Source organism: Ictalurus punctatus, chromosome 23, assembly GCF_001660625.3.
Source record: "Ictalurus punctatus breed USDA103 chromosome 23, Coco_2.0, whole genome shotgun sequence".
Taxonomy (NCBI): Eukaryota; Metazoa; Chordata; class Actinopteri; order Siluriformes; family Ictaluridae; genus Ictalurus; species Ictalurus punctatus.
Genome location: NC_030438.2, coordinates 6,297,800 through 6,369,888, shown reverse-complemented (window position 1 = coordinate 6,369,888; position 72,089 = coordinate 6,297,800). Strand labels below are relative to the sequence as shown.

Genomic DNA, 72,089 nt, shown 5'->3' with positions numbered 1-72,089 from the left:
TCCTCTCGCTCGCACTCCTTTCTCCCACGCTCTCTTTCCCCTCTCCCTCTTTTTCTCTCTTTCCTCTCGCTCTCTTTTTCTATCTAACCTCGAGGAGAACCTCGGATTTTAGCCACTTTGTTTTCCAATCCGGCGCGGATCTACGTATCGCGGACCTAATTTCCCATTTGAATCAGAAATCCGGATTTCTGTAAAACTCCTTTGTGACCATATCTATTGCAGAAAACAAATTAAATTGATCTCAACAAAACCAGTATCACTTAGTACTATAACCTGTACTGTAATTGCCGAGTACTTACTTAGTAACTAACTTAGTTACTAAGAACTAAGTACTTACTTAGTACTGTAATTCCTAATTCCAATCCCAATTTTGAACCTTATCCTCACTCTAAAACACATTATATCCCATGAACCTCAAACTATAGCTGAGATCAGCTCTTCTGCACCCTGGCATTATTACACCCTGCCAAACTGTGCCTCGCTTTACATATTTCACGTTTTATCCCACTCCAGAGGGGTCCAATAAACTCTAAAACTAGAAGCCGCTAGACCTTTATGATCTGAAGCTGAACTCCCTCGTCGGTCTGCGGGCCCTGGAAGCAGCCGCAGATCGTCTCGATGATCCTGTCGATGAGCTTCTTCCCCGGGGCAGTGTTGTCCGGGGCGCTGCCCGTCAGATGACCGTAAGCTATGAGTTTCTGCAGAATTCAGACATACATACAGACTCAAAAACAACAGCATGACCAATACACAACTACAACACCTAGCGGCTCAGCGCATTAGCCCCTACTTCAGAAAACTGATCACCCAGGAATCGGCCAATCGTGTGGCAGCAACGCTGCGACAAAATCATGCAAACACAGGTCAAGACCTACAGTCGGACTTCAGAACGGGATAAAATATGATCTCGGTGACTTTCGATGCGCATGTGCTGGGATCTGGGATGCTTTTCTGCTCACCACGCTTGTAAAGAGTGGTTATGTGAGTAAACGTAGCCTTCATGTCAGCTCGAACCGGTCTGAACGTTCTCCTCTGACCTCGCTAATCAGCAAAGCGTTTCTACCTGCAACACAGGATTTTATTTATCTATTTATTTACTTATTCTTAGTTTTTCACACCATTCTGTGAAGACCGTTGCGAGTGAAAATCCCAGGAGATCTCAAACTGTGTCACAAGTCACTGAGCTGACATTTTTTCTACGTTAACTGAAGCTCTTCAGCTGTATTCGCATGCATGTTATACACTTCTGACACACGACTGGCTGATCGAATAAATCGCATCAAAATTGCTTTGCGCCCAATCTGCTACTAATACAACAGATAGAAATATGATACTGACACCCCCCCCATTACACCCAGTCACATGTTAACGGTGTAAGCCCACTCGATAAATCCACCTGTACAGCTGATATCACAGGCTCTGGAGAGCTCACTGACCTGTAAACAGTCTAGTGATGTGCTGACGATGCGGGGACATTTGGACTGACAGGCTAACTCGAACGGCAGGAAATATTTATCCGCTTCGATGAAGGTGCTCTTGGATTTGATGGGAGGCAGGGTACTGGAACTCGACTTGCTGTCTCCAGCAGGGGGGCTAGACGAGAAAAGAAAATGAAATTGCAACTGACTGCATCATCGTTCTCGGGCAGCGCGGTCGAACCGAGCGACAGTCTTGAATGACAGAATGAAACAGTGGCGGTGGATGGAGAAGAAGGGAAGCTTGAGGGGAAGTCTGAGGACAATGAGAATAAAGAGAGAGAGAGAGAGAAGGGAGGGAAAGGTGAGAGATGCAGTAACAGGGGAGAGTGAAGGAATCAGGAGAGGAGGGGAAGATGACATAGCCTTTCTTCTCTTCAGTCATCAACCCTTTCTCCCTGTCTCTCGCCTTTATCCTTATCCATCAATTCGGCAATAGAAGAATTTGCCCTTCTATCACGTTTTTAAATGTTGTAAATGTAACTTTAGTCGGATCACCAGGAAGAATAGGACGGCAGCCGCGCCTCGTCCCGGCTCTTTTTTTTTTTATACGTTTTTTAAAGTCAGCTGCAAGTAAGAGAAAGAGGGATTAAAGATAGAGGGCGAAAAAATGTGACATGTGAAACAGAAAATGAAGAAAGATACATGACAAAGCAAGGTTGCTGCATTACAACTATGTAATTAGAGGGGGGATAAATAAATAAACAAACAAACAAACAAACAAACAAACAAGCAATGTCCGTTATACAGCATAAACATTGTTTCAAACAGAACGTGAACATTCGCTCACCTTAGTTTCTCCGATTCTGCTTTTATTTCCTCTGCAAAAGACAGAAAACAAGACAGAAATATGATCAGCAACGTCAATCGAGCAATCGACCAATCAGAGACGTTCCAGCATCCACCCCTCCCCTAGTCAATCTCGCCATGGTCTGTTTGTTTACCATTTTAACGTTGGTTCCAGAACGTTTCTGATTGTAGAATTGCAACGTGACATGAGAGAGACAGATGACGAGACGGCGTTTATGACACCATGCCGATGTTTTGGCTCGTGCTGTGTGTTTACACTGGGAGCGATTTCACAGATGGGACGCCTGGAAAAGCTCAATCGGCGACTCAAGAGAAGGATTCACGGAGAGGTGTGAAGAGACGGAAAGAGATGACTCCCTCCGTTTCAAACGGAGATGAAATCGATGAAAACACTTCACGGCTGATTTGGTGGCCATTTCCAGCACGGCTTCTGCACGGGGTAATCGCCGGCCGAAGGATCCGGGTCTGGTCTGACCAAGCGCTGTACTCATTACCCAGGTTAGGGGTGGGCAATATGACAAAAGCTCTCTCATATCATGATACGTGAAGATATTTCTACACGATATGTGATGATATGCAAGTTTGCTAACAAAATGCCAGAAAATATCAGAAGCGTTCAATAAAATCTGTTTAAAATGGAGTTCAGTCGTACTTGCATTTAAAGCCAACAACAATAAATTCTTTAATATTATGGGTTTTTTTAATTTTTTCATTTTAAAGATTCAGCTCAATTTTTTTTAATGACAAAATAGGCTGCTTCCAATCAGAGAGTGTAAACAAACAAAAATCTGTTTAAAAAATAAATAAATAAATATTTTTAAAGATTTGAAACGGCACAAAATTTTAACATTAGCCGTTTCCAATTAGTTTGTTTTAAAAAGCTACTTCTGACGAGTTTGTAAAAGAAACATAAATAACTTCCAAACATTTGCAAATAAATAAATAAAATACTACTACTAATAATAAATATTAATAATAATAAAATCTGCATTTTACAATTTTGAAGATTTCAAATCAGTACAAAACTTTGAACTGCAACATCAAATCAGATGCTTCCAGTTTGTAAAAAAATAATTTGTAAATCTAAGAAATAAAATGTCGTTTTACACTTTTAAAGATTTATAACTACAACATTTTAACAACAAATCAACTATTTCCAACCAAGTTTGTTAAAAGTAAAATGAATAAACAAATAAAAATCTCTAAAATATTAACGTTACATTAAATTCACAAATGTGTAACAAATTGGCTACTTCCTGTAGATATAAATTTTAAAATATAAATTTAAATAATTTAAAATATAAATTTTACAGTCTTTAAGGTTGAAAACTATACAAATTTTTTAAATCCTGTTTTTAATATTTTAACAACATTTCACAACAAATATTAAATATTTTTAACGCTACAAACTCCTACAGGAAGCAGGTGATCTGAAGTGAAAGCATTGTGCTGCTTTACGTCTTTAAAATGATAAAATATCCACGCTTTGTTCTTCTTTTCAGTGTTAAATTTGTATCATCAATAACTAACAAGTCATTAAACACTGTTTCCACTAAAAAATAAGAAAAAAAACGAAAGACTGTTTAGCTGGCAGTTTGTTTGCAAACCTATGCATCATGAAGCATATTGTGTACTGCAGAAATATCGTGATGTGATGTATGGTGTCGTATCGTCCACGCTTTCTGACACGCCTCTCTCTGGCTGTATCCATAGTGATTAGCCGGTACACGCATCAGAAAGCTCGGCGGGCTGGAGCTCTGACATCAGACACGCTGTGTATTGGGTCGCTTTAACTGCATTTCCCAGAGCCAAGGACGTCTCCTCGCTCCTTCCTATAACCAACTGGTTGTAATGGTTTTATTGAGCACGTAGCTGGCGGACAAATGGCGCGGTGTAGTGTTTCTCACCTCTACACATTAAACCCCAATAAAAACTACGCTTTCAGCACACTGAAGCTGTTTGGGACAGAGTTATCAGTGCTTAGAGACTTTAACATTTCATCTCTAACTACATTATTCATTTAGATAGCCTGTTCAAATTTAAATCGTAACATGGGACAAGATGGGAACAAATCTTCTCCTTTAGACGAAGTGAAAATTGGGAAAGTGAAGAGGGAAAATTTTTAAATGAACAATAAAATGTATGCTTTCATAAATAAATAAATAAATAAATAAATAAATAAATAAATAAACTCCTTGCTGTTCGCTGCAGCTATGACAGCGAAGATCCTAATGTTCTGAAAGACCGCGAGCGCTCGGGGCTTTCGCAAGACTGTTTCACGCTGCGCTCAGAAGCTGCTCTGACGAGGCCCTGGTAAATTATTTTTCCATATCATGGATGAGATGAAATGAACTATGAGCTCCTTTCGACCCGAAAGGAATTTCAGGTCAGATTGGCAATCATTTGCTGATATGGTAGACAAAGCCAATCATGATCAACATGTACAACATGCATCATAGCAATATTTTTTTTCGCTCCAGCATTTATGATTTTAACTGGGGTTCCATTAATAATATAAAATCCAGAGATTTTTTTTAAAAAAAGTAAAGTATGTAAAAAAAAAAAAATTATCCGGATGATAAGCATAATTTAATTTATTGCCATATCATATTTTCAAACTGTCCATGCCTAGCTTTTTCTTATTTTTCTGATTTAGGTGAATAAATTTGCACAAGAATGCGACAGCGTTCAATTTCAATTGAGATCTTCTAATTTCTTGACACAGTACAGCAACAAACCCAAATGATTCCTCAAATGATTCCTTCAGCTCCTCGAATTGAGATCATCTCATTCCTTGACTTAGGTGTGACTTGGCAGACAAATGAGTCCCCAAATGATTCCCCAGACCATTCCTACAACATACACGGTACATTTCTTCAGTTCCTCGATTTGAGATGTCATTTCTGTACAGCGAGAAACCAAAATGATTCCTCAAATGATTCCTACAACATACATGGTACGCTTCTTCAGCTCATCGAATTGAGATCCTCTCATTTCTTGACAAATGGTTCCTCAGATATGTTCCTATAACATATTTGGTACGTTTCTTCAGTTCCTCATGTGACAACTTTAGTTCCTACCTGCTACCAGTTCCCACTGATTGCGGTTTCATCTTATGACCTCTCAATAAATGTCTTTCAAAACGTTCATTAGAAAAATAAAAATTGGAAGGGCGTTGCAGAGATTCTTGGTACATCTGGTGAATATACCTAGCCAGGGCGGCAAGCTTGCTTTGCTAACCTGTCAATGAAGCAATTAACAAGGGCTGGAATGTAAACCGGTCCAGCACAGAGACCACCCAATAAATAAACAAACAAACAAATAAATAAATAACCTCTCCAGCTCTTACACACACTTACTGAGCTTCATACCTTTCTGGAACTGCTATGATCCCAGTACATCAACCACAGGCCTTGAGATGCAGGAGAAACCAAACTCTCTCCTCATCCATACACACTGACCCGCCTCACACACGCACGCGCGCGCACACACACACACACACACAACTACACTGCAGCCTTGGCAGCTCTCCAAAACTCACATTAACAGCCAGACCATGGAAGAAAAAAAAGACACACACACACACACACACACACACACACACACACAAAGAGTCGAACATTTCAGGCCAAGGCCTGAAGAGTTCTTCAAGGTCTTACTTGCAACATGACTGATAACAATGACAAAATCTACAGCGATGTACAAAACGCCAAAGAACACAACACTTTTACATTCTGTAGTTCGTCATGTTACCGAGATCCTGCGAACCTCCTCGTCTCAAAGCGGAAAACAATCAAAATCACACTGAATCAGGCATGAATCGACTCGTATCACTGCTGTATTATATCATATTCTACATAGCGATATGTGCAGCAGATGGTCTAAAAGTGCGATATACGAACCCCTATGTTCGTATATTATAATACGTGTTGTTCTTTTACCCAATGCCAGGCTTGTGCGATATTGAGCTTTCGAAGCTCATGAATAGTCGTCTTAAACAGTTTGATCGTTCAGAACGAATAGTCCTGAGGGGGGGGACAAAACAAAAAAAACCAAAAGGAAAATGAGCATTTCTACAATTTAACCAGCTGTGCGGTCAGGAACTGCTTGTTGGCAGCAGCAATCGCAAAAACTCCGCTGGATGGTGGGATTTTATGTGATTCTGCTTTAAAATGTGCAGTAAAAAGATACTGAGGGGAAGGGAAGTAAAATAATAAAATGAAACAGATTCCTTATGGCAGGGCACACGGTGGCTTAGTGGTTAGCACGTTTGCCTCACACCTCCAGGGTCGGGGGTTCGATTTTGAGTTTGCATGTTCTCCCCGTGCTGCGGGGGTTTCCTCCCCCAGTCCAAAGACATGCATGGTGTCCAAAATATCCGTAGTGTATGAATGGGTGTGTGAATGTGTATGTGATTGTGCCCTGCGATGGATTGGCACCCTGTCCAGGGTGTACCCCGCCAGGTTTCCCGTGACCCTGAGAAGGACAAGCGGTATAGAAGATGGATGGAGATTCCTTAGGGCCTGAAAATACAAACTAAATGAGCAGTATGTGTCCCAGCGGATCGAGTAGAGGATTGACAAAACAGCCCAACCACGCTGTCAAAACCATCAGACGTTTCACTGTCAAACCTGCCAGATACGATCTACTTCTCTCTCTGTATCTCCCCATCTCTCTTTCTCTCTCAGTCTTAACTCGTTCTCATTTCTTCTCCATCCTGCTCAAATCATTCCGCACGCCATCAGCCACACAAGACGACACCTGTTCCTGTTCATTTTACCTGAACCGGAGAAATCCCAAAGGGTTGAAAGGGAACCACCCCCCAACCCCACCCCCTCGGAAAAAAAAAAGTGTTTTCCTTCTATCCTTTTATATAATGTGTAAATGTTAGTGAATGGAAGGAGAGAGACCGAATCTCTCCTGTGGTCCCAGTTCTGGTCTGCTTCAGCGTGTAGCTTTGACATTTAAAGGAGGAAGAACAAACAGGCAGATTTGTGCTCGGGTGGAACAAAAAAAAAAAAAAAAAAAAACATGACGTGCGTCCCAGAGGTGTTCGTAAACGGCCGCTTAAAACTGGTCTCGCCTTCACGTACGTTCGAACTCGCACGGGACGCTTTTATCTGTGGAGTTAATTCAATAAACTGACAACCTGGCAGCCTGGGCAGCAACCTGCACTCACCAATGTTTGACACGGTACATCAAGTAGACAACAAGCACTCACCACACACACACACACACACACACACACACACACACACACACACCTGCTACATCTCCATCTTCAGGGGAAAGACAAACAGTAGGTAAAGAAAGCAGCGCAGTGCACCACGAGAAGAGCAGCTGGGAAAGAAGAGAGTGTAAACACACACACACACACACACACACACACACGTGTCTCGGCTATCTCTGTAACGAATCAAATGCCAGCCTGTCAGTCCCAAACACATATGATCATAAGAGAACAGAAAGCAGAGAACTTGGCTTTCTCTCATCTCTCTTGCTTGAATATTATAGAACGATAATAAAAGCTCGTGCAGGATGGTGCAGAAAAACATAAAACATCCAGTGAGCAGCAGTTCTGCGTGTGGAAACTGCCTTGGTGTTGTTGAGAGAGGTCGGAGGAAAACGACCGGACTGGTTCGAGCCGACGAGGAGGCTACAGTAACACAAATAAGCACTCTGTACAGCCGCGAGCAGAAAAGCAGCTCAGGAAGCAAAACATCAGGTGGATGGCCTACGACAGCAGAAGACCACGTCGGGTTCATCAGCCAAGGACAGGAACCTCGAGCTAGAAAAAAAATCACCTAATCACCTCATCCTCCGATCGATCTGCACGTTCGACTTGATCAAATACTGGAACGCTTTGCCGAGACACGTCTGTGTTTAAATCTCTGTCCTGAGGCTGAGCTGAAACCTCGAAGTGTCGAGGGAATGCTGCTTTCAGACGTCCTAATCCCTCATCCGCCTCTTTTTTTCTCGTCTATTCAATGGAGTAAATAAATGTCCAGGATAATGCCATTCTCTGTAGCAGCTGCTCCTTGCTATTAACGTCCCCTGGTATTAAACTTCAAACAGTTGGAACAAATTATAGTCTGTGGAAATGATGTACAGTTCGCAGAGCGACACGCTAGCGATACCGCAAAGGCGTACAGCTCGGCTCGGCTGTACCGTTCTCCTGAGGGAAGCAATGCGATGTACTCGTTTAAATGGACGTCCGAAGCACCGAGCGCTCTTCAGGGATTGTACAGAACCTCGGCGTGGACTAATAAGTATGGAATGAAATGAAACGTAAACGCAAACATGTGCGCTGTTAAAGTGAAATAATTAACGATGGGTTGGTGTGCCGAGGCACAGTTAGCATTCAAAGCTGAACGCCAGGTTTTCCCTCTAACGGCACATCCTGAAGTGCTTTATTTCTCATCCACCGCAGCGGTTTGCGAACACCAACAACGTGCGTCTTAAAAAACGCCACGTTGTACTTTTTTAATCCGTTTAAAGCTACGTTTAACTCCTCTGTCCTGTCGACGTCTCCGTGTTCACGGCTTCACTTCCGTTGAGAGTGGAGACGCCTTCAGAGCTGCTGTAACAGAAAACGGTAACAACTTCTGACCAATCAGAATCGAGTATCCGACAGAGACATGGGTATAAATTTCATTTATTCGTTATCCGCATATGACGTATAGGTGGAAGCAGACAGACCGATGGATGGCACAGATCTTTCATTCTCTTAAGAGCAAGCTGCGGGTCTATATCGGTCTACATCACACACCACACACCCACAGCATAACAGTTTAAGCTGAATGGGAAGAGATCCTGTGGCCTTTCGGTCTCCTATGAGCAATCTTGCTATTATTATAACTTAAAGCAGCGATGCTTTTGGGAAACTCGTGCTTTTGAGTCGAGTAACTCAGCCTAGTCGAGTTACCCAACACTTCTTTGGCGAGATCTTCAGCCTCGCTGCTCGTCCTCGGTGTACGAGAGAGCAGCAGTGCTATTACGGGTGGAACGATACACTCTGGTCACGATTCGATTAGCGGGGCATATATATGAACCTACACGTGATTAACCCACACTTTCTGAGTAATCAGAACAGCACTGTGGCATATTTCAAATACTAAGCATTTTGTACTTTGATCCGGGTTATAATCCTTCATCTGTCCCACTGTACGATCCGTCGCTCACTTTCCTCTCTGGTGCATGATGGGAGAGCAAAATGTCTCCATTCATCAATGTCTGCTACTTTTATTTATTCATATTTCTGAGTACAAATACACTAGACGGTTATGTACTCCCACAAGCACGCGATTTGAGCCACTGCTTATGAATTTCAGGGCCTTTCCGTTGCGTCGGCTTCACTCCCGTGAGGCCATGCTGCTGTTCCTTCATCGAGAATGAGAGTTTAGGTGCTTTCTGTGGCAACACTTTCTGCTGCTATAACCTTCAACATCCTTGTTGTCCAAATCGGTCCGTCATGTGCGGTCAATATAAATGATCCTGCGAGCATTATTAGCACGTGGTGCTGCTCTCTCAGCATTGCTCGCACTAGCGGCTACGTCCGAGGGTGTCGTGTCTGTACAAACAGCATCTCTGCAATCAAATAAGCCTCTGTGTTTTGCATATTTTAAGCAAAAGACACTTTCTTTAAACCTTTCCGCCTAAGCTGTGACGAGACGAGCCAGACACCGTACAGATCCATGGGGAATCGGTACAGAATCTGGGTGTCATGCTACAATTAAAGACGTGTATTGATGTCAAGGCATGAAACACGAAGTCAGGGCAGGACATATATCGCGTGGCTCCTCCCCATTTTAAACAGCCAATAGCGTTTAGCTTACCTCACAGCCCGGGCTAGGCCATACTTGACAGTTAGTCCCATGGATGCGAGCCCGAGCGATAAAGCGAGTGAATTCAAGCCTTTTCCTTCTTAACCAACGTACTTTTGGAAAACAAAATAAAGCGCTTGATTTTTATAACGTTGGGGGCGGGACACTTCAGATTCTAGAGTGCATTCGATTGGGCAGAAAAATCTGATAAGAAGCTGAAGTGCAGAAGGACGTCATCGAATTTGTATCGGTGGTAGCGAGAGAGACTGCGAATTTTTGAATGCATGTACCTTCTAAATGCAAATTTTTATCATTGTTTCAGAGCGCACTAGATTATAGAGAACCATAAGGCGAACATCTTCATACTACGTAGAAGCCACCAAAAAAAAAAAAAAAAAAAAAAAAAAAAAAAAAAAAAAAAAGATAAATAGGGAGAAAAACGTGGAAAATCCAAAAATGAATTTCGGGAGTAGCATGTCCGTTGCTCGTTCTCTTCTGCGGTTTGAAACGACCCTACAAACGGCCGCCAGTGGGCGTGTCCCCCCTTCAAAGTGCTGCTGCTTACGGTCGAGGAGGAGGTCGTTTCTATTATGAGGTGAAAGGAAAGCAGAAGCTACAAAGCAGTGATTACGTTCAGACAGATGAGGCAAAGGTGTGGGTTGTGAAATTGCACTCGTTTATGGTGTGGAGAATTACACTGCTGTAGGAGCATCCTTTTGTTTTGCGAATGTATTGTGTGCGCGTGTATACCTGTTCAAATGGCGTTAAATTTACTACGTCTTGAATGATTTCACTCCGTAGAGATGGAGCTATAAAGCCACAGCCAGACCACACAGAGCCGTCCTTCTCTTTCTGGGCTAAAGATTAATAGCGGAGTACGAGCAAACGCACACTCAAACACACACAGTCTCGTCGACATCTTGATTGTTTACCCAGCAGTGCCTCTATCGTAGTGATGCGAGGTTAGGCTACGGTCGTGTTTCCTATCAGCTCAGTGCAGTCTAACGCTCCCATGAGCCTGCGATTCGTGTTGATTCAGTTTTCCCTCATTAACTCGTGCTGATAGAACGATCCGTTCATCACGTGCCAGAGGTCGAATGAAATACGGTAGCTGGGTGATGGTGCACTATTTATCACCGTGTAACAAAGTGTCTTCTAGTAAAATGGACTGCTGTTTACAAATTTTCACCATAACGACCTCATCTAAAAATATCATCGTTTCACTGAGCTTGCATATTATTAAGTAATAATAATCACCATTTCCATATAGTCCTGATCAGCAATACCATGTTCTTCTGTGTGTTTAATAGCCATTGCGGATGATAAAGTTAGGAATAAACGAGGCGCGGCAGCTGAGGTAACACGTTGTTTACGACTGCAGCGGATTACGCAGCCATAAGGGTTGTCAGTGCCGCCGTGTCCCCTGAGCAAATAAAGGCAGGTTGCTCTAGCACGATTTAGGACGAGTCCGGAGGGACGAGGTCGCAAAATCCAACCTACATTTTTGGGAGACGCTAAAGAGACGAGAACCGCCAGGGTATTGATTTTTTTTTTTTTTTTTTTAAATGTCATTTTACATTTTTTATTATTTTTTTTTTTAAATAAACGGTAACATAACCAACTGATCGTACACCGTGACTAACCGCCGAACCGTACGAACTAGGGGTGTAACCCTGCGGATTCCGCATGCTTTCGATTCATGAGGAAACCTTCTGATATTTGATGATACCGCTGAACCTGCTACGATACGACACGGGTGTAATTTAGTAGCCTATGGATGCGTGTACTCATTTTGTGAAGAAAACGTACATACTTTTGAGTGAGTAGCAAAACCGTACGCAAGTACCGAGACGTCCGGACACGTCGTGCCATGCAAGAAAACGCTGTCTAGTTACACACGCTGTCATCGTAAACAAACTCCTCGTTGCATTTCAGCCTTTTAAAAAAAGTTTTTATTTTAACGTGACGATAAAAAAACTTCGGTTAGTGCTAAACGTTTAAGTTCTCAGGACTTGTGCGTCGACGATAAATCGTCGGATTCAATTCAAGCCCGCCGGTGGAGCTCGTCTCCTTCGAGCTCTCCTCCTCCATTCAGGCAAACTTAATTGAATTCCACTCTCCTTTATTCAGCGGGTGGATGAAGTTTAATGAAGTTCTCGAAAGCCTCAGACGAACCGGACTAGAATAAACTAGTAGCAGACGTGACCTGAGGTAAAAACAGCAGAGACGGCGAAACTTTTTAAACAGGAAAACGCATACCCCGAGCAGCTCATGAATATACAGTATACCCACATATTTCAAACCTTTTAGACGTTAATGAAATACGCTGCCAAGTCGAGGAAGCCAGACCTCCTCGCTGCCTTAAGAGCTGTGAAACTTTGTGATGAATAAGACATGGAAAGACCTGCGGTGACGGAATGAAAGAGGAACGAGGTGATCAACATGACCACTAAATAATAAACGAGGATAGCACTTCTAGAGTAAATTGGTCTGCTTCGAAAAATACATTCATGGGTATTAGGACGAGATTTTTAAGTGACCATGGCTATAGTTATACTATTTATACATATACATATATAAAATGAAAGTGTGCAATGGGGTAGCTTTACTTTTCTCAATTGATAGGAAAAAAAAATCTATAATCCATGTAGAATTTCAAACTCTAATCTCTAAAATGTGCAGACGGGGGGGGGGGGGGGGAAAGAAAAAAGAAAAAGAAGAGAAAAAAAACACATGCATTCCCCGTTTTGTAAGAGCTCATTGTGCTTGATGAATAAAAGAAGCTCTTAGAGTCTCAGGTTCGGCTGTGTAACCTATAGGGTACCTGGCCTCGATTAAAGGGACGGTATCACCTGGACGGGTGGTGACGGTGTAGTGGAAACAGTCGGCTTTTCCGAATGAAAGGAAATCGCTTTGTTGGAAAACGAAATATACGTATATGATCGTTCTAGCGTAAATCTTTCCAAAACGCACCCAAGTCAGAGCTCTATCACAGCACTGTTGAACTGTTCAGCAGGCCTAGATCCATTTTCCAGCTGGAACGTGTCGAGCTTTTGTGCGAGAAGACGTGTTCGGAGGCAAATACTATGAAGGTTTGTGTGTGATTAAAAAAAAAAAGAAAAGAAAGTAAGGAGAGAGAGAGAGAAAAAAAAACAACACTAGGAAGTGATTATACAGCAAACGTTGTTTAACAGGAAGCAAGATTAGAAAGGAACTAGAAAGGATGGTGTAGTATCAAATGGACAAAAAAAATTAATAATAATCTTGATATGCGATAAAGTTATTGGATATTGTGATAAGGACATGAAACACGATAGGACTAAAGTACTTTAAAGTACACCTATTATGGTTTTTCAAATATTATCTTTCATGTAGTGTGTTATAGAGCTGTTTGTGAATGTAAAAAGTCTGCAAAGTTTCAAAAATCAAAACAGAGTTATCGACTCCCAAAAGATGGAATCGATTCTGAACAGCTGAAACGAGTCGTTAGTGATTCCAGCCTTTACTTCCTGTACAAACCTACGTAGGTTTAGAACAAGAAACCCCAACTCTGGTCTTCATCGGCTGCTCGCTGACAGTGGTAGACCAATCACAACAGACTGGGTCATCTGACCAATCAGAGCAGAGTATGTTCTCTGAAAGGAGGAGTTTAGAACGAATCCTTTAGAATGGATCATTTAACGAGTCATCTGTGACACTGGGGGAAAAAATATAATGCTGAAATTTAAATTATGAGCATGTTAAAGTGTTTTTAGACCTCGGATGCGTGTAAATCTATGTATGCGATCTTTAAAACAAAATTACGCACGTTTTAAAACCATCATAATAGGTGTGCTTTAATGTGATTGACTGAATGGAATACATACCTCAAAATGAATCTTTTGCTATTTTCGTGCTTACATGAAGCAACAAAATTCTAAATCAAGATGCCCTTACTTATACCACATAGTTAGGCCAGAACATATTCCAGAACAAGAAAAAAATTATTCCCTGATCAATCCATCCATCCATTTTCCATACCGTTTATCCTACACAGGGTCGCATGGGAACCTGGAGCCTGTCCAAGGGAACTCTGGGCACAAGTCAGGGGGACACCCTGGACTGGGTGCCAACTCATTGCAGGGCACAAATGCACACCCATTCACACATTACGGACAATGTGGAAACGCCAATCAGCCTATAAAGCATGGACTGGGGATGGAAACCAAAGCACAGGGAGAACATACAAACTCCGTACACAGAGGATGGAGGCCGGATTCGAACCCCCAACTCTGGAGGTGCGAGGCAAACGTGCTAACCACTAAGCCAGGGGTGTCCAATCTTACCCGCAAAGGGCCGGTGTGGGTGCAGGTTTTCATTCCAACCAAGCAGGAGCCACACCTGATTCCACCTGTTTAATCAGTTGATCTTGGCTTTCAATAGACTGAGGTGTGACTTCTGCTTGGTTTTAAATGAAAACCTGCACCCACACCGGCCCTTTCCGGATAAGATTGGACACCCCTGCACTAAGCAAAACCACCAAACACAAATACTGGTTTAAAACCAAACGGCAAATGGAACTTTGCTTTTCCCCCCTCACTTACCTTCTCACTTCTCACAGCCATCTCACATCAAGGCACCAAACCCAGGAAAAACATCTCATTAATGATAAAAAAATTCCTCGTAATCATGAAGCACTACTTGATAGTCCAAGGTACAGGATTTATCTGACGAATTCACTGAGCCAATCATTTGGACTTGTTACTTCACGGCATCATAACTCATTTACACAGACCCAAGAACAACTTGGTGTCTCAAACGGTTCGTTTGTTCTTTAAAACGTAGGTGACCCCAATTTAAAAACCTCGTAGGAAATTTATCTCTAAAGAACACTTCTGTGACATCATCTACGCCACTATTCCTCAGTGTCACACCCCTAATTCACAAGTAACTCATTAACTCTAAAGTTGAACTCTTCCAGGAGTCGCTGCTTCTTCAAGGGCATTGCTGCTTCTGAAAGCCTAATATTTGGCTAAGCCAGGCAGACAAGGCGTTCATGCTCGATAAACACTCACAAGCTCGTGTGATGTATCGGAGCAGGGAGCTGTGGAATGTGAAAAACGAGGCACTGCTGTAATCTGCAGGCTGATTCGAGACTCTCCCTCCCTCCTCTGGGGCCGCTGAACTGGGACTTCGTGCTCTGGAGCTTCCTGGCTCGCTCGCTACAGCCACTGGCTTTTACTTTGAGCACAGAGCCAAGACACTGCTCGGCCCAATATAACCCACGGCAAGCGTACACTCCACACGTCCACGGAAAAGAGAACAGGCAACATGAGCAGAAAATTCAGACTTCCTCAATAACACCAAAAAAACAGCCTATTGCTTTTCTCTAAAGCTATCAGGAATAAAGAGCATCCAAACAACACAGCGTGAAAGAAGCCAAACGTCAGACACCGATCCGAAAGATTCTTCGGTGATACTTCATCGTAACAGCTAAGGATGAGCTCTTTATGATCTTTATGAGCAGTTGTGCAAACCAGCAAACACCACCATGTCTCCCGAGCCCAAGCTGTCCTAAAGAAATAATTCTAATTTATTTTGGAACAGGTGCATGTCATTAAGTTCTTGCTGTGTAACACAGTGCCTACAAGTTTTAGCGTTTTAGCAGGCACACCAAAGAAACTTGTTTCTACAGCAGGAAGAAAGAAAAGAAACTTTTTCAGGGACCCAAAAAAATTTTTTTAGAACCCTTAAGCCCCTCATGGGAACTCAGGAACCATTCTTAGGAACTTAGGGACCATTCTCACCAACTCAGGAACCAGTCTCACTAACTCAGGGACCATTCTTAGGGACCATTCTCAGGAACTCAGGGACCATTCTCACCAACTCAGGAACCATTCTCAGGAACTCAGGAACCATTCTCAGGAACTCAGGGACCCTTCTGATAACTGGAAGATACCTTCTCAGTAACTTAAGAATTCTCCATCTTGGCAACTCGGGAGACACCTCCTCGGCAACTCGGGAGACAAGAGAACAAGCTCAGGTACTGTTCTCAGCAACTCAGGAACCCTTCTCTGCAACGTGGGAAGCCCTTCTCTTCAACCCTCTTTCAGCATCTGGGAAACCATTTTGCAGCAACTCAGGGCACCTGTCTCAGCAACTTATGGACTTGTCTCAGGAACCCCCTGACACATTGACACCAGAGGAACCAAGCCTGATTTTGGTCCTGACCAGAAGTACCAGGAACCATTTTACTTCCTATGCCAGTGGAGATCATTTTTTGCAGACTAACTAGGCTACTTACACTGAACATTGCTAAGTGGTCAAGCAGAAGATTCACAGAACACCCAACGCTCTCGCATGGCATTATGAAGTGCCTGCATTTAGCTAACAAACCCTTGTGTACAAGTGAGACCTCTGATGCTATCTGAGTGGTAGATAAAATGATATCGCTTCTACTTTCTGATGGAGACACCACGACGGTGCATTAAAACAGAACATATGCTCCATCAGTCTCAGGAACTGACTAGGGATGTGACGGTGAGGAGATATTCCCCACCGGTTAATTGACGTGTGACAACAACGGTAATACCGGGGTGAGGGGGCGGGGCCGGGCCACGGGTGCCCCCCCCTGCTTATGAATGCCCCTTCGGATTTCACTTTCAAATTAGCAGCAACTGCCTGAATGTTGGGTTCATTATTATTTTTAATGAAAAAATGCCACAACTACAAAACAGTACAATGACAAGCTCACTTATATTAAATCATAGAACTTTTGAAAACGAATCTTCCGCCATCGACTCGTCAGTTCGCTCGCCTCGTTCTCGTCACGTGACAAATGAAATCGGACTCCTGTTGATCTGTGCTGCGACTCGGACTGAATCGAGCAGACGTGTTCGGTTTTCAGTCCTAGAGTCTGTTCTCTAACTGAACTAAATTATTTTTATTACTAGAAAAAGCCAAAACGACAGTGAGGGTGGTTCCGCCGTGGGCGAGTGATGTAATCGGTGTACGGCCGGAACATCATGTAAGACCATCTATCGCAGCAAGCCTAGTACTGAACGCCTCAAACCCAAAAAGTGTCCACTTGAAATGAATGATCTCTAAACATATTTTTTCTCAATCAAATAAGAGTCAAGACATGCCCCTGAGGGTGGAGCATACAAGTTCTAGAGAGCGTGTGATTGGATGAACACAAGATTAGTACAGGATGACTCATCAAAAATTTCTTATTGTCGAACCCCCCTTCAGAAGGGAAGTACAAAATAAAAATATCTACAAAACTATTACTTTGTATTTTTTTTCCTAGCTAAACTATTGCATTTGTTTCCATAAGACCAAGGAATATAGAGAGTAAAAAGCTCTCCAAGAGCACTTTCCATTCCAGTCTTTCTGGAGTAAATCCCTGCTGCATAAGCCTCCATAAGAGCAAGGTGGCTAAAGCTAGTCAGGTGGCTAATGCTAACAAGCTGTCAAAGAGGGCAAGAGCAGCTGCTCATTTCCTCATTTCCTAATTTCCTTATTTCTGTGCCTCGGCCAAGGCAGGAGAAAATATTAACCAGTGACAAACCCATATGCACCAGTTTCCATCTTTATTCTGCCTTCAGGGGGAAGTGTGGGGGTTTATTTGAGCTCGAGCGCGAGCGGAATGTAAGATAAGTTTGTTGAATGTAATCCCATGCTAGCAGGAGAACAGCTAGCAGTAATGCTGACAGACTTTAGCCAGCTGTATTGTAAGGCTGCTTTACCGGGGAGATTAGCAAGGCAAAGCCACGAACTGGTTAATTCCGCCCTGTAATAATGTATGAAAAGATGAAACTTACCCAACGCTACCTCGCAGGCTTTGCGCAGCTGGGAGTGATGCGCCTTCTTCACCTCCTTATCGGCCAAAATCTTTTCCAGAGCTCGGGTTAAAAACATGTTTTTCGTCTTTTTGCCTTCATACATGACGCGGTGGAAAAGGTCCGAGGAGAGGATGGAGCGGAGGAGGAAAAAGCCGTCAGTCACACACAACTAAATGCCCTTTTGGAAGCGGCCTGCGAGCGCTGAGCCTGGAGAGAGAAACATAAATAAAGGCAGAAAGGTGCGGAGAGGAGAAAAATATCCTTCAGTTCTCCATTAGCAACCAGCCTGCGCCATGTTGGGCGGAAACGACGTCACGGAGGGGCGGGGGGAGGGTTGGAGTGAGAGAGAGAGCGAGAGAGAGAGAAAGTTTTGAAGTTTTAGTTTTAAATATTCCTTTATTTTGAACTGTTCACCACCATAACACCATAATGTTTTGCCTATATTTACTAGAATTTTAATTAAATAAATTTATTTATTTATTTATTTGTTTATTTAGTTGTAAATTTTTGTTATTCGTTCCATTAATTTACGTTAATTAAATTTCATAAAAAAATGAATAGAATTAATAAAAAGATTGCTGGCACGTAGATGTTTCGTTTCTCGCACGTTCAAAACCAAGGATTAAAAACAACAAAAACATGATGATTAAGATTATGTAAATCTTTATTTACAATTATTATTTTTTTAATTATGTAAAATGATCATTAAACTTTTTTGTAAAAAAAAAATAAACTAAACTAAAAAATGAGCATTTGTAAAATTTATAGCAAAGCAGAAAGAGAGAGACAGACGGGGAGAGAGAGAGAGAGAGAGAGAGAGAGAGAGAGAGAGAGAGAGAGAGAGAGAAAGAGAGAGACAGGTGGACAGACAGACAGAGAGAGAGAGAGAGAGAGAGACAGTGAGAGAGACAGATAGACAGACATAGAGAGAGAGAGAATTGAGAAAGAGAGAGACAGACAGTGAGAGAGACAGATAGACACATAGAGAGAGAAAGTGAGAAAGAGAGAGACAGACAGACAGAGAAAGTGAGAGAGACAGACAGAGAGTACATTATTTTGTTAATATGAATAACCTCTACTGTAGCACAATCTCTATAAAGTTTATTAATAATTTGGTATAATTTTCTCTTTTTTTCCTATTACTCATCTTTTTTTACAGGCCAATATACACAAATCTTTCCAATAAAAAAAATTCTAAATAAAATGAAGGAAAGGGACCAAAAAGAGAAAGTCTTTTATTATTGTATGTAATTATCTTTATTTCATTGTGTATTCCTTTTTTCCCCACTGGTGCAATTTCGTTATAAACCCGTAAGAATTTATTTTCATTAAAGAATTAGATCAGATAGAGAAAGAGAGAAAAGCGTGTGTGAGAGAGACAGAAAGAGAAAAAGTGTGTGAGAGCAACAGAGAGAGAAAAAGTGAGAGTGAGTGAGTGTGTGAGAGAGATGGAGAGAGACAGAGAGAGAGACAGACTGAGAGACAGAGTTAATGAACTTTTATTATACGGAATTGTTTTGTAATGTAATGTAAGTTGATGTTTGTTGTTCTTTCATTATGGGAAGTTACACTCAGTGCACGCCTAGCTGTGTACATTCAAGTGATGAAACCTAAATTATTATTATTATTAGTAGTAGTAGTATAATTTTATCTGTAATTATTTTAACCTTGTCTTTACTAATACTGAGAAATATTCCAATAATAATACCACCTTTGTTCTTTCCTTATGGTAAGTGTATTTACAGTATCTGCTTCATATAGAAGAATGAAATTAAATGCTTTGGATTCCCATTTGCATTTAACACTTTTAATTAAGAAACAAATCTTGAATAAACTTCACTTATATTTATAAACGTAATTCATTTATAAACGTACGTTACGTGATAATCAAATCTCCATTTATAAGACTGTAATAAAGCACTTTGTAAATGAAAACACCTTCTACGCCGTTCTCAGAGTGTATGTTCATCTTTCATCATCTTCAAGTATTCTTGATCTTCGAGCAAAAAAAGAAAATTTAATTGATGAAAAACGATGACCATGAGTTGATCATGCCCGATACAGCATGATTAGCTAGAACGCTAAGCAGTCATAAGGGAAACATTAACTCAGACAAACCTAGGATTTGGCTTTCTGATTATCTAATGTTTAATAACCCTTTAAGGATTTAATGCTAAGACACATTAGCAACAAAAACAAAACTTAACTAGCTAGCTAATATAACAAACTAAATTACAAAACGGAAATAGATAGCTAATTTAACTGGCTAATGTACAAAACTTAACTAGCTAGCTAGTTAATTTAACGAGCCGCATTTACAAAACAAGCTAGCTAATTTAAACAAGTTAATTTGCAAAACTTAACTATTTAGCTAATTTACCAAAATTAACTAGCTAGCTAATTAAAACATGTTCATTTGCAAAACGTAACTATTTAGCTAATTTACCAAAGTTAAATAGCTAGCTAATTTAGCATACTCGTTTTCATAATTTACCTAGGGCTAGGGTTAGGGTTAGACTAGGGTTAGACAATTTAATCAGCTCATTCAATGAAATCATTTACAAAAGTTTAAGTTCACTTAAAATACTTCTTTAAATTTGATGGTGAATTTTAAAGACTGATGTTTAAATTTTACGTGGGACGCAAATGAGACAGCAACAGACAGCTCACTAAGAAAAAAAATAAGGAAAAAAAGGAAATAAGTAATAGGTACAGAGTGATTTTGGTCAAAATGCAAATGTACTAGTACATTTACAGGTTTTCAATCTCAATAATACTTGAGTACAGTACAAATTTTTAAAAAATAATACTTAAGTAACAATGTACAATTACTCAAGTATTTTCCACTCATGAAGATAAGAATAAAAAATCTGAGGTAACTTTTTTTTTTTTTAATCAGTTTGCCCCTAACGCTAATCGAGGGTAGACTTCTCTTCTCTCTTTTCTGTAAAGACAAAATCACATAAAAACCTCTAACGGTATCTTATGAGTTTTGCCACAAGCCTTTAATAAAGTCTCCAGGACTGTTTTATAAAATATTCTCTAAGTACGACGATAATAAAGATGTTATAAAGAGTCACGGAGGTGGTTCGGGTTGGACGCAAGTGCAGGTTTTGTTTGAACAGACAAACAAATTCAAACAGGTATTCAAAGAATGTGGTCCAGAGCCAGGCACAGGTCAGGCGATCAGAAAACGACAAGAGTGAGTCTAGCAAACTACCTAGAATCAAAACCATGAGAGTAAACTGAGTGAACAAGGCTTAGTAAAATCACTATCATTAACCAGGAGCAAGACTTCACGAGGTACAAGAGTTTGTGTGCTGTTTAAATGAGTGTATGTGTGTGTGAGTGTGAGTGCTTGCAACCAGGTGTGGCTAATTAGAAACATAGGGATTAGACTTTGTAGTCCTTGTGGCTGATGGGAAGTGGAGTTAAAAGTGGAAGCGCTACGCCGTGGAGGATTCTGGGTAGAAGCAGACACGACACAATGTAGGTTCCCTTCAAATAACGTGTAGCCAACCACTGTCAGTAGTGAACATGACGTAATATATCAAATTAATGATAAACATTAAATAATAATAAGAAGAAGGAGAAGCAGAATAATAAGAATAGTAATAGTTTTTTTTGCAGTGGTGGAACGTCACACTGAGAATGTAATATAAATATGTTTACAGTATCTACATGTATGCACTTTTAATAACGAATTAGTATTAAAACATCCATCTTTATACGTCGTTTATTTTTTTTATCCTGCTTCATTTTGATTTAGTATAGCTGTAAATATGTGGCCTATATTATATATGGAGTAATATTATAATAAATATTATAAATCATAAATCATGCATATTTCTTTGCAGAACTGTACGCTCGGTACACATGAGGATGAATGGGTCAGAAAGAGTAAATGTACAGTATATAAATGTACCTTTTTTGCACCGTTAATTACATATATAATTATATATTTATTTATTTATTTATTAGTATAATTTTTTTTTTCATCTGAGCCTTTCATTTTACCCGAGCAGCTTTAGCCACTCTTATTATTATTCCGAACAGATGAATAAAGATGACTCAAATGCAGTATATGAGTGGAGCATAAACACAAAGATAAGTCAGGAATGGGGCGTGTTTCTGTCAAGGTTAAAATGTTTGGCCCTTCCACAGAGACGCTGTCTTCCCACATTATCATTCTAATGGTGGAGATTTTTATCCATGAGGTCAAAGCTGAACAGACACCAAGGAACAACAGAATCATTTCGAGGCACATCATAATAATGCTTAAGCATGTTAATGGAATTATACCACAGTGCTCTCGAATGCTCCATTCCGATTGGCCGGAAGGCGTTGGTTAATTTATACAGTATATACAGTATAACAGCAGCTCGGATAATACGCTATCGTTTCTATGGTAACTCATACAGGGACTTGTATAGTGGACACTATGTTAACTGTTTTTTTTTTAAGGTGTTGATATGGTGAAGGTTTTTTTTTTTTTATGAGGAGTTGTTTAGAATTTTTGGAAGGAGTCTCCAGTGTCAGGACTTTGTCGGAGGTAAAGATGTAACTGTAAGTTTTCCGAGACCGGAGGGCTTTTCGGGTTCTTGGTAATATGACAAGCTTCATTTTATGTCGTATCAGGTAACTTGTTTCGCACAACATTAAATGCAACTATAAATGGATAAAAAGTACAATGTGTCGTTCTTTAATTTGTTGATTGTTTTCCTACTGTAGAACAGCACGTTCCCAAGTGTTTTATTCCTTACATAATGCGTATATTGGAAAATAATGTAATATATAATATTGGAACATGTGACTGACATGTGACTCGTCTAAACAATAAATAGCTCTGAGCATCTACTCTTGGTTTAAGCCTTCAGTTTCACCTGTAAAGACTGCATTTTTTGTTAAAAAGGATAAACCAACATGAAGACCAGAGAGCTATCTATGGGAGAAAAGCAAGCCATTTTGAAGCTGAGAAAAGAGGGAAAATCAATCAGAGGCATTGCAAAAAGACTGCGCATATCCAATACAGCAATTTAGAATGTCCTGAAAAAGACAGAAACCACAGGTGTGCCGGACAACAGGCAACGAATGGGTCGTCCAAGGAAAACAACAACAGCTGATGATAGAAACATTGTTAGAGCTGTGAAGAAAAACCCCAAAACAACAGTCTTGTACACAGAGAGGACTGTATACGGTATACCAGAAAAGGCTCATGCATTCCAACATATAAAGAAATTACAAGTTAAAAATTTTCACTTCATAATGAGAATATGTAGCACAAGATGAGACTCTTCCAAACTCTAAAATTCTCACCAAGCAGATACATCAACTGCTGTAAAACTCTCTGCCGCATCCCAAACACCCAGCAGTCTTCTTTTTTTTTCCTTGTGAAATGAATTATTAAAAGCGAATTGGTGTTTCAAAGGAGACGGGACTAGGCTTTCATTTCTGAGCGCCTGCAATGGGCCTGAATAAATCTAAAAGATGAGCCTTCATTACGGAAAGATTACAGTACACGATCAGCGAGGGTTCAGCGACTGATTTATCAAACGCCGGCGTGACATTCAGATTTATTATACGATCTAACAGCAGCCTGATTAAATAAGTCGTTATGCTGTAACTTCTGCAAAATCGCAATGCTGCAGCAAGACCTTGAGCTTATAGGATAAATGTTTGAAAATGCAAAATGTACAGCAGGACATCCTTGCAAATGAGAGATACAAATATAAAAGGAGATATGAACACAAACACATTATATATATGTATATGTATATGTGTATATATATGTATATGTGTATATATATATATATATATATATATATATATATATATATATATATATATATATATATACACACACACACATATACACATATATACACATATATACACACACACATATATATAACTACATTCCTGGGTGAAATAGGGCACTATGTATGTATGTATGTATGTATGTATGTATGTGTGTATGTATATATATATATACACACACAGTGCCCCATTTCACCCAGGAATGTAGTAAAACGCTAGCTAAAACTTAAATCTTAGCTAGCATGATATGATAACCATAAAAACTAGCTGAATGATAATAGCTGACTGTCACAATACAAGTTACAGGTCTCATTCTTGCTTCACATCTGTTAAAGTTAGGAATTTAGATCAGGGATTAGAAACCGAAACGAAAGGGAATAAAAAACGAACACACTTTTTCATGTTAATATTCATTTTCCGTTCCTGTGTGATTTTAAAAAAATAAATAAATAACAAGTCAAACGTAAAAAGCAATCTTAAGCAGAGTAACAAAATAATTCTACTTTTGATACTTCTATTTGCTTAAGAATACCATAAAAATATCAATATTAAAGCTATTTTTTTTTAAAGAAAATCGAACAAAAGTTATAGTATATAGTACAATACACATTTGTGTTATATTATATATATATATATATATATATATATATATATATATATATATATATATATATGAGCACATAACTGTAATACAGTAAGGATCCGTCCAGCTTCTTTCACATTAAACCCAGCTATAGTGTAGATTTAGTTCTGTTACATAGACATCCAGTAATTATAAAAAATATATATATAGAAAGCAAGTATACAATATTTACACTCTTTGGTCTGTGTTCTTATATACTACACTGACGTGAGGTTTTTGTTTCGGCAAGTGCTCAAAGTGGTCTGTGCTTCACAAACAGAGGCACTTCTCGAAAAGTGCATTGCTTTAAGGCAACAGAGAAACACAGTGCTATTTCTTCACCCGGTGCATTTCTTCAGCAGGCCTGAGGCGATGGCCCTTACTGCCCTCATGGTCTCAGTGCAGGTGGGGCCAATCAGGGCTTCTGGCAAGAGGAAACCATAATGACCTGTATCCCGCAGCTCAAACGCAAATGCATAGGGGATGCCGTTCTTATAGGCCCAGTCGATAGAACTCCCTGAGCTTACGTCTGCGAATACAAAACAAACAGATTTGGCTTTTTTTTTTTGCCATTCTTATCAGGAAGCAAAGTGTTTGAAACGTGGCTGATGATTCAGACACGCAGTGTGAGGTGAAGTCATTAATATCATGTCAGGAAAATGCTTAAAAGTCATACTCACACAGTGTGGTGGAGGCAGGGCCGTATCTGTATCTGACTCCGTATGCGGAGTAAAGCGCGCTCACCGCACTCTGAGCTGCTGTTTCCTGTGGACAATTACGGCAGTTCTAACGCTTCAGAAACAGATCATTTTAAAGGTGCTGTTTGTAACATTTTAAAGTGTTTCTAGATGTGTAATAATCATATCATTCCAACAATACCTTTAATAAACTGTGATTCTCATTAATGTCAGGCAAGAGAATTGGCAAGATTCTATAATTCAGGCTTGTGCTTATATTTTTTTTCCAGCCCAGAAATAAGCACCGCCCCTAGCTGAAAAAAAGAACTGTTCAGCTCTTTTCTTAAAAAAAATATATAAAAAAAACCCAACTCATAAGGCTTAGTTTAGTTTCAACTAGAGGAGGTGGAGTTAGTTGGGGGCTTGTCAATGTTTGTCTCACTATAATTGCAATTCACAAACTGACACTTTAAAAAATTTGTAATGAAATGTAAAAAAAAAAAAAAAAAAAAAAATCGGCAATAGAGTAATCGATTAACTGTAAGGAAAATATTTTTAAATGCATAAACAACTACAAAATATTCACCTCTTTTCCTCTAACAAGCTAGTCCTTGTCTCAAATATTGTAAAAAATAAATTATAAAAATCTGTGGTAACTTGCTATTATATAAAACCTTATTTAAAAAAAGCCCATGCAGACAAAATATCTTCCATTTTCCTAACATGTAAAAAAATCAAGGATTGATTCGGATGCTCGCTTGTGAATCCACTTTATCTTTAATAATGTTTCCTTTAAGAGCGAGAAGAAACCCATTCGTCTTCATCATGAATAAATGACAAACCCTTAAAAGCAGACCTGCAGATATTTTCACTCACCACACAGTCAAAATTGGGGATGGTGCCATATTTGTAGGAGTAAGGATAGAGGAGCATCTGAGCATAGGCGTGGATGGATATGTAAGCCCTCGTGTGTTTCTTGTGCTTGCGCAGGAACCGGGAGACGGCCTTTACCTCGGGCTCGGACTCGGGGAACGGGCCACAGTAGGTGTCATCACAAGGGTGTGTGGAGGCGCCTTCTTCTGCAGGAGTCACGGAGAATATGTCATATCAGGAGGGATTTCATTCACTTTTTCTGTCTTTGTGTTGGAATTCAAGGACGATTATCATATATTTTTACGTTGACTCACCTCACGCCTTTGTGACAGCTCTATTTTAAAGTCAGTTATGACCACCACTGCATTTACAGTGGCCTTCACTGAGGCAGCAAGTGTGTGTGTGTGTGTGTGTGTGTGTGTGTGTGAGTAGGAATTGGAAATTATATTCCCACAGACATTCACAGGAACGTTATAAAATGTGTGCTAACATGGTTTTACATTATTGTACATAATTTTACAAAACTCATAATTCCAACATTTCTCCTTTAGTTTCTGAATCAATTACTTTTAGAGTTACTGAATAACGCTTTATGAAAATTTGCATGAGCTGAGACTTTAAGCAGTTCGTAGATTACCAAAAGAATTTGTATGGTTATATTACGCCAGGTAATATAACATAATCTGACATATAATCAGCATATACACTGATCAGCCATAACATTAAAACCATGGACTGGTGACGTGAACAATATTGATTATCTCCTTATAATGGCACTTGTCAAGAGGTGGGATATACTGTATTAGGCAGCATGTGAACAGTCCGTTTTTGAAGTTGAGGTGCTGGACGCAGGAAAAATGGGCAAGCGTAAGGATCTGAGAGACTCTGACAAGGGCCGAATTGTGATTGCTAGACGACTGGGTCAGAGCATCTCCGAAACAGCAGGTCTTGTGGGGTTGCTCCCGGTGTGCAGTTGCCTCTCAAAAATTGTTCAAGAATGGTTTGAGGAACCTCACAAAGAGTTCAAGGTGTTGGCTTGGCATCCAAATTTCCCTGATCTCAGTCTGATCGAGCATCTGTGGGATCTGCTGGACAAACAAGTCCAATCCATGGAGGCCCCATGTCGCAACTTACAGGACTTAAAGGATCTGCTGCTAACGTCTTGGTGCCAGATACCACAGCACACCTTCAGAGTCCATGCCTTGACGAGTCATAGTTGTTTTGACAGCACAAGGGGGGTCTACACAATATTAGGCAGATGGTTTTAAATGTTATTGCTGATTGGTGTATAACCTGCTAGCTAGCATGAGATCATCGATTACTGTTAGCTACATTGGTTATGCTGTGCATTTATTTCAGCAGTAATTAAATAATTTTCAAAATGGGAAGCTAGTAAAAGCTGGTCGTCTGATCATTGCAAAGTTTGTATCGTTACCCAGTTGCAAAGTTGCATATCACAGATCAATACTAAAAACCAACTTGTGTCCACCTATGACAACTGTGACAAAATATACTTGCATGCAGCTAGCCAGCTAGCTAACTTAACTAATCTTGAGTGTCAAAATACATTTCTAAAAATAAGACATTGCAAATCGGGACTTCAATATTGAAATCTGATCTGTGTTTAAATATGACAAGACCAAGCTATTTCTCTAGCAGCTAACTAGCTAGCTAACTTGCCAGCTAAATATTTGGCGTATCGGGAAAACATGTTGCAGTTTACAGTATGAATATTCAATTTGGATTCATATATGAGAGAAATTTTGAATGAGAATAATAAATGTAAAGTTGATTCGTACTTTCTTAGGAATTATTCTATACAGACTATTTAAGGTTTTAAATGACATATTCAAGGTAACATCAAACAAGCAACAAGCAAATATATATATATATATATATATATATACACCTGAAGATAAAACCGCTAACAATTTACTGTGTCTGCTCCGCCGAGATAATTATTTCCCTCACAGAGTTGTTTCAACCGAAGTCCTGACCTCAGTGGGTAAATTTAGTGCGGGTCTGAATCATGTAGCCTGTATCATCAGCCCACATAGGCCGAGCTCATAATGAGCGTATCCAGTCCGCTCAACCAGTAATTAACATGTCGTGTACAGCAAGGCCATGTTTTTTTGTTTGTTTTTTTATTTACAACAAAAGACAGGAAAGTACTTGAGGGTTTGTCTGTAAACAAGGAAGTCTTTCGAGCAGGACAGTTGAGTGGATCTTTGTTATTAGGTACATAAAAACACTACCTGCACATTTCTGAGTAGACACCTGGCTTTTAAAAGCAGTCTTACACATCCAGTTTTTCGCAGAATTTCTGTCAGGTTAGCTTATTTTATCCAGCTAGCTAGAAATAACAACGAGGAACATTAATATAAACATTTTTAGTATATTATGACGTAAGCAACAAGATATCTTGACACTAACCTATATTATCTTGATATTAGCTTCTGTGAATATCATCACGGTAAAGATTTATTAATGTGATTAAAACACCTTTTTAGAAATCCTGACAGCTTAGCTTAAATGTTAGCTGCAGAGATAGCATTATCAGTGCAGATCTTTAACAACTATGATTCCCATTTAAAATCCTCTCAGTAATCCTGTCAGGTTAGCCCGTACTTAATATTAGCTTATAAAAGCTAGCAAACAAGTATTAGCAGTGAAGATTATGAACAGTTATGAATGTTTTCTTTATTAATCCTGTTAGGTTAGCTTATGGTAGCTAGCCATAGAGCTGGCATTGCGATATGACTTTTAAAAACTAGCATTTATGATTAGGACTTCAAATCCTCTCAGAAATCCTGTCAGATTAGCTTGTTAACAATACAACTAGCATCGTGATTATGACTTAAAAGAGCTAGTTACCATTTATTATTATGACTTTAAATCCTCTCAGAAATCCTGTCAGATTATCTTATGCTAGCCATACAGCTAGTGTCGTGATTGTGACTTAAAAGAGCTAGCTACCATTTATGATTAGGACTTCAAATCCTCTCATAAATCCTGTCAGATTAGCTTGTTAGCAATACAACTAGCATCGTGATTATGACTTAAAAGAGCTAGCTACCATTTATGATTATGCCTTCAAATCCTCTCAGAAATCCAGGTTAGCCCATGTTTACTAGCTAACAGAAATATGCACAAATACATAAAGAACTGTATACATTTACAAATGCCAATGACCTTCTTGAACTCATGTGAAGACTTGCTATTCAAATATGCACATATTCCCTTTTATGACAGCATTAAATTCCATATATTCCATATATCCCTATTCCAAATTGTCAAAGGAACTCAGACACTTTATCTGCGGTCTGCGATGCGTACACGCCGTCTTCTAAAATACCGCTTTCTCCAAATTCTGTAGCTCGTGGTAATTTTTTTATACTTCTTTTGCAAAGTTTGAACTCATGCACTCATCTGAATTTGTTTGCCAGAACAAGGCTCAACCCTGTTGAGACCACATCCCAACATGTACAGCCAAAGAAAGAAAGAAAGTAAGAAAGAAAGAAATTCTGCACATGCATTAGATATGATTGATTGCATTTGAGCCAGTTTTTTTGGCCCAGATTCCAAATCCTGGGAAATGTGGCTGCTTATTATTCAACCTCTTTGCCCACACATTACCATAACCGAGGTCTGTGTGGCAAAAACGAACCATATTTAACCCAGAATCACGTTATGTGGTGTAATATGGTGAGATTCATGTGTGCACCTTTAATCTTTGATGTCCTCTGACGATTAATGAGCCCCATTTTACATCCTGTGATGGATAAATCATGTTTATTTATCAAGTTTTCAGGTCAGGAAGATGTTACAGTCAACTTACCGCACCACTTCACTTTAAAGTTTCGGTTGGCATCGACACCACGGCAGTGGTATTTGGCTTTTTTTGATCGTGTTTTCCTCCAAAAGCGATCCTTCAAGTGAAAAGAAAACACACTTAATAAGTATCTAATATTTACCAGCATTTGACTATGTTTTTTGGGAAATGTTTCCTAAAATTCTGGGTAGGTTCTATTTTGGTCAGAAGCTTTTTTGAAACGTTCTGGGAACTGGGAACCCATCCTGTTTTATTAGACACACACATAACCGAAACTGTAGGAGAACTTCCTCCAAACCATTCAGGGTTAGTGCAAGGTTCCCAAGAGGATCAAATCATTTAAAGGTTATCAGAACATTAGGCCAACGTTCCCAAGCTATCTTGGGTTACCATAAAGTTCCAGAGAGGTCTGAATTATTTATAAGTTTTGGGAACGTTAGCAGAACGTTCTCCAAACCATCCTAGGTTACTGAAAGGTTCACAAAAGGTTCAAATTATTTAAAGGTTACCAGAACATTAGGGGATTGTTTTTCAAACCAGCACAAGTTACCACAAGGTTCCTGAGAGCTTTCAATTACTTACAAGTTATGGGAACGTTAGGGGTGCATTCATTTTAGAAGTTTCCAAGAGGTTCAGATCATTTAAAGGTTACCAGAACGTTAAGGGAACGTTCTCCAAACCATCACAAGTTACAACAAGGTTCCTGAGAGATTAAAATTCACAGGGGAATGGTGTCAGAACCATCCCAGGTTAGTGCAAGGATCCCAGGAGGTTCAAATAATTTAAAAGGTTACCAGACCATTAGGGGAACGTTTTCTGATCCATTATGGGTTCCCTCAGAGGTTTGAATGATTTAATTATTAAATTTTTTGTGTGTTTTCTGGTTGTTCAGTGACTTTGGGTATGAGAAAGGTGCTACATAAGGTATACTTATTATTATTATTAGCATTAGTATTATTATTAATATTCTGTAAATCATAACACACAACCAAACGCAAACGTTATATTCCTGTAACAACTTTCCAGGAAAACCAAATTGAAACTAGAGAAGAACATTCTGTTTTCAGAACGTTTCGGAGACCAATCGTTTTGAGCGAAATTTAATTTTTACGAAAATTATTACCAAGCCTATGCAAGTTGCCTAATCAAAACAACACTGGGAAAATAAACCAGGAGAGTGAAAGTACATGTTTCCAGCTGTAGTGATATCCATCCACGTTGAAGACGGGCATGATGTAGAAGTTCAGCTGCTTTAGCAGTCGCCTCATGCTGGAGTCGTGCTGATAGGAGTTCAAAGCCTGTACACAGAGACGGCAGGAGGTGTCACACACACACACACACACACACACACACACACACACACACACACACACACGAATAAATAAACAAAATGAAGTCTAATCTCCTTCAGCGACAGAACCACAGTGCTATAATAACTGCACAAGGTCAAACATTGCTGACTGCTGAGCCAGAAAAGTAAATACTCTGACACAAGACTGTGAGCTTTTTTAGCTTTCTAATCTTGAAGGCCATGTCTCTGCTATATATGTGCGTTCCGGTACGAACACATTTTAAAAACCTCTTCTGAACCTGAGATATCCCAGGCATTGTCTGTTGTTTTGTTTTAAAGGCACCTATTATGGTTTTGAAACGTGTCTAATTTTGTTTAAAAGGTCTCACACAATATATTTACGTGCATCCGAGGTCTAAAAACACTTTAACGTGCTCATAATTTAAACTGCAGCATTACCTTTATTCCCCCCAGTGTCACAAACGACTTATTAAATGATCCGTTCTAAAGGATTCATTCCAAACTCCTCCTTTCAGAGAGCATACTCTGCTCTGATTGGTCAGACGTCCCAGTCTGTTGTGATTGGTCAACCGCTGTCAGCGAGCAGCCGATGAAGACCAGAGGCGGGGCTTTTTGTTATAAACCTACGTAGGTTTGTACAGAAAGTAAGTCTGGAATCACTAATGACTCGTTTCAACTGTTCAGAATCAGTTCCTTCTTTTGGGAGTCAATAACTCTTTGCAGACTTTGCAGACTTTTACATTCACAAACAGCTCTATAACACACTACATGAAAGGTAATATTTGAAAAACCATAATAGGTGCACTTTAAATAACAATTACAAACTTTGATTGGAAGCAGCTGATTAGATCCGAATTTTTTAAATCGAGAAGGGCTTTTGCAGTAGGAACACCTTTGACCTTTGCGGCAAGAACAGTATATTTAAAGCGAAATTGTCGTATTGTCTATTTTCAAACAAAGCAAAAAATCATATTGGTCTGCTAAATAGCTGGCTTGTTAATATAAAGGTTAATAATTAAGCAAAAAATAAAAAAAAACAAGAAAAAAAATACATTTTGCCTTTTTTAATTTTATTATAGCTTCATTATCATAGCTTTACAACGGGTTTGAAAAAAAGGAAAGCACTGATCACAAATTCTCCTCGATGCTCCGAGGGCTCGTCTTACAAACTTCACTCGAATATAGGAATAAACATTACACAATATACATGAGTGAAATGTAAAGCGGACATTATCACAGAGTTCAGTCATGTCTTTGACAGGTTCTGATGTGCTTAATTCTGCTAAATGAAATATCATAATATATTATGACATATTATGATCTTGGACTTTAGTCACGCCAATCAGCCTACCATGCATGTCTTTGGACTGGGGGAGGAACATGCAAACATGCAAACTCCGCACAGTCTGCGCATGGTGGCTTAGTTTAGCACGTTCGCCTCACACCTCCAGGGTCAGGGGTTTTTGCAGATACTGCAAGACGTATGTATGTATATAGTTTACATACATACGTCTTGCAGTATCTGCAAAATTTTTAAACAATAAAAGGGATCATAAAAATTGCATTTAGTTTTTTTTATTTATTGAGTTTGTCCTGAGCAGTTAAACTGCCCACTGTTCTTCAGAAAAATCCTCCAGGTCCTGCACATTCTTTACATTTCCAGAATCTGCATATTTGACCCCTTTCCAACAGCGGCTCTATGATGTTCAGATCCATCTTTTCACACTGAGGACAACTGAGGGACTCGTCTCATACACGACTATTACAAAAGGTGCAAACGTTCACTGATACTCAAGAAGGTAACACGATACAGTAAGAGCCAGGGGTGTGTAAACTTTTGAACAGGACGATCGGTGTAAATTGTTATTATTTTTTCTTCTGGGAGACATGTAAATATCTTATGTAGCTTCTGAAGGGCATCGCTAAATAAAATAATAAGATCTTAAAACAAAATAATAACAATTTACAGCGATCATCTTGTTCAAAAGTTTACACCCCCCGGGTCTTAATGTGTCGTGTTGCTTTCTGTAACCGTAAGTGAAGAAAGATAAAGTGCTTGCAGAAATTAGATTCAGGGAGAGACACTGAGGCTGAAGCAGAGTGTTGATGCTCTGCCACACTGTGGCATAACAAAGGTACTGAAAAACATGCATCAAAAAGTTTTCATCAATTATCAGAATCTAATATAATAATTACTTATGCAGCTAAATGTAGAAGAAAATAAATAATAGAAATTTCCCTTCTTTTAATTCTTCTCTTCAAAAGCTTAAACCTGTCTAAATCTGAACGCAAATCAGCCGTATCATTTCATTTCAAATTCTCAAACTATCGTTTCTGTGTAGTGCTCGACGTGAGACGTACTTTTTTTCGTGGATGTTCCGTAACATTAAATGTAACTATAAATGGATAAAAATCCTGACATTGCATTCTTTCATTTAAAAAAAAAGAATTAAACATTTGCATTGGCACATTTTACATTAATGGCATTTTTGGCAGACACCTTTATCCAGAGCAACTTACATTTATCTCATTTATAATGACCTAACCCTAACCCTAACACTAACCCTAACCCTAGGAGACCGGCATACATAGCTTCGGGGCCGTCTGAGCCTGTGATGTGAAGTGAAACTAATGCTGCGGAGTGGATTTTATTCGGCGTGCCACTCTCTTGGCCCTCCAGTCAGTTTTGCCTCAGGAGATGAGATCACACACTACCGGTCAAAGATTTGGATACAACTGCTTATAGAAGGTCTTTTCTTTATTCGTAGTATTTTCTACTATATTTTAATAATAATGAAGACGTGATTTAAAAATTTTTTTAAAAAACACATTACGTGGAGAAAGGTTTGTGGACACCCGACATCCGTATGTACTTTTTGAACATGCCATTCCGGATTTATTCCCCTTTGCACTCTTCTGCGAAGGCTTTCCACTAGATTTTGGAGCGGTGGTGGCTGTGGGGATTTGTGTTCGTTCAGCCACAAGAGTATTAGCGAGGTCAGGTCCTGACTGCCAGGTGAGGAGATCTGAGGTGCAGTTGGTGTTCCAGTTCATCCCAAAGCGGTTCAGTGTGGTTGAGTTCAGAGTTCTGTGCTCCAACCTTGGTAAAAAAAAAAAACCTTCACATCTTCACGGAGCTCGCTTTGTGCACAGGTGCATTGTCACGCTGGGACAGATTTGGTTCTCAGTGAAAAGAAATTGTAAAGCTACAGCATACAAAGACATCCAATACAACTGTGTGCTTCCAACGTTGTGGAAAACAGTCTGGGGAAGACCCACATATGGGTGTGATGATCAGGTGTCCACAAACATTTGGCCACAAAGTGTAAATAATGATTTTGGATGATGTCATCTTGCTGCTCTTTACAGTTCAACACAACAGCAACACATTATTGTTCTTTTCTTTTGCATCCTTCTTAATAGAATTATGTGTATGCTTTCCTTAAAACTTATTATTACCACACCATGTGGCAAAAGAGGCCGGATGACGGAAAGTGTGCAAACAGAGATAGCGGAACACTTACTTCCTTCACAAACCACTGACAGAAAGCAGGGCCGATCCATTCCCGCGCATGGACGCCGCAGTCCATCCACACGGCCTTCCTACTGGTCCGAACTCGGTTTCCTAACTGACACGAGAGGAGATGGGTGAAGTCAAAAAGGGCGGATGCTTATCAGCTGAGCAACATTATGTTAACCTCATGGTACCTCTTCCATACCTGGAGCACGTAAAGGGGCCGCCCTTCGTAGGATCGTCCGATAGAAAACAAGTCCACTAGGTGTGGGTGGGTCCGGTTCACTTCAAACATCCAGCTCTGGATCTGTAAAGTAAAAATGGATATATATGGGTTTTGTCTCAAACATAGGATTTATGTCAACTACCGCGGTAACTCTCATGTCTTTGTACCTGCTAAATTCCAAAACCGCGATTTGAATGAAGCACATATAAGCACCTGTATGATCAGTACTACTGTATATAAGGAATAAAATATTTCACAGCATGCTGTTATAGGAATATAATCAACAATGGCGTCGTGTTATGTAGCCAGACACACAGCAAAGATACCTTACCACCCGAATGTGGATTATTTTCCTATAATAGCATGTCCCAAAGTGTTTTATTCCTCTTATATCACACCATTTTTCCAACGCTTACAATCATTATTATATATATATATATATATATATATATATATATATATATATATATATATATATATATATATATATATATATATATATATATAAAGTAAGGCATGTACATTTTATCCATTAGCCTAATAGTTACATTTAATATTATGGAATTTTATCACTTTAGTCGTTCCCTCACTTCCTCGCTTTCTTACCGAAGAAACCATAAAACGTGACGTCCTCCGTCCTGAAGACTTAAACGAAGAGCTTTACCTCTGACTGTTACCAAGCACTGACACTGGAGACTCCTTCCATAAGGTTAAATAAACATCTCCTTACACAAAACCTCACCACATCAACACCTGTTTAATGTTTTTCTTTGTTAAACACGACACATTTTTTTCATTCTTTATTAATACTCATAGATTATGTGGCGCATCCAACATGAAAACTCCCTGTAAGTGAACTGTTACCATGGAAACGACAACATATTAGAACGAGCGTGTTAATATAAATATAATAATGTAACGGATCGGGGCGGCTGTGGATCAGGTGGTAGAGCGGGTTGTCCACTAATCGTAGGGTTGGCGGTTTGATTCCCGGCCCATGTGACTCCACACGCCGAAGTGTCCTTGGGGAAGACACTGAACACCAAGTTGCTCCCGATGGCAAGTTAGCGCCTTGCATGGCAGCTCTGCTACCATTGGTGTGTGAATGTGTGTGTGAATGTGTGAATGAGACACAGTGTAAAGCGCTTTGAATAAAAGTGCTATATAAGTGCGCCATTTCATATAAACTCCTTCCAACCAATCAGAATGGAGAATTCAACAGGGCTGTGGTTAAATGATCATAAAGTATCGTCAAGTAACATAAATTTGTACAGTGTCCTAAGTTACCAACATGAAGTGTCTTTAAATTGTGTTGACAAATTTGTTAATACAAATAATCCTGAGAAAGTAGGGCTAGGAAGTATGCTTTTGATAGCTGCTGCTAGACAATACTTAATTTTTCTGTATACGGCTTATCTATAAAAGTCACTGATTACGCTATAGACACAATTAGGCTTACATGTTAATCTGCTGGTCACTTTTTTTTGTACATTTTTACAGTAGCAACAAATGTTAGGAACACACCAAATGTCAAGACCCTTCGTCTTTCTCGGGTTCAGTAATACCTTATGATCGTTCCGGCTAGCAAGCCGGCGTTATTTATTTAACGCGTTGAGGAATCTAGTGTGGCTCCTGTCAAGATGATGACAGAATGTTCCTGATATCAAGACCTGCGTGAGATGTTTTAATACCTGCTCCTTGTCACAGCTAAATGGAGCCTCATTTATCAGCACATGGAGTGTACGGTCTCGACTGCAAAGTGTTGTGTGTATGAGCGAGTTCATCTGAGGCTGAAAGCAACTCCGTGTGAGAGAGTGTGTGGTGTGGAAATGAAAAAAAAAAAAAAAGAAGAAATCTGAATTTAAATGAATATACAGCATGATATGAAAATTCTTGTGAATTATGATCTGTAATACTGTATTATAACTTCATAATGAAGTTATATCTAAGTATTTATATATTAGTCGAGCAGTGATGGTTCCAACTGGCCAATCATATGGCAGCAGTACAATGTATAAAATCATGTTGTTCCCAAAACGTCAAAGTTGAAGATTGGGGGAAAAAACATCATCGATGGTCCAGTTTTGGTGATCCGGTGCCCACTGTAGCCTCAGATTCCTGTTCTTGGCTGATTTCCACCAGCCATTTTTCCATACCACTTATCCTACACAGGGTCGCAGGGGAGCCTGGAGCCTATCCCAGGGAACTCCGCATAAGGCTGGGGGGGACACACTGGATGGGGTGCCAACCCATCGCAGGGCACAATCGTACGCATACTCACACGGCCTTTCGCACACTACGGACAACTTAGAGATGCCAAATAGCCTACAGCGCAGGTCTTTGGACTGGGGGAGGAAACCGGAGTACCCGAAGCACAGGGAGTACATGCAAACTCCGTGCACACAGGGCGGAGGTGGGATTCGAGCCCCCCAACCCCAGAGGTACGAGGAAAACGTCCATTTAAAAAATCATGGACACCCTGGCTCCATGGAACCATGGAAACTCCACTTTGAGAACCACTGATGTAGTTAGATCTCTCCAGAAAGAAAGGCTCACGGGAAAAAAATGGAATCCTGGACAGATCTTTTATTCGAGGTCGTTGCTTCGGAAGATACGTGAACTGATTCGTAGTATGCTTCGCACCCTGGTTCAGGGTTAGATTTCGTCTGGTTTAGATTTGGTCTCAATAAAGAGATGCCTCTTTATTATCTTTGCTTCTTAATAAGAACATGGACACCCTGCTGCCGTGTTGAGTCGTTCTTCAAACTGAAAGGCCCTGTGATCATTTACCTTCAGAATTATACGAGTCACTTGTTTTCTAGAAAAAAAACACCGAACTAAATAACCGCTCAACTGCTTACTGAGTCACATCTTATAGTATGAACCGCTCAGCTTTGTTACTCACCTCCTCCAGGGGATGATACACTTCGTAATCGTACCGTAACACCGATCTGCGCTTTCTGTTTGACCGATAGCCCGTCTGTTTCTCCATTTCCCTCTGTACATCGGAAATCAGCAGTCTGTTGCAAAACAGCAGGGGGCAGAGTGGAGTGAGTCACCAAAAAAACCCTTCACACTGTCTGTTGCTTTAAATCAGTGTTGAAGAACTATACCTCTTTTATACACTATATTTATACACTATATTTGCTACAATATGGGAAATCAGGCTGACTATGGAAGCTGGAGTACAGCGTACAGTATGTTCTCTGCAGAAGGTCACACACTCCTGAATCAAAAGCATAGACTAATAGATGTTTATGTAACATTAGCTGAGGTGGAAAACCGTAAATGGAGATAGCTGCATTTAGGTAAACATGAACAACCTCCAAAAATGGTGGCAAATAAATAAAAAAAACAGTATAGTACATATGTACAGTATGCTTTTCCATTTATCGCTGTGTTGGATTGCATCTTTACATTTATCGAAGTAAATCTAATCATTTATTGATCATTCATTAAACCAGATATACACCTTACTCAAATTTTCCACCTAGCTTTGTCTACTAAACTCTTTTTTTGGTAAAAATATGCTCTTGTAGCTTACGAACAAGAGGAAATGTTTTCGTCAGAATCAGAATCATTTTTATTCAACGTATACATTTGCATGTATTTGGATTTTTTTTTTTCATGGTGTTCGGTCACAACATATATGCAATACATTCAATATAAATTCCATCCATCCGTTTTCCATACCGCTTATCAGACACGGCCTGTCGCGGAGAGCTCAGGGCATAAGGCGGTGGACACCCTGGACGGGGTGACCGTTTACATACTACGGACAATTTGGAAATGCAAATCAGCCTGCAACGCATGTCTTTGGACTGGGGAAGGAAACCGGAGTACCCGGAGGAAACCCCCAAAGCATGGGGAGGACATGCAAACTCCGTGCACACAGGGTGGAGGCGGGGATCGAACCCCCAACCCCAGAGGTGCGAGGAAAACCACTAATCCACTTAGACCTGACTGTCATTTATATTACAGTGGACATTTTTTCACACCTCCAACTTCAACATCAAGTATCTACTTTATTTCCCTAAGACGTCAATTCAAAATAATAGTGAATAAAGAGACTGATTTATTTATAAAGAGACTGATTTATTTCAGCATGCGAGTCAAAAATGTACATTTTACATTGTTAGTATTTCTTGGCATTGCCTTTTAATTGCTTGAAAAAAACACTTGAGGTAGCCTTCCACAAGCTTCTCACAATACTATGCTAGAATTTTTCCCCCCATTCCTCTAGACAAAACTGCCGTAACTCGATCAGGATTTTGGGCCTTCTTGCTTGGACACGCTTTTTCAGTTAAGTCGGAAATTTTTATGGGATTCAGAGATCTTTTGTGTCTCTTTCATCGATGATGCAGTCACTGTCTGGTCCCAAGATGTTTATTTTTGCATACAACTGTTTGTACAGATGCTTTTAGTAGCTTCGGTTGTTTGGAAATTGCTCCTAAGTGATCGTGGCTGAGCTGTTTGGATTTTCCCATGGTGTCAAAGGCAAAAATGCATTACGGTCTCTAAAGGAAGGCCCTATTATAGCCACAGGTGTGCTCCCAATGAACTCCTATCAGAAGCTTCTCAAAGTCATTACATCAATTTCTGGAATCTTCCAAACTGTTTAAAGAGAGTCAACTTCCAACCATCCATCCATCCATCAATTTTCCGTATCGCTTATCCTACACAGGATCGTTGGGGAGCCCAATGGGACACCCTTGAGGGTGCCAACCCAATGCACACGACCCATTCACACGCTACAAACAATTTGGACACGCCAATCAGCCAACAACGCATGTCTTTGGACTGGGGGAGTAAACCGGAGTACCCGGAGGAAAAACCCGAGGCACAGGGATAACACGCAAACTCCGCACACAGTTTGGAGGCAGGATTCGAGCCCCTACCCGTGGAGACGCGAGACAAACGTACTGAGAGTCAACTTTGTGTTTGTAACCTTTTTATCCATTGGAATTCTGAGATATAGAAGAATCTAGAAGTAGCTTAAAACAAATTTTGTGCTAGTCGAGAAGATTAACCCTTGACCACCTGCACGTCGCTTGGATTAAATTCTGACTCGTCAGTTTAATCTGGATAAAATCATGCCAGGTGAGTGAATATAATATGACCATGCATGCTCTTTTTCCTAGACAAAGCTCTATTTTTAACACTTAATGCAAGTCTATATTAATTCATCATTAGTAACCACTGTACCATTTTGTGCAAACTGTATTTATTAAATGTTAAAATATCTCAAATTCTCAAGGATTGTTTTTTTTTTTATTTTATTTTTTTTTACACACGTTGTATCATTTTAGTTAAATGATAAATTCAACTATTAAATATAATCTAATTAGTAGAATCATATGCATACCTAACAGGTTTGTTGAAAGTATATTGAAAGTTCTTAAACTTTTTGCAGCCAATGACATGTTTGAATGTAGAAGAAATGTATAGCCTGTATTAGGATTACAACAAATATTAACTTAAGTATAATCCATGTAAATAGAACCCATCGAACCGAACCAGAACCAAGGCAACTGTGTTAAAAGTAGTATATTTCATTTAAACTGTTTATTTCAAGTGACCAGCCAATTAGGTGTTCAATAGCGTCTAATATAATAACCTATATATTACCTAAATATTACTATTGGAACAATTTTGATCGTGGTTGAACAACTTCAGGGATCCCCAGGATCCACTTCGAGAGCCAGTGAATGAAAAGACGAAGGGAAGGCTAGCCAAAAAGTAGCAGCGACAGATAAAAATACTCCATATTTTCCAACGGCCAAGTGATTGATGGGCGGAATGAATGATGAACATCCGCTTGGACCGTAGTCTTTTACTCATGCAAATCATGGGCCTGCAATAATCTTAGACAACCTTACAGGACAGTTATTTAAAAATAGCAAGGCTAGAGGAAAGTCTTACTCATGCTGAACGTGCGCCTGTCTGAGCAGATTTTTGAGACGTGCTGTCCTGTCTCGTCCCACATGGACGTCTACCGCTTTGCCCTCGTGGATAAGGTTAGAGCTGCTGGGCTGCCAAAGGTCCACCTGCACAACATCATCCAGTCAAACACAGCCGTGGAGCAATATGATACTGATATCAAGGTTTACAGTTTACATTTTATTGCAGTACTTTTTAAGACGCAATCAGCTGGCCAAGTTCCCGACTAATGGAGAGAGAGAGAGAGAGAGAGAGAGAGAGAGAAAAAGAGAGAGAGAGCGAGAGAGAGTGTGTGTGTGTATGTGTGTGACACTGCTAACAAGCCACACAGGCGCAGCAAATTAAAAACACATGGTGGAACCCCTGTAGTATTCCATGTCTCTCTTCCTGAAGTGGAACTCCAGGTCTGCAGGATCATCGTCCTCGACTTACCAACCAGCTCCAGACATGAACTCTATAGTAAGCTACACACAGGCAGGACCAATCTCCAGCCTTTTTCACAAGTCTCCATTAAATAGAAGAAACAATAACATCAGAAAATGTGTTTCTTCGGGTTCACTTTATTTAATAATAAACATCGGGCGGGAGGCTAATACTTTTGCTCAGCACTGAAACAGTTAACAGTCAAACTTCTGTTTAATGGTCTGATAGTATTAACACTTTCCTCTGAAGCTGTTGAAAAAAATCAAACAAAAAACACTGAGAGGATGCCTACCACAGAGAAAAACCCACCAATTTGTAGGCATCATAGTGTTTGTGTGTGTGTGTGTGTGTGTGTGTGGGTGTGGGTGTGTGTGGTATGAACTTGGCCGGGCTTATCCCAGAGCTCCAGCTCACCAGCTGCATCCCATTTCAGTACAGCAGTATGTTTGCTTGCACACTCACCTTTTAATGGCTGAATTGTTTTTACACACTAGACACTGGAGACAGTCTAGCATAATTAAAGCCGCAAGCAGCATTTTCAGGGGCCAAGCACCCGGACTCGGTGAGCCGCACATTCACAGACACGCTACAGTTGTTGCATAAGCAATCACGGGAAAGCAGAGCCATGACTATAGGCAAAGAAATATTGCCAATCAGAAATGATTTGCAGTTTCACGCATTTGCCAGTCCGTTATGGGAGAATGGTTCTGAATATCAAAGTTTCTTCGATAACTTAATAAGGTCTCAAGATGATGCGAGCTAAATTTGTTGAAGATTGAACCAAATTTGGAGGACGAGTAGCAAAAATGGCAGTTAGAGGGGAGCATTTTCGACATGTTAATGTAACTTTTGGCCAGTAAGAGGTGCTGTCACAAACTTTGATGCATAATATCAAGGCATGGTCCTGGAGATGCCTTCCAAGATGTGTATCAGTGTGCAAGGTCGTTGCTGAGATATAGCCCACTTCATGTTTGCCGGCTTTGCCGTCAAATTTACGGGCACATTACGGGCAAATATCAACATTCTTTTGATAACTTTTGTCCACGTTTGTCTGAATATGATGTAGGATGGAAACATATCTACTGTGAACAGTGTAAAGTTCCCCTTCTCTACTTTTAAATGAGCTTTCAAATGAGCTACTTTTAATAGCAGTATTGGCTTTAATATACTGTTATATAGTATAGTATATATAGTTAATATACACAAACAGTACTTGGTGAAATCTAAAACACTGGCCACACTAATCGATGTTTTGAAAAGTTAATCATCAACATTAGAGTTATCACTAACGTTAGCCTGCTAGCTTGTTGCTAAGCTACTTGCTATTGTGCACTGTTGTTGCTGTGCTGCAGTTTCAGTCCATAATGTTGCATGAAAGTTCACTAGAGTAGAACAGAACCAGTAGCCATTCAGGCCTGTAACTGTAAAAAGTGCGGTTAAAGTAGGTTTTTATAAGCTTTACGTGCTCTGACAGAGCAAATAAAATACACGCCTTCATGTCCATGTTTTTTTTTTCTTCTTCGAACATCCTGAGGTGGGAAATTTTTTCCAGGCGTGGCAACTTGCTTAACTTTATTCAAAATATTATTTGCTACACATATTTTTCTTTTTTTTCCCCTCTCATGATGATTGGGTGGGACATTTCTGTATTTGTGTGTATTTCGTCGTATTCGTTCACCCAAATGATGCACTTACTATAAAAAGTTTTTAGTCGTTTACAAGTACGTGACGTTTCTTCCGAAGATTATTCCGAATGATTCGTTAAAAATAACCATTTGCCGTTTATTAAGAGCAACACAATCAAGCAACCTTTCCTGCAGTCCTCTCCTCAAGTACACGTCTAGGCAAATAAATCTGACATGTTGTTACAGGCAATGCAAATCTGATACATTGACCATTGATACAATGTCCAGCTGCCACAATAAACCAACCCTAACTAGCGATTTTCACTGGTTTGACTATACAGCTATGTCCCAACCTTGAAAATAAAACCCTAGCAGCAAAAAATCTCAATGAGCTTCCTCATTCTCCGACAGTAACGCGTTAGCGTAGCTCCAAGGGAATCATCTCTAAGTAAATGAAATGACCCAGACACAGCTGTGTAAACATCACACGCACACACACTCGTCCTTGAAGAAGTAGCTTCCAAAAGCATACCGATTCGATTTGGGCCTGGGGTCAAGTACACATTTCAAATATTTGAGACGCCTTTTAGAAACCTTAGATGAGACGAGATACTAAAAGGTTTTTCCTCCAAGGTTTTTTAGGTCATTAGAAATCTTAACATTAAAATATTAATATAACATTAAAAAATACCACAAAATTAGATCATTAGAACCACACTGCAAAACCGGATAAGTTCAGTAAAACTCAAAAAATTTGAGGAAACTAATAACCTCAAAATTTTTTGATAAATCAATTTATTTAAGCCAAACACACTTAGATTACAAAGTTTGAGTTAAATTTTTGTTATATTTAAGTGTGTTTGGCTTAAAGAGATTGATTGATTGATCAACTTAAACCGGTTTTACAGTGTAGCTTTCAAACAATGTATAGAGTCCAATTGCTTTTTACTGGTATTTCACTAAACTATTTATTAATACATTTGAAAATATAATGCTTTTATAATGAAGTCTTTTTTCCCCCCGACATGCCCATTTGACCATTCACAATTATTCCATGCACTCATTTACATTCAGCTTACGTTTATCTTCTATTTTGTCAATACTGCTTCCTTGCACGTTTCTGTATATTAAAACAATCTTTTTTTTAAATCAATGGATACTATTATGATTGCATTTACTCTACATATTATTTTGCCGAATCACTGATTTTGCCAGATATATTGTAAAGAAAGTACTATTATTTTTTTTAAAAATGATCTGTAATAATACACACTCATGTTATGATATGTTAATTACTACATCAATGTCAGGTTATGTATGTAGGTTACCAATAATCAATAACGTTGGAGTCAACTATATCATAGTCAACTATATCACAAGTACCACTGCTGTTATGATTGCAAGTTTGACTTCAGTCCCGGTGTTATTATTATTTTTATTTCCACGCTTGGATACCATAAACACTTTTCTACTTAAGTATTAATGTTTCACCAGTTATATGTGCTCAGATCTACCTATAGGTGCAGTCTACATAGGCCTGTTACGATAACTACTTTCGTTGGATGATATATTGTCCCAGAACTAATTGCGATAAATGATATTATCGTGATTTTAAGACCATTTTATGCCACTGAGAGAATGATATATGAATATAATAGCAAAATAATACAAGTATGCACCCTTTAAAAGAGCGATGAACTTTCCATTCTTAAGAATATTCGGACATTGGAACTGGAATGTCGAAAAATTGTTTTTGTCTTCTGATGAAAATATCCTTTAAAGTTAGTCAATATTTTGTCATGTTATTTATTAATGTTAGTCAATCATACTCTGACAAAAGTTGACGGGAAAATGCAAAAATGAAAACAAATATTCACACATTTTATAAATGAACTTAAACATGTAACAACAAAAGCAGGTGAAAATCGCCGTCGTTGTGAAATCTCCTGAAATAATAGCATTACAATGAGTACGCTACTGTAATACAATATTGTGAATTCTTTATGCTTTAGTTCTTCATTGCACGTTCTATTACCGCTCTACCTAGCCCTTCCTTTAGTTAAAAATCCCTTGTGTTTTTGTGTCATTTTGTGCAGAAGCGAGTTGTAATATTAGGTTTATGTTGTGTATATATCCGATTAATCTCATGTGTATATGATTCGTTTGGGTGAGTCACTCTTCAGTTTCAGCTCACGCAGCTTAAGCGGCTCAATCCCTGACTGGATTATTTGAAACACCAGAACTATTCTTTCTAGATTTTTCTATTTCAAAAAAACATTGTTAGTGCATTGTTAATATCTTGCAGGTCATTTTTTTCAACGGTATATTTCAATAAAAAAAAACAGTGCTAATGCTTGCTACACGTCTTAAATTCGAATGCACACAATTTTGCATTCGGATGTGCGTTTTTATCTTAAATTCAACGAAAATTCAAAGTTCAAATATGAACTCGACAGCCCTAGAGCAGACGAGAGGACAGAAGCAACGCGAATGGCTGAAATGTTGGTGACGTTCATTCTTATGTAAACAAACAAGCACGTAAACACAATGGGGGAGACACCGAGGTCAGCAAAAACGATCGAGGTCACGTCTATATATGGGCTGACCAGAATTCAGATCGGTTTTCTCTGATGGATTTCTGTGTCTCAGAATGAAAAACTTTAAGGTTGTCTATTAGCTGCTCTGAATAATGAGTTAGCATGAACAAGTAACAATAAATATTGTAGTATTCTGTATTACGGACATACGTACAGTAAATACTTCTGAGACATAACACCCCGATACTAACAGAAACCTATAGTACACACCTTCAACCCGAACAAAAGCTCAACCACCAACAGTGTCTTCTGCGTTTTGTTCTCGCACAAAAAAATAGAAACTAGAACAATCAAGCTCTTGATCCTGTAATGAAAAACAGCAGTTTTCTCTGTTCTAACCAGAACCTAATTATTCCCAAATGGAGAATCTCCAGAGCCATTTGCACATCCCCCAACTGGATTTCAATTCCGCCATTAACACACGATCTCCAATGATCTCCCTTCTGGAGAGTTGTGGTCTTGATTGGCATCACCTGGTGGTCTCCTGGGTTCAAAATTTTCCCAATTGATCTAGTTTTCTATATAACTGACATTTTATTTAATGAAGATACCAACTAACTGTGATCTGTAGAGTTAAAACACTTTAAATTCAATGATGAAGTCATTGTCCATTAGACAGCAAGTCTGTTTAATCTACAGCACTTCTACAGTGAGGGAGGGATAATGATATGGTCGCTTAGACAACAAGCCACATCCCCATATACAACAAAAAAAGCTGAGCTCAGCACTATTTTTTTTCAAACCGGTGACCAGAAGGTTGTGAGATCAGATGTGTGACCTGGTGCGTTTGGAAAATCTCCCCAATTCCAGAGCTCAAAGTGTTGTGAATTTTGCAGGCTCGTCCTCACGACTGACAGCTTTTACTTTGTCTTTTGTCCATGATGGATGCAACCACGTCCTAATACACGAGACATACCGTATATTATTGCAACTTGGCAAGCGATTTCAGTCTCCTGTCTTCTCCACACTTTTCTGGCCACAAGCTTCAGAATCTTGAAGACTGAAATCTGATTGGCTCTCCACATTTTCTTGCATGGACACTTTCGCAATGAGGAAAAAAACAACAACTTTTCAACTGCAACACTGAGCTTTTCATCTCAAGATATAATCACTGGGTTAACAATTCATGAAATCTCATACTTCGACGCAGTTTGTGACAAGTAAACAAGATAATGTCAGGGAAAGGTGTGTGCTTGGTCATGTGCCTTATCTTTCTGCACTGGAATACATTCATATTGAACTACATTTGGACACTGTAAATGTCCATCACTTCCGTCTAATTGGCTTCACAGTATCGTATTGTATTTGGGGTAATTTGTTTAATCAATAGAGTAAATCTAGTCATTGACTCTCCACTTTTTAGTGAAAACTTTAATGCCATTTTGTACATAGAACAACAGTTGAAAGATTAACGCTTAGGTGATTCTAAGCTATTTATTCATAACTGCAGATTTATATGACGGTTAAACAGTGGAACGAAAATCACTATACACTGGAACTATCCAAACGAATAAGCAAAGCAAGGTCGCATAGCACATACTGAAACACACCTCACACTGTGTGTAACATTAATATTTACTAATCGGAGGTGTTAATGGTAAAAAATAAAAATTAAAATGACTCACCGTTATGTTCTGAAAAAGCTGTTTGAGATAATGGATCTCCCCGGGGCTGCTGGGAATTATTCTCAGAACCTGATCACTGCAATAAAAACAAGGTTACTGAAAATAGGGTCGTAAAAGGATTTTTACGGGAAGCTTGAAAAGTAAACACGGGACACGTTTTGTCAATAAGTCAAAGTTACAACATTCGAAAAACTCCTGTATCTTAATGTTTCAGCAGAGAAAATCTGTTCTCTCTTTTATCCAATGTGACTTATAAACAAAGGTGGATTAAGAATATGTATGCATGCGGATAAAGATATTTAAATGTCAGCACTGTCCTCTATCCTAGGCGACACTGCTGAGGAATTTTATCTGAACAATAGTTTAGGTTTTATTCGATTCAATTTAATTCAATTTGATTCAGTTTGTATAGCGCTTTTAACAATGGACATTGTCTCAAAGCAGCTTTACAGAAACATATAAACACGGTATACAGGTTTTAAGTGTGTGGATTTATCCCTATTGAGCGAGCCGGTGGTGACGGTGGCGAAGGAAAAACTCCTTAAGATGATACGAGGAAGAAACCTTGAGAGGAACCAGACTCAGAAGGGAACCCGTCCTCATCTGGGTAACAAGGGATAGCGTGACAGTAAAGGAGAGTTCATTATGGTGCAAACTCTATGCAGTAATTGAGGTCCCAAGGCCATCGCAGCAACCGTAGTCCCAGCAACCACAGCGAAAATGTCCATGTGGAATTGAGGTCCAAAACCATTTCATTGTACTTCAAGCAGTTCCATCCTCAGCAATCTCCAGGCTGTAGCCTCCAGTTGATGAGAGCTCCATCCAGACAAACGGATCAGGCCGGTCCAGAGAGCAGAAAGGGATCACTGGCATCTCCATAAAATCATGTGTGGTTTTATGAGGTTATTGCATCATCTATTTAAGACCTGAATCAGGCCCAAGGATTTCCACTCAAACGTCATACAAATCACGTCACACGACAGTCACTGGTTTAATCACGGTTGAGTCACTGTCTGGCCAACGCGCAGACATTTACACTATAATTACACATTAACTGTACATGCAGCAATGGTCCGAAAGTATTAGACTTTTAGTAACGATCAATGAAACAGCATGATGAGACGGTCATAGTCCAACTAAAGGCTTCACAGGATTATTGAAATTAGATTTGTCGGGGCGTGTAATCACATGGACGTGACTCTCAGTCTGACTTTTGTGACGCTTCCATTGACACCTGCGATGCAGAGACGTGCAGGGATGAAGTAATAGGCGGAAGAAAGAAACCTCAGTTTCAAGACCTATAATTAGTTGTGAAGACGGTTATCAATGGAGTCTATTCTAACAACCTTGTTTTAAAAGCTGTAATCGCTGTCCATTTTCCACCAGAGCAATAAAAAAGGCAGGCTTGTAGCACAGCATTGTTCAGTAATTGCATTATCACCGTGGAAAGATTGTATAGCATGAACTGGAGGGAAATTCCTGGCACGTGCATTCACATTGTAATCAGACCATTTTGGAGTGCATACAAATGGACGTTTCTTAGAGGAACAGAAGTGCGCTACTGTGTACTTGTAAACAAGTAGGGTTCACTGATAAACAGTCCTAAAAGCCAGGTTCGAGCTATTGAAAGAGTCTGGTAGTTTCCAACCCATGACTCAGTGCAATCAAGAACCAACTACTTTCACAGGAAGAAGCCATTTCACCTATATTGCGACCATAGATGATGCCACGTTTTATGTATGATGGGCGGTATAAAAATGGCACCATAAAAAAAAACCCTTAAAGGTTTTTCCTCATAGTCCACTGGTGAAGTGGTGAGGGTATTTATTTATTTATTTTTCATTTAAAATTGAAAATAAAACAGTTTTAGAATTGAAAAAAAAAGAAAGAAAAAGAAAGGAAATGTTAAAATATCTTGAATATCCAGTATTGCTGCACAATTATTAAAATTGAGGAATATTTAATTTCTCACCATGTCCTCTAAACTAAAGAGGACTAAAGAGGAGGGGGACCATCTTGCTTTTTATCAGCGCTCAATTCAAAAGCCTGCATCTCTGATGGTATGGGATGCATTAGTGCCTATAGAATGGAAAGGCACCATCAATGCTGAATGGTATATACAGGTTTTAGAGCAGCATATGCTTCTATCCAGATTCCTTCCCATCTTTACTTCTGAAGGATTCTGCCTCTCTAAGATACTCTTTTTATACCCAATCATATTACTGACCTGTTCCCAATTAACCTCCAGCTTTCTTTTTAGTAACACTTACTGTTCCTACCTTTTGTTGCCCCCGTCCCAACTTTTTTGGGGCCATCAATTTCAAAATGACCTTATTTTTGTCTTAAAATGGTACATTTCCTCAGTGCAAACATTCAATATGTTTTCAATGTTCTATTGTGAAGAACATATGGGTTTATGAGATTTGCAAATCATTGCATAATGTTTTTATTTACATTTTACACAACTAAACCTGGGGTAGTATATACAGTAGTTATAAGTTTGCACATCCTAGAACACTATTTTGTCTTACCCTATGAAGTGAATCTGAAGCCTAACTGTGTGTTGTGTATGGCAATAAAGACTTACAGGCTCATTAATATTCAAATGCATGCAAATACTAAAGCTTTTAAAGAAATGACTGTCTATGTAGAGTTTTGTGTGTTATCCCTTTGTCCACATGGGTTTCCTACGGGTTCTCAGGTATCCTTTTACCTCTCCAAAACACAAGGTAGGTGGATTGGCGACTCTTATTGCCCCTAGGTGTGAATGAGGGGTGTATGGTATCACATCCATGGTGTATTCTCACCACATGGCCAGTGTTCCTTGGATCCACCACAACTCATGGTATTTAAGTAGCTTTCTTTTTTCAAATAAAGGTGCGATAGGTACTATTAGTCATTTTTTAAAATTAAGATTAGGACTTTTTTTAAACTCCTTGACACCCCCCCCCCCCCCCCCATTCCCACCCATGTTCACAAACCTCCACCGCCAGGATCTACGGTGTCCCATGGAGTAGCGTGTCCATAAAATGACTGACAGGAAGCATATCCAAACACAAACAAGCATTCCAGACCAGAAGTCAGTTTTCCAAATGGGGTTTATCAACCACTTAGTGCATTTGCCCTGAGGTCATGGCTTAAACCAATCACCTTCTAAGTATTTTCCAGGTTATTTGTACAAAAAGTGAACTCTAGTGGACTGAATTTGTAAGTGTAATCCTGCGTGTTCATTTTATTTGTCAAAAATAAAAAAGAAACCGTCATCCAGTTGTCCAAGCTCTGCAAAAGAGCGCTGTTCGACCTACGATGACTCATTTTGCACTTTCCCTTTGATCAAATCAGTCTGCAAATCTCAAATAACTAATCGACACTCCATTACTTGTCTTTGTTATTACAGAGCATCATCAGTGCTTCCAGGAAAAGAGGGGATGAAAGATGGTTTTTATGGTTTGGCTGACACCTACACGTTCCATGACAAAGGTTGGGGGATAAGCAACTGCAGACAATGACGCCATTTGCATCACTGAACACGTCTTCTAATTTTAGCAAGTGGATAATAGGAATGCTGCTAGTCAAAGCTGCTGTTCTGCTCCAAAACAGAATCAGTGTTTTCTTCTCTAATATACATCTTGGGTGGCGTGTCCCTGCTGCGCTATGAGCAGCGAAGATTGCTCCATGATGTCACACCCGTAGTGTTTCCTTTGTGCTGGGCTGACGTGTGTGACATGATGTGATTGGAATGGTATTAATGGTATTTTTTTTTTTTTTTTTTGAGAACCTAGCAGGGTGTGATGTGAGCTCATACCTGTAGAGAGATCTCTGTAGAAATATCTCATTTCCCAAGGCAGAAGATTAGTGAAACCATCCTAAAGTCCTTCAAATCGATTAAACTTCTATAATGACGATGTAAACAGCCTCTAAACAAGCAGGGATAAATGGACTTATAGGCTAAATTCCTAATTAGCATTTAATAAAAGAAACAATAGTTCTCACTTGTGGTGTTTTACACACGATAAGCGAGAGAATAACCACATGCTAGCAAATGTGGCTACTGGATTTAGAGCTAGCTTAATGTTAGATAGCTTAGTAGTGAACCTAGCTTAACTTGGATATTTACATATATTATTATTTAGCCTGCTATTGGCTAGCTAGGTCAAATGGCTACTGCTGTGGAGGTAACCATAACTAACTTAGCTGACTAACATTATTACAGTGCTTTGTTTAGATTTGTTTAGGCTAAGTATTATATAGCTAGCCAATTGTATTCTTAGCGCCTGATCTAATTAGCTATGGAGATTTTTTTTTGTTGTCGTTGATAGTGAGTACAAAGTACTTCTGTAGGTCGTTCCGGATAAGGGGGTCTGCCTGGACATGTTAGGTTAAATGTTATATCATATAAATAGCCTGGCAAGATTGCTAGAATTAGGCTAATATTGGCTGGCTTGTTTAGCAAACTAGGCTAGCTTCTCAGGTCAGCTGATTAGTCAGCTTATTTTAGTCAGCTAACTCAGCTAAGTTAGCCTGTTACCTCTCCAGCACTAACTACCTGACTATCTGGTATTAAACATTCAACATGCTCATTGTGTTCAACCCTTTACTTCATTATACAAACACGTAACATTGTCAGACAATTGCTGGCACCAGCTGACTTCCAAATAGTGCGCACCTCACATTACATGCATATTTGTAGGGTCATGTCTGTAGAATCTTGTATGAATACGTCCTTGACATTTTGTTTCTTGCCACCGACACTGGAGACTCCTTCCAAAAATATCTCTTCATAGAAAACTTCACCATATCAACAATCGTTTACAATTCTGTTTACGTGACCATCCACCATACAAGTTCCTGTCCACCATTCAAGTATAGTCACACACACACAGTGTATCTCCGTGGTGTAACAGCTCTGTTCGCTAAATAAAGGAGCAACCGCAACCATAGCACGTCAATTACGATATTAAAATCTGTCTCTAGGCTGTGAAGGCTCACAGTCCCGCTTGCCCTATTTCACCCCCTCTGAAAGGTAAAAGCATGTTAATCTGCAGCACAAATAGTCTTCCATACTGGAATTCACTCCAGAGTTCAAGCACGTACGCCGCCACACGACCTTTACAAAACGCAAACCTTAATCAACGGCGTATACAAACACACATGACAGGGAAAGAAAGACACGGAATTCCTACAAGTTGTTTCCAGCATGTCTAGACTCGTCTCGTCGACGTCACAGAGCGCTGTCGTTTTATTTTCACACATAATTAAATAATCCATGCTAGACAGGAAATGACAGTTGATTATATGATATACCATGACATATAACATATATACAGCAATGTTATCGTATGCAATTAAAATGACACACGTCTGCGTACTAGGGATGTAACTGAATATGTTCTGAAGTGGACAAATATAAAAAAATTTTCCCCCTGCCAAATAGGTTCACAGAATGATGCATTTAAAAAGGTTTCCTTCATTCATAACTACCTGGTCAGAGTCGCAGCCCTTAAATAAGGCTATTAGTTTGTTTATATTTTGAGGAAAACAACTTAAATTCAATCGAAAATACTGGCCGTGGGTTCTAAAAAAAGCCCCAGTCTCATGCACTTCTCAAGTCTACACCGGTTATGACTATGTCATATGTGATGTAGCTGAGGTTGAGGAACTCTCAGAGGCAGAATTCACGTGCCATGCTGTATTGCCTAGCGATCGGGTTCACATTTAAAGACGTTTTCAGACGGCTTTTAGTACGACTACGCTAGCCTTAAGGTTATCTGTAAGCTAGTGCGCTCCAAAGCGATGACAAAATTCGCATTTAGATTAGAAGATATACGCGTTCAAAATTTACAGTCTCTCTCTCTACCACCGATACGGATCAGCGATTCTGATGACATCATTCTGCACTTCAGCTTCTCACTAATCAAATGCTCTCTAGAATCTCTAGAAGTGTCCCGCCTCCAACATTCTAAAAATCCATGGTACTAACTGTTAAGTGCGGCTTATCCCGGGCTGTGTGGTAAGCTATACGCTATTGGCTATTAAAAAGGGGGAGGAGCCACTCCATATGTCCACCCTGACTTTCTGTTTAAGTGGAAATTACGTCAACACGTAATGTTGCGCGATTCAAGGCTCTTCCCGCGGACTTTAATTAAAACAACAACAACAACAACAACAACAACATCAGGTTTAGGCCACGCCCATTACAAATACAAATACGGATATTTAGAGTACTAAACAGATACAGATTGTGTCATTGCGTTACACTCCTACTGCTTACAGCTTAATATTTTTAACCTGTGTCACTAGGATGGTGTTTACCACCAGTTGAACATAGGGGTTCAAGCCTCAGCACTGCCAAGCCTCCACTTTTGGGCCCTCGAGCAAGGGGCGCCCTATCATGGCTGACCCTGCGCTCAGACCCCAACTTCCTAACAAGCTGGGATATGCAAAGAAAATAATTTCACTGTGCTGTAATGTACAGCATATGTGACAAATAAAGGCTTCTTCCGCTACTAATTGTAGCTGTTATACAATTACAAGTTTTCATAGTTTTGCTATTTTATGGAATACTTTTCTACCTATACAGTACTTTTGACTGAATAAGTAGACAGCATTTGTATATAAAGTTTGTGTTCGCGCTCCTGAGATAAAAACCCGTCCAGCCGAAATACACGATATGGTATCCCGCGCTCAGCAGTTACAACCTGACGCTCTTCACACCTCGGTGTGATTTTCAGCGTGCATTGTGGCTCCGCAGTAATGGCCCTTGCTCTTTTTGGTTCTGTTGTTCTTCCATGCTGTGACACAGGAAAGAAGGAATCCTTTTCTTTTCACAAAAGCCAGGAGCGTAGGTTTATGGAGAGGTTTATGGAAAGAAGTTTGTCAGAGAGGAAACTGTGGAACAGTTGATCAGCTTGCTTGTCTTTCATCCGATTTGGTTGATTTATAGTTTACTTCTAAAATGTTCCGGTAATGTTATTGTGAAAAAGTAATATTACTATAAGAGTGGTACAAGAACGAGTCCAAACACCAGGAAATGAGTTCCGGTTCCACCGTCCCAAAGTCAGTGGGTTTTTTGGTTAAATGCCTGAAATAAGGTCTGTGGTTAACACAAGCTCAAGATAGCTCTTGAATAGCTCTTGAAAACTCTTCCAACTCAAACTTTCACACTTGTAGCTTTATCATTTTATAGTCTTTATTTAAATAAAGATTGAAAGAGTTGTCAGAAGCTTTGAAGTGACGCTGAAGTCATACGAGTAGTAGAAGTAGTTCGTTTATAGCCTAATTTGAGCTTTTTGATTCTGCCGATAGTATTGAGGCTTCGAAATCCATAAAGGGTGTTGATATGTGAAGATCATCTTGATGAAGAAAACATGTAAGAATCATAAAGTTTTATTTGGTCACAGAGCTTATTTTCTGCAATAATCCAAAACCCAATGGAACTATCCTATTGGCTTTTTGTCGAGGGAACCAGGGTGATGCTAACCTCCAGGTTGACCTATAAAAATACATCATCCCTGCAGCACTCGATCGCTTATCTACCATGTTTTACAATGCTGTATTAAATAAATGTACATTTTAACCCGTTAACGTACAAGCTCATCGTCAGTTTATTCATCTTAAAGCATACTTTTTTCCATGACTGTTATGAATTACTCACTAGTCACTAGCTAAAAACTTCTGTTGTGACTGAACATACTGAACATCCTTTCAGCACACTTAGTACTGTTTGACTGTTTAATCGCACTATTATCCGGTTGAGTTTCTCTCAAGGTTTCTTCCTCATGAAGTCTCAGGAGGTTTTCCCTTGCCACCGTCAGACTTGTTCATTAGAGATTTAAATCTTTTCTATAAAGCTGCTCTAGGACAATATTTATTATGTTTTTATACATTTTTTATATTTATAAACCAATTATTAGCGCATGCCTAATCCGTGCATTTTCGTCTCGTTAACTTGTTGCCTTGGGTCTCATTTTAGTTTGAACAACAGCAAGAAAATACGGTGTAAAAATACACCGGGAGCTATTTGTCGGCATTTAAGGAGAGCGTGTTTGAAATGTCACACCAGCTGTCTCGGTGTTTAGTTTGTCAGTGGAACATTTCCTACTGCTCTCACGTCTACTGCTAATTACTTCCTAACAACTGGAAAAGGGGAGTATTTTTTATTATTATTATTATTATTTAGAAATTAAGCCTAAAAATGCACGTGAAGCTCAATAAGGCGCAATTCACTTACCGAGAGTTGGCGGGAACACGAGAAAAACAAACAAACATGGAGTTAAAAGTGATAGCGAAAATTGCGTCTTGTATCTGACTGTAAGGAGATTTACGACATGTTGAACCGAAAAAATATTTTTATTGGCAATATTCCAACATAGCACTGTTTTGGGACGGGACACGACGTGGCATCTCAATCACGCCGCAAGCTGCTCGAATTCATCATTTCTACGATTGGCCTTGGAACTACTGTCAGAGCTGCTGTTTAAAAAATTAATCAATAGCTTCTGGCCAATCAGAATCGCAACTTTAACCTTGATTTGAGAAGCAACCCAAAATGACTGAGAATCACCATCACCTACAAGTTCAGACAATCAAAATTTATTTCTAATCAAGAGACAATCAGAGACTTCTTGGTACGTCTCGAACGTAAGGTAGCCAACATTTAATATGCAATTTTCGTGAACACTGGTTACTATTATCTAGAATCAGGGCTGCTTCGGAGTTCCCAGATTGTCTGTTTCCATCTCATTCATGGTTTAAAACCTGCCTCAATTCCCAATAAACCATCGGCAAACTGGAACTTGGCCAAATGAATGTTGAGACTAGCTCTGCAGAAATCCCAAACAATCAAACAGCAGTCTAAATGATCTCGACCAGCCCGTTCTTTACAATTATAATAGGTCTTCTGGCAACTCTGGGACTGATTCTATCAAGACATTGTTTCTAAAGCTAAATAATAACGGGAAAGGAGCTGGGGGGAAAAAATAGCTGATATTTCGGTGGATAGATATTTAGTGTCATTAGATGTAGCTTCATTGCAATTTGGACTGGACAATCATGAAATAAACCTGCGCTTGAGCTGGAAAGAGCTGATGCATTTTTTGCAATTTAAACGCTATTTTCAATACAACTGATTGGAAATTAGTAATGCTGCCAAAATACTGATGAATTATGCATGCGGGGGTTTTCACATGTGAAGAATCTCGCATAAAAGCACATAACATTTATTCCAAAATATTCAGGGAATTTCTGTAGTCGCACGTAGGCTACGTTTATTGGCTGAAATGATTTATTATTATTATTTCGGTATGTTCAGCAAGTTGCTAGCTGAAAAGAGAGTCGGTGACATCCATTGCTGCATATTTACCATACTAAATAATTTCATAATATTAATTAGACAAATAAATGAGGTGTAATGTACTTTTGGACACCACGTTCAGATATATGAAAAGAGTTTATGGCATGCATTTTCTTTGCAGAGTGTTTTGAAGTAAGGATTTTGACAGATGGAGTCATTCCCATTCCTTCCCAGATTCTCAGTTTGGGTTTGTGATTCCTGACACTGAGAGTCGATTCACACGCGATGAACATGAATCGACTCCTTTGGAAATGAGAAAGTAGGAAATTTGTGAAAATAAGCTAAAATGTCCAACTCATGACTCAGAAACGTAAAATAAAAACAATATCATCAGTGCTAGAATGCGAGTCTGAGGAGGAGTAGCTAATTATGAACATGAGCTATGATGTTATTGTGGCAAGAATCTTTGTTTATCATACATTATCACCTGTAATAATGTATTGATTTATTGAATTCATTCGTTCATATTGAAGATTCTTTAACAACATCCAACAGCTGTCTCCTGCTGTGGGTTTTAGTTTTTGGAATAGAGGAGTAAAATTATCATGTGGATTCGACTCCGTAGCTGAATCAAAAATCGGATTCGACTCAATTTGTTTTTAAATTCTCTTTAGGTTGGCGTTGTTTCCATGGGGACGAGCGGAGAGAAGCGGTGGGTAAAGAAAGAGGTACTTGTTCCATCCCGTATGTACTTAGTTTCAAAGGAAAGGAATGACTGAAGGAGGGAATCAAAGAATGGATGGATGAACGTGTCAGCTTCACTCACCCGACATAGCGGTTGTTGTAGAGGTAGGCGCTCGCGGCATTAGAAAACACAAGCCATCCGAGAACGAGCGCAGCGCACGCGCGCTTAACTTTAACTTCCGATGCCATGTTGAAGTAATAAAGAGTGAAAGCGCGCTGCTGCAGGTTCTTCACATCCTCCAGATCTTCATCGAGTGATGTGAGGAAAACGCTGGTCCTGCTGCTTCCTGCTCGGACTGCTGAGGTGTGAAAAATAACTCAGATGGGGAACATCGCGCGCTCATCTCGACTTTTAAAGCGCGTGCGACTCGCACCACGTGACCCAGTGTCCCGGTTTGGGCAGGAGCGCTATAACGGGGTTGCCAGATTGGACCGATTAGCTTTGCTTTGGAGAAGTTCGTTTGAGAGGGTTGATAAAAAAACACACACACACTCTGACATACACACACACACACACACACACACACACACACACACACACACACACACACACACACATATATATATATATATATATATATATATATATATATATATATATATATATTCAACCAATTAAAAAAAGTATCAAAGTAATTAGCTAGATAGAAGTGTTTCTTTGTTGAATAGAGTCCTAATTCTACCCAGATACCTATTATATCCATATATACAATACACCGATGAACCATAACATTAAAGCCACTGCGAGGTGACGTGAAGAACACTGATTGTCTCGTTACAGTGGCACTTGTCAAGAGGTGGGATATACTGTATTAGGCAGCACGTGAATAGTCAGTTCTAGAAGTTGATGTGTTGGAAGCAGGAAAAGTGGGCAAGCGTAAAGATCCGAGCGACTTTGACAAGGGCAGAATTGTGATGGCTGGACGACTGAGTCAGAGCATGTCCGAAACAGCAGATCTTGTGGGGTTGTTCCCGGTGTGCAGGGGTTAGTACCTACCTAAAGTGGTCCAAGAAAGGACAATGAACCGATGAACCGATGACAGGATCATGTGTGCCCAAGGCTCACTGATGCGCTTGGGGAGCGAAGGCTAGTCCGTCTGGTCTGATCCTATAGAAGGGGTACTGATGCACAAATTGCTGAACAAGTTCATGATAGAAAGATGCCAGGACAGACAGTACATCACAGCTTGCTGTGTATGGGGATACCTAGCTGCAGACCGGTCAGAGTGCCCTAGCCGACCCCTGTCCACCCCCGAAAGCACCTACAATGAGCTGGGTGTGTGTTGCTTACCTGAGGAAGAGATGCCACCAGGGTGCACTATGGGAAGAAGGCAAGCCGGCGGAGGAAGTGTGATGCTCTGGGAAATGTTCTGCCGGGAAATCTTGGGATCTGGCATCCATGTGGATGATATGGAAGCCCCACTTAAAGGATCTGCTGCTAACGTCTTGGTTTCAGATACCACAGCACACCTTCAGAGGTCTTGTGGAGTCCCATGCCTCGACGGGGCAGAGCTGTTTTGGCGGCACAAGACGGACCCAGACAATATTTGGCAGGTGGTTTTAATGTTATGACTGATATATATATATATTACCTTCAATAACAGCTTTATCCTGGTCATGGAATTCCCCCTGCATCAGATGCCAGTCTATGACAGGGCACTATGCACGCGCACACACACACACACACACACACACACACACACCTTCACACACTCAATCGTAAACAAGAGATCATTTAGAGTCTCCATTCCACCTACTGGCCTGTTTTTGGAATGTCAGAGGAAACAAGGAAACCCAGAAAAAACCCAAACGGACACAACAAGAAGAACATGTGAAACTACACACAGACACACAGATCCTGAACTCGGGAGCTGCGAGGTTCCTGTACAGCATTTTGGTTTGTATGCAATCTCACGGAGAAGAGCTATTTATTCACTAATTTAATTTAGACATTTAATTTAAACAACGTCAACATTAGTTCTTATTCCAGTATTACGTGATGTATGTTTTCCATACAGTATGTCTACAATTCATTTCTCTCCACTTCCATTTCTAGCTTTGGTCCAAATGTTAAGCAGAGAAAGCTGTGAATGAATTCTCTAATCGAGGCCTAATCATGACTTCTTAGTCTCTACATGCGTGCAAAGGTTCCTGTATTTATCAGAGAGCGGCGAGATTAGTAGTCTGACTCGCAGGCTTGGCTTTGTGTCTGGTCGGCAGCCGTACATTTTCCACATGCTTTGCTCTGTGTCAACAGCGCGCCACCTGTTTTACACTCAATTGCTTGTGCAACAAATGAGTGGCTGAAACACACGCCGGTGTGACAGCATGGTGCCCAGATGGTGCCAGACCCCTGTATCCACCAAGGGCAGAAATGCTACTCCTTTTGCCTCTCGCTTGAGGCACTTAATGTATTAAACAGATTGGTGCAATCTAGATATAAACGACAGCAACTGCTATTTGATAATAAGCTTATAAATTATGTTCTCTCACTACAGCACGAATATCAGTGGCTTTCTATTTTCACCCATGTATTTATTCATCCAAATAGGCCAATAGGATGAGGGCGTATAAGGCATTACAGTAATTCATTAGGCATTTCCTTTTTTTCCCAGCGTGACTCCTGGACTTTGAACCTGGAACATCTCAACCGTCTTTCTGATGAGACGTTAAACTCAAGGTCCTGGCTCTCTGTGGTCATTAAAAATCCCTCCATATACCTCCAGTGTCCTGGTGAAATTCCCACATTGGCCCTTATCTATAATGGCCCCTGAATTGGCTACATCACTCTCCTCTCCACTAATAGCTGGTGTGTGGTGGGCGTTCTGGCGCACCTTGGCGTACGTCGTATCGTCCAGGTGGATGCTACACACTGGTCGTGGTTGAGGAGATTTCCCCTCCATACAATGTAAAGCGCTTTGAGTGTCTAAAGCGCTAAATAAATCTAACTGCAACTAACTTTGTCGAAATATACTTGTATATAATCACACATCCTTTTTTTCTCCCTCTTAAAGTTAGAGCTGGAGAAGCCTTCCGAAAATGCTAAATGAACACCTCCTTACAGACTATCATATGTTATCTATCATTATATATCATATATAATTTCTTTGTCACATTTCCTAATCCTCTTAGAGTTAGATTACGTGCACATGCACCATCCTGTGAATGAGATGTTACTATAGAAATGATAGTGTGTTAGTTAATATACTGTAAACCTGATGGAATTACTCCCACGGCGCTATGGTGTAACTGAACTCAGATCAGTTTGGCATTAACATCTAATAAGACGTGAGAGATTCATGTGATTTGATTACAACATCGGCGCATGTTACATCATAGTCTATATAATTTAATCTAGTGTTAATGACAAAGCGGATAGAAGTGAAACAGAACAAATATACAAGTATTTGTCCTCCGGAAATTTTAGGTGATGTAATTCAGTGCAGAGAAAGCACAAAAAATATCAAACTACCATAACAATCGTCACCTGGGTGAGGTAATACAGGTATACGAGTGTATAATTATCATTATCATTATCATTGAGTCATTGCTGAGCTCAACTGAGCCACGTAATCAGACTGTTGTTAGTAGATTCAGCAGATTCTGTCTCAGAGAACGGAAAAGTAGACAAGTGGGAGGTCTTGGGCAAGGCTAAGGAGCGATAAATAACTAAACCACTACTAAAACTAAGACACTTGGAACTATTAGCTATCACTTTAGTAAATTTCAGCATTTTGGTACGCTTGAGAAAGAAACCACTCAACCGTTTTTCCAAAGCTCTCTCTAATGTTTTTGCTGTTTGCCGCCTTCAGGCAGCAGTATCCTGAAGCAAAATGACCCCGAGGTGTTTGTGAGTAGACACGTACAGTCAGGAACACTGGAGCATATTCACAAGCTACTGCACGCATCCTGTTCATGGTTTGTGGCAGGATGGAAAAATGTGCTTACATAAATAGAGTTCCAGGGCCTGAGCATAGAGTGGACCATACTGAGGCAGATTTTTCTTCAGTATTTTGAACTGATCAGTTTCCATGGAGGGCCTCGGAAATGTCCTTTAAACAAACGCGACTGTTCAGAGATGTGAAGTTTGGACGACATCTGACTTTGGCTTTAGGTTTCCTCAGACCAAGATGAAAGTGGACCAACAATATTATGATTATTAAAGTATATATATATATATATATATATATATATATATATATATATATATATATATATATATAGACAGAGAGAGAGAGAGCTCTGCTGAATTCTTAAATCTGATTGGTCAGAAAGTGGTCATTAATTCATTTTTTTATATAACAGCAGATTTAAACTATAACATCAGATTAAAAAAAAAAAACACATATCGTTGTTAAAGTGCACCTATTATGGTTTTTCAAATATTATTTTTCATGTAGTGTGTTATAGAGCTGTTTGTGAATGTAAAAAAGTCTGCAAAGTTTCAAAAATCAAAACGGAGTTATTGACTCCCAAACGAAGGAACCGATTCTGAACAGCTGAAACGAGTCGTTAGTGATTCCAGACTTTACTTCCTGTACATAGGTTTGTAATAAAAAAAACCCGCCTCTGGTCTTCATCGGCTGCTCGCTGACAGCGGTAGACCAATCACAACAGACTGGGACATCTGACCAATCAGAGCAGAGTATGCTCTCTGAAAGGAGGAGTTTAGAACGAATCCTTTAGACCGGACCATTTAACGAGTCGTTTGTGACACTGGGGGGAGAAAAGGTAATCCTGCAGTTTAAATTATGAGCACGTTAAAGTGTTTTTAGACCTTGGATACATGTAAATATATTGTATGAGACCTTTAAAACAAAATTAGGCACGTTTCAAAACCCTAATAGGTGCACTTTAAAGCTTTCTGCAAAGACACATTTATTTATGGAATTCATTTAAGTCTATAGTAGCTATTTTCCCATCCACTTATTTTAATGCTAATTTTAGCTTATCACATAAAAAACACTGAATGGAGACACCATAATATCTCCAAAATGTGCATAAAAACATATTTGCTCAATTGAAGTGGATAATGTTTTTATTAAATAAGAAGACGTGCGTAAACACACCCATCCATCCATTTTCTATCCCACTTATCCTACTGGGTCGATGGGAACTCGGAGAGTAACCCAGGGAGCATTGGGCACAAGGCGGGGTACACCCTGGACATGGTGCCAGTCCATCGCAGGGCACAATCACATACACATTCTCACACCCATTCACATACACTTTCTCACATACATTCATACACTCTAGACTTGCCAAACCATGCATGTCTTTGAACTGGGGAAGGAAACCAGCGTATCCAGAGGAAACCCCCACAGCATAGGGAGAACATGCAAACTCATCACACACAGGGCAACAGCAGGAATCAAACCCCCAACCCTGGAGGTGTGAGGCAAACGTGCTAACCACTAACCACCGTGCGCCCCGCGTAATCATATTTACCAAATAAATTCATGCTCATCAAAAAAAGTCATGTGACTTTGTCTCAACAAATCATGTGATTGGATAATTAGCTCAGATAAGTATTGCTAATTTGCGCCAGTTTCCCCACAAGTGACGATTTTGTTCTCTTGAACACATGGCAAGGAAACGGTGATTTATTCACAAAAGTTCTATGCCATATTCCAATTTTCCGCACAAGTTCAATTCGCAGCTTGGGTGAAAACGTAGCTAATGTCAACACTTTTCTGCCATTCTTCAAGACTGAGGACTTTATGCTTTCTGCTTTCTCTATAACATGAAAAGCTGCTTTTTTTGTCTTATTATTGTCAAGCGCAAGGAAAAAAACAAGCGGCTGTGTGGAAATATCTGTTTATAGCTGCTATAATGGCAGCGATAACTTGCTTCATGGGCGTTCCACGATAATAAATTGATAAAAAAAAGTATACATACAGTATTCAGTATATAATATAAAGTTCAACAGCAGATCTGCTGTATGCTTTTGTTTGCTCAAAAGAACTGATGCTGTCTGTTTAAACTCTTCTATTCCCCGTCATTTCGTCTTTGTCAGTAAGGATGTTCTTTCCTTTCTTCTCTCAGCCTGGCAACCCATTCTTCATCGACGTTAACATGGTGAGATGTGCAGTCTTTTACATTTTACCGCCTGATGCATCAGAACCACAATGAAGCTCTGTCTAAAGTTCACAAATGGGAACCAGCAGGAGAAGCCCTGCAGTAAAGAGATATATTAAAAGAAAAAGAACCCTCGCTTAAAGATGTGGTGCGAAACAATGGAACGATTTCAACTGCAAGGGCTCGCCAGGGAAAGCGAATGTCACCAGGCGATTTGTTCAGACAGCTTGCTGCTGATTTATGAGCTTTGTTTCTGCTGTGAAGTGCATGTGGAGCATGCGGTGTCTGGGATGGATTAAACGAGCATGGAGTGGATTAGGACCGAGTAGTTTCGAGCAAGGTCATGGTGGCAGGAAATGAAACGAGAAGTGCAGGTGAAGTTCATCCTCACCCAGACAGGTTATTACAGACTTCCTGTCCCTTCTCGTCATCCTGCTGCAGGTCTTCTGTCATTATCTGATTCGCCGGCACCGATTAAGAGCCACGGAGCTCCTTAATGGGACCCAAAGCAACATGTTTGGACATTCTCCCACTCTCCCAGCATGTCAAGCAGTTGAGTTTCATGGCGACATTTGCGGAGACTGTCGCTCTGTGTAGCTATTGTGTTACAGCACTGAAATCCAGACAGAACACTTTTGTTATAGGAGGTATTAAATCATCTGCCTGTGGGAGACTTCAAAGCTTGCTCCACAGATCTAAAAGGCTCCGATTAAGCTTTTCCGAGTTGCTGTAGAGGAACGGATCATATCCCCTTTCTTCAGGCCCCCTTTAGTTCGCTCTTTATAGGCATATATTTGATCCTGTCCACCTTCCTGTGTTTCCACAGGGCACATTATCAGAGTGTGTTTACTACATGTGAGGTGTTGATTTCAATCTGTAACAGTAAAAGCACTGATGAGAACAATATTAAACCGTTCTTGGGTCGAACTCAGATTACCGGAAGCTCACGGAGACGTGCGTCTTTTTTTTTTTTTTAAAGAAACTGCAAAACACGAGGATGAGTTAATCAGTGTTCCTGTGGCTTTAATACTTTCCTCACAGGCAGGCAGATGTATGTTAGTGTAAGCTCAGGATCAGTACTGGTGTTCCACAAGGGTGTATGCTTTCAGCCTTATTAGTTCTAATTTATACAGCTGCACTGTTGAGTTCTCAAATCTGAATTTGATCGTGAGGTGATTCATTTCCTAATAACAGCAGCCCTGACAGTAGTGCCCATTGTAATTCAAATCACAGGTTTACGGTATATCAATGCATTCATACTAATATGTTTTGTTCTAATTTTCTTCTTGCGCTTTTATGGAGGACATGCCAGGTTTGCTAAGGTTATCTAAACAGTGGACTAGTTCAACAAGCAGACTTCATGTTAAAACCATAATGAACTCTCCTTTACTGTCACACTATCCGTCGTTGCCCAGATGAGGACGGGTTCCCTTCTGACTCTGGTTCCTCTCAAGGTTTCTTCCTCGTATCATCCAAGGGAGCTTTTCCTCACCACCGTCGCCACCGGGTCGCTCAATAGGGATACATTCACGCACTTAAAATCTGTATCCTGTGTTTTATATGTTTCTGTAAAGCTGCTTTGAGACAATGTCCGTTGTTAAAAACGCTATGCAAACAGAATTGAATTGAATTGAATTGAACTAATAATAAATAAACAATTGTTGAATTGTTGGGAAAATGTTGTTATTTTTTTTGTGAGGAGATGTACGTATATTTAGCATTTTAGGAAGGAGTCTCCAGTCTCAGTGTAAATGTAAATAACACAGAAAGCGTTCAAGAATGTCCTACATCAATGAATGCAACTATAAATGGTTAAAAAGTATGACATTTTCATTAATACATAAAAAAAATAAAAAATGTGATCATTGGCAATTTGCTGTGGAATAAGCTGGACTCGCCGGTATAGTACATGCATCACACCACCTTGTCGTTAAGTGTATCTTATTCTGTTTTATTCTGTATATACTGTAGCAGATGATTTCAAGACTAAAATAAAGTTGAGTGTAGGCACATAAGGGCGAGTTTGAACAAGTACGTTGTGAGCTATAAACGGACAAAGTGTAAGCAGTCACGTTTTCACAGTATTGGGTCCAAACGCAACCAACCACATCTAAAGCGTTTCGGTTTAGGTCTGAAAGTGGCCCAGCTGTACGTTCTGGTCTGCATCATTCTGCAGATATGGTTTCATCAGGGTTGAAGGGTTGAGCTCTAGCTGTGTACTGGCAGCCAGATTTGGATGAGTTCATCGCTATCATTCCATCGCAGTATGAGGGTTTGGGTTAGATGAAGATGAAAAGTGGTAAATGCAGGCCAGGATACAGCGTTCGCTCATTTGCTTTCTGGGATACTTTGAATATCAATGAGTGCTCAGTCACTCGGTCAGTCAATCGCCAGAGAATGGAATCTATTACATGGAAAAGATTATGACGTCTTACATACCATAACGATCGTCCATCGATATTTAAAAAACTTAAAGGCTAAATGAATGATCGACAGATCTGAATTCCTCCTGTACCAAGGAAAGATTTCGATGATTGATACTGTCACTGTGCAGAAACACAACTATGCAGGAATGTTTCCCATTTTTTGGAAAGTCTTATTCAGTGTCTGCTTTGTATATAGTGCTGGAGTGGTGCTCTTTCTGTTTCTGTTCAAAATAGAAACCAGCTGTACAACAGAATTAAAGTAAGCACTAAAAGTATTGGCGCACCACCGTAGAGTATAACATCACTGATTAACTGGTGCATTTTAAAACCTGCTGATAGACTTTTAGGGGATCTTTTATATGCATTTCTCAAATATCGACCATGTGGATGCAGATATCAAGTGCTATCCAGAATAAAAAAGAGTGCTTTGTCATGAAGTGGACAGACAGATGTAGTGTAAGTGCAGGTTTTCTGCTTTCATTAAAACAACTGTATAAAGAGCTAGGCGATACTCAGAAATGTGATTCGGGTGAAAGGTCAGGTGATCTGCAAACAGGAATGAACTAGACACAGAGGCAGGAATACACCGTGGATGGGAGGCCATGCATATACACATTCCCACCTAGGAGCTATAGAGTCGCCAATTCTCCTAAATGCATGGTTTTGTGAGGTTATTTATATATTTGCATAACACCATGTTGCATCCATTATTCAGTGTTGTACTTATATGTAATTATGTGTGATGTCTTCTTATCACAATCATGGCATGCAAGACGAATTCCCACAAATTTATGCCCTCGAATCGCGTATATATTTCTGGTCTTGGCCGGAAATCTGAGTAACTACTCGATCCATACTCCTCAGGAAGAGCATGTGTATTATAATATACAGCCGAGAATTCTCCCGCACCTTCTTAGCTAAAGTATGCAATGCTATATGACAGAAAACTAGCCCTGCGGTTACTTACACTACCGTCACGAGCAACAGAAACGTGCACCTGAAAAGCACCCGCATCAAAGCTGCACTCTATCTGTCATAAATGCTGTGGGTCATGCTGTGCCCCAGCTGTATTTCAGATCTTCCATTATCTTCCAGTTTTTCACTTTCACTATAAAGGAGTGCCTTGTTGCAACTCCATCAAACAGAAAATGTATTTCCATGTGAAGTGTGCATGTAAGGCTGCTGTATAATTGACAATGTGAGCAAAAATGATGACAGATGCTACCCCGTTGGTTCTGTACATTAAATCATGACGACCAGCAATTTCTAACAAATTCTAACAATTGTTTCTAATGAATTACTTTACCACAACTATTTTCTCCAGTGTGCTGTTAAGACATTGACAGAGCTACAAGATGGCTAGCTAGTATACCCATCTTGCTAGTTAGCACAAAAGGTCATGGAAAATCTTTTGAGCATCCAGCAACATCCGTTTTATTCTCTCAGATTTTCTGATAAGACTGTTTATGGAAAATATTAAAACGACAAGAAAATTATAAAAGAAATGCGAGGCTTTTAATTGTGTTCTCCTATCAGTTTCCTACCACAAGAACTGCACGTATAGGGTGAAATAACCTTTATGTGTAATGTTAATCACATATAATTGTAAGTCCATAAAGAAAGATCTAGTCAGAATTAAATCTGACTAAATGACATGTGTCATTTGTGTGTGTGGATTAAGAATCGATTAAGAATCAGAAAGCCAGATTGGAATTCGCAAAGAAATACAGAGACGAGCCACAAAATAACTTTTGGAAAGAAGATGAACCTCTAGCAAAGTGATGGAAAGGCCAAAGTGTGGAGAAAGAAAGCATCTGCTCATGATCCAAAACATACAAGCTCATGTGTGAAACATGGTGGAGGTAGTGTTAAGGCTTGGGCTTGCATGGCTGCTTCTGTAAGTAAATGATTTATTTAAATTTACTTCAAGACCGTTCCTATGCTTTTGCTCACCTAAAAATTGGGTGGTCCGATGAAAAAAAATTCTATTTTTTATAACACATCTAGATGTAAATACCAGGAAATAAAAGCTGAAATCCTAAACTAAACTCTCGTCTCATTTCCGTCTTTTGATTTCAAAATCAAATGTATAAACTCTTTGGTGTATGGCACAAACAAATGAATTGGCCTTGCTGGGGATTGTATTTAAGGGTTCTTTGTTTCCTAAAATGGTCGTAGATTAGACTTCGAAGTTTGATAGAACACTAAAGATACAACCGTAGAAACCTAAAGGGCTCTAGATTTGGCCATTTTGTAAAGAATGCGTTTATTAATTATTAATAGTATGTCATCTATTCTGATTCAACAGCACATACAAAAGTGGAATTCACTTAAAAACACCCATTTTTATCTTATCATCATAAAAATACAATGTAAAAGGTATCGATGGAATCTACAGAAGGGTCCAAAAGTATGAGACCAAGAAAGAAAATGCTTCTAATTTGCAAGCTTTACAGATTTCATAGAAAATGTTTATTTACAAATGATATTATCGGCAGTTAACTTGAGTGAAAAGTAAAATTGAGTGGATATATACATATTATATATATATATATATATATATATATATATATATATATATATATATATATATATATATATATATAAGACTTTGCTTTTTAACGTTTGCATTATGCAGTATGTAGACAGTTTTGTTGTATAATAAAAGTATGATATTCTACTGTGGATGCACTTACTTAATGACAAACACATTGACCTTTTTCAGTGTGTAATTGTGGTGTTTACTGTATACAAATAACTAAAGATAGACCATTTTGTCCTGAAATAATGTACATTTTTAAAATAAAATTATAATGCTTGTATATGTCATTCGAGTACAGTATGTACAGTATCAACTTTAACCACCAACACTTTCACTGTGATGGGGAAGCGCCATCTACTGGACAGTTAAAGCAGCGAACTTGCACTCAAATACACTGTATACTGCAAAATTCACAAAAGTCATTAAAGTAAAACTTCACCCTGAACTACCTGTATATCATCTTCAGTAGTGATATTTCCTACATTACCATTCACTTACTGGATGGTAGCGATACCTGAGAACAGGTGCAGCAGCGCTTTAGTCCTTTAGTTTGTCCAGCTCTTTCACCTCCTCATCTGTACACACCGATCAGGCTCAAAACCAGTCAATTCGCACACCAATAAAATAATAATAATAATAATAATAAAATACAGCAGCAGCCAAAAAATTTGCACAGGAGTAGCTGAATATTTTTTAAAAAAAATTGTGTTTAAGGGTGGAGTTTTCCTTTAATAGATTGTCAAAAATGTAACTGAATAAAATAAAAATGATTACAGATGCCACATGACAGATAGTATGATTTACTGTCACTTGAAAATCTTCAACTGGGTTGAGGCCACAGCATTTGATAATTTCATCCTTATCAAACCATTCAGAGGGCCCTTTTGCACTGTGGATGGGGGCGGAGTCATGTTGGAAGAGACCACTCCCTTCAGGATAGAAAGTTTTCATCATAGGATAAAGGTGATCAGTCTGATGAACTTTGTATCGATTTGCAGTGATGCATTGCTCTAAATGGAGTCAAAGCATACCAGCAAAATAAATAAATGCCCCCCATAGTAGAACAGAGCTACTGGTTTTGCTTTTTTTGTTTTTTTAGGGGGTGGGATGGGGGTTTGTCGCATGTCTGTATATCTGCTTGTGTTAATATTCCTAGGCATTAGAGGGCAGTGTCCAACAAAGAATGTTTAGTTCCCATCTAGACGCTTGAGCTGTAACAGTGTACATGTGAAATTGCCACCTCACACCTTCAAGGTCTCTGATACGATCCTGAGCTTGGATGACTGTCAGTGTCGAGTTTTTCATCTCCGCGAGCTTCCTCTGGGTTCTGCAGTTTCCTCCCACCTCCCATAAACACGCCAGTTGGTGGATAGGCTATGGTAAATTGCCCTTAGGTGTGACCGAGAGTGTGAGTGTGTGTGAGTGTAAGTGTGTGTGTGTGTGTGTGTGTGTGTGTGTGTGTGTGTGTGACCACCTCGCGCCTCACAGTGTTTCGCCAATAGGCTTTGTTTCCACCAGGACTCTGGTACTGAAGGTGAATGAATGAATAATATAACATAATAATACCAAAGTATAACATCATCATTTTATATATTATTTTGTTATATTACTAACATCAAGGGAACAGAACTGGAAAAGTCCTCTAATTAGCCTGAAGGTTAAGATTAGTCACCACAAGTTAATGATCATGCATTAACATACGTCTGACTTTGCTGTTATACGGACCTATTTTAATTTGGCCCACATTAAGTAGTGCATATACTCGAGTCAGCAGGCAGCCCATGATTCAGCAGCGAGAGCTCAATTCCCCTCTGTGGAGCTGTACAATTGGATTTCAATCAGACTAGTCAAATAAAAGTCCATGGGAAAACAGTCACTGGGGCCTAATTATTTTTCAGGGCAATACGTTGTTTAACTAAGACAGCGATTCCGTTATTAAAAATACTCTGTAGCATTCAGAGTCATAAAAGACTTATTATGTTCTATCGCATGTTCTATCATGCCGAATTACTGCGAACGTTGAACATGACTGCAGTCTATTTCCTCTACTGATAGCCAGTTTCACGCTCTGTTGGTCCACAAGTGGGCATGAGATGTCCACTTCAAAGTAACTGAGAGCAACGTTTAGAAGAAATGGCATGACTGAGAAGATTAAGCTTAACGTAGCAGAACAGCTAAATGTCTGCTGTGTTGAGATGATGGGATGATGAAATAGGTTCAATTATGTATTTTGTGCAACAAAGCCTAAATGATTATGATCTTGCATATGGGAAGTCATGGGAAACATAACAAAAATGTCTATTTGTTTATTTTACTGACCACCTTATCCTATGATGAATCATTTCTATACTGATCAGAGTGGTCTCTTCCTGGATGACCCTGCCCAAAGGCCCCCCCCCCCCCGCATTTAGAGTGCACGAAGGCTCACTGAATGGTTTGAAGATGTTGAAAAAAATCAGTAAATTATATACTATGGCCGTCACACTTGGCCAAGAGATTTCAAAGCAACGTGTTAGACTATCTGAATATCTATGGTGTTCATTCCTCCAGTATAAGCTGTTCTGGCTCATGGTGACCCAACTCTGCCTATACTGTTGAAAAGTTCATAATGACAGATTATATTGAGGAAGAGTTCACAACAGTCAGGAGAAGAGTTCAGAATGTTGGATTATTTTGAGGAAGAGTTCCTAGTGCTAGACTATACTGATGAAGAGTTCATAACTTTACATTATATTGATGAGGAATTCATAATTTAAGTTATGTAGACAGAGTTCATACCGTTAGATTGCATTGAGGAAGAGTTTACAGTGCTGGATTATGTCGAGGAACAGTTTGATTATATTTAGGAAGATTTAGCAACTCTAGAATATATTAAGGAAGCATTCAGAACGTTTGATTATATCTGAGAAGAGTTCGTAACATTAGATTACCTTCAAGAGGCGTTTTTAACGTTACTTCATATTGAGGAAGAGTCCATAATACTTTATTATAGGCCTACTGAAGTATATTTTGAAGAAGTTCGATTATAATAAGAGGAAGAGTTGCAATGTTAAAGAAGACACAACGTTAGATCATGTGAGAATGTTGCCTTAATCTTTGTGTAGCCTAATCATATTTTATGTAAGCATAAAAAAGCACTTCCATTTGAATTGCAAATAAAACAATGACTTGCATAGCTTTGAGAAACCTTCTCCCACTCCAGTCTATAGCTAGATGTCATTCACAGCCCACTGGGGAAAAGGGGGCCCAAGTGTGTGTGTGAGAAGAGATTGAGAGAGATTGAGAGAGAGAGAGAGAGAGAGAGAGAGAATGCTGAGGTGCAGTTAAAGTGTGGGAAAGTGTCGGAATGTAATGGCCCCCCATGTGATCAGCAGTGTTTCCCCTGCACGGTGTTGGCATGAAGCCCCAGGCTTGAGCTTTTCCTCTCCTCTCAGTGCTGAAGGAGGGAGGCTGTGCGCGCGCGCGCGTGTGTGTGATGGTGGGCAGGCACATGGACCACAGATCATGACTGATGGCCACTAAACCACTGCTGCACACTTTAGGACACTTCAGGAGAGAATTTCAGACTTTTTCCTCTGGATTGCCGCATTTATTCACCGCTTCTTTCAACTATTGCGGCTTGAACCGGACAGCTTTCATCATGCTTTCAACTCTCGACCCACGGCAACTCGACTGAGTAAACTTTCGCAAAAGTCTTTTGTTCCAAATTTTCTCGTTTTTTCTTCTTCTTCTTGTTCTTTTTTTTTTTTAACCGGAGGAGAAAAGAACACGCGAGTGTAATGAGTGAAGAGAGTAAAGGCGAGAGCGCAAAGGATGTGGAGAAGCAACTGCGCCTGCGCGTGTGCGTGCTGAGAGAACTGCTGCAGACTGAGCGGGATTATGTGGAGACCCTGCACTTCCTTTCGGTACGGCAATATAAAGCCTAGCTATCTCACCTAAACATCCCAAATACACGATATAACAAGTATATCACATATGCATCACAAATACATT

General features: G+C 39.6%; 3 protein-coding genes across 6 annotated transcripts in view; 1 reads left to right on the top strand and 2 right to left on the bottom strand.

Annotated features, from left to right (window-relative positions):
• Positions 1–18,260, bottom strand: part of arfgef1 (ADP-ribosylation factor guanine nucleotide-exchange factor 1 (brefeldin A-inhibited)) — a 49,452-nt gene extending 31,192 nt beyond the window's left edge. For both annotated transcript variants that reach the window (XM_017453125.3, XM_017453126.3), the window contains exons 1-4: positions 17,911–18,260; positions 2,266–2,296; positions 1,437–1,593; positions 552–698 (exon numbers count right to left, since the gene is read on the bottom strand). In XM_017453125.3, coding sequence (XP_017308614.1) covers positions 552–698; positions 1,437–1,593; positions 2,266–2,296; positions 17,911–18,034 — 459 coding nt within the window. In that variant the 5' untranslated portion in view covers positions 18,035–18,260. The remainder of the gene's footprint in view (positions 1–551; positions 699–1,436; positions 1,594–2,265; positions 2,297–17,910) is intronic.
• Positions 18,261–24,402: 6,142 nt separating this feature from the next.
• On the bottom strand, positions 24,403–57,434 carry cpa6 (carboxypeptidase A6). Of its 2 annotated transcripts, XM_017452700.3 has the most exons (11): positions 57,133–57,434; positions 47,015–47,090; positions 40,727–40,851; positions 37,710–37,824; positions 34,784–34,885; positions 34,589–34,693; positions 30,940–31,050; positions 29,759–29,849; positions 25,924–26,126; positions 25,051–25,135; positions 24,403–24,899 (listed from the first exon to the last, which is right to left on the bottom strand). In XM_017452700.3, exons 1-11 carry the CDS (start codon positions 57,237–57,239, stop codon positions 24,709–24,711), a joined length of 1,311 nt encoding a protein of 436 aa, XP_017308189.1. In that variant the 5' UTR covers positions 57,240–57,434; the 3' UTR covers positions 24,403–24,708. The 2 variants fall into 2 exon arrangements, with proteins under 2 accessions (XP_017308189.1, XP_017308190.1); XM_017452701.3 differs by lacking the exons at positions 40,727–40,851; positions 47,015–47,090.
• A 14,093-nt stretch (positions 57,435–71,527) lies between these two features.
• Positions 71,528–72,089, top strand: part of prex2 (phosphatidylinositol-3,4,5-trisphosphate-dependent Rac exchange factor 2) — a 122,215-nt gene continuing 121,653 nt past the window's right edge. For both annotated transcript variants that reach the window (XM_053674859.1, XM_053674858.1), the window contains exon 1: positions 71,528–72,001. In XM_053674859.1, coding sequence (XP_053530834.1) covers positions 71,876–72,001 — 126 coding nt within the window. In that variant the 5' untranslated portion in view covers positions 71,528–71,875. The remainder of the gene's footprint in view (positions 72,002–72,089) is intronic.

What these genes read in the sequence shown, in the direction of transcription:
- cpa6 (XM_017452700.3), bottom strand. Translation starts at nt 57,239, where the DNA reads ATGGCATCGGAAGTTAAAGTTAAGCGCGCGTGCGCTGCGCTCGTTCTC. An exon ending in CAGGCGCACGTTCAGCATGA is followed by an intron (nt 37,825 to 40,726) that starts GTAAGACTTTCC and finishes GTTTTGCAACAG; the next exon opens with ACTGCTGATTTCCGATGTAC. An exon ending in TCCCCAATTTTGACTGTGTG is followed by an intron (nt 25,136 to 25,923) that starts GTGAGTGAAAAT and finishes AATTGTCCACAG; the next exon opens with GAAACAGCAGCTCAGAGTGC.